The sequence below is a fragment of the Phyllobates terribilis genome, unplaced genomic scaffold, assembly GCF_046119375.1.
Source record: "Phyllobates terribilis strain yellow unplaced genomic scaffold, ASM4611937v1 Scaffold_12__6_contigs__length_324123572, whole genome shotgun sequence".
NCBI lineage: Eukaryota > Metazoa > Chordata > Amphibia > Anura > Dendrobatidae > Phyllobates > Phyllobates terribilis.
Genome location: NW_027362772.1, coordinates 173,397,445 through 173,468,395, shown reverse-complemented (window position 1 = coordinate 173,468,395; position 70,951 = coordinate 173,397,445). Strand labels below are relative to the sequence as shown.

The 70,951-nt window shown below is 43.2% G+C and overlaps 19 non-coding genes across 19 annotated transcripts; all 19 read left to right on the top strand.

The window, feature by feature from the left end:
• Window positions 1-33,054: 33,054 nt before the first annotated feature.
• TRNAF-GAA (transfer RNA phenylalanine (anticodon GAA)) lies at window positions 33,055-33,127 on the top strand. Its single transcript has one exon. It is a non-coding gene; the product is annotated as a tRNA-Phe (tRNA).
• A 1,184-nt stretch (window positions 33,128-34,311) lies between these two features.
• Window positions 34,312-34,394, top strand: TRNAL-CAG (transfer RNA leucine (anticodon CAG)). The gene has a single exon. It is a non-coding gene; the product is annotated as a tRNA-Leu (tRNA).
• Window positions 34,395-35,328: 934 nt separating this feature from the next.
• Window positions 35,329-35,401, top strand: TRNAF-GAA (transfer RNA phenylalanine (anticodon GAA)). The gene has a single exon. It is a non-coding gene; the product is annotated as a tRNA-Phe (tRNA).
• Window positions 35,402-36,585: 1,184 nt separating this feature from the next.
• On the top strand, window positions 36,586-36,668 carry TRNAL-CAG (transfer RNA leucine (anticodon CAG)). The gene has a single exon. It is a non-coding gene; the product is annotated as a tRNA-Leu (tRNA).
• Window positions 36,669-37,602: 934 nt separating this feature from the next.
• Window positions 37,603-37,675, top strand: TRNAF-GAA (transfer RNA phenylalanine (anticodon GAA)). Its single transcript has one exon. It is a non-coding gene; the product is annotated as a tRNA-Phe (tRNA).
• Window positions 37,676-38,859: 1,184 nt separating this feature from the next.
• TRNAL-CAG (transfer RNA leucine (anticodon CAG)) lies at window positions 38,860-38,942 on the top strand. Its single transcript has one exon. It is a non-coding gene; the product is annotated as a tRNA-Leu (tRNA).
• Window positions 38,943-39,876: 934 nt separating this feature from the next.
• Window positions 39,877-39,949, top strand: TRNAF-GAA (transfer RNA phenylalanine (anticodon GAA)). The gene has a single exon. It is a non-coding gene; the product is annotated as a tRNA-Phe (tRNA).
• A 1,184-nt stretch (window positions 39,950-41,133) lies between these two features.
• Window positions 41,134-41,216, top strand: TRNAL-CAG (transfer RNA leucine (anticodon CAG)). The gene has a single exon. It is a non-coding gene; the product is annotated as a tRNA-Leu (tRNA).
• Window positions 41,217-42,150: 934 nt separating this feature from the next.
• On the top strand, window positions 42,151-42,223 carry TRNAF-GAA (transfer RNA phenylalanine (anticodon GAA)). The gene has a single exon. It is a non-coding gene; the product is annotated as a tRNA-Phe (tRNA).
• A 1,184-nt stretch (window positions 42,224-43,407) lies between these two features.
• Window positions 43,408-43,490, top strand: TRNAL-CAG (transfer RNA leucine (anticodon CAG)). Its single transcript has one exon. It is a non-coding gene; the product is annotated as a tRNA-Leu (tRNA).
• A 935-nt stretch (window positions 43,491-44,425) lies between these two features.
• TRNAF-GAA (transfer RNA phenylalanine (anticodon GAA)) lies at window positions 44,426-44,498 on the top strand. Its single transcript has one exon. It is a non-coding gene; the product is annotated as a tRNA-Phe (tRNA).
• Window positions 44,499-45,672: 1,174 nt separating this feature from the next.
• TRNAL-CAG (transfer RNA leucine (anticodon CAG)) lies at window positions 45,673-45,755 on the top strand. Its single transcript has one exon. It is a non-coding gene; the product is annotated as a tRNA-Leu (tRNA).
• Window positions 45,756-46,688: 933 nt separating this feature from the next.
• Window positions 46,689-46,761, top strand: TRNAF-GAA (transfer RNA phenylalanine (anticodon GAA)). Its single transcript has one exon. It is a non-coding gene; the product is annotated as a tRNA-Phe (tRNA).
• A 95-nt stretch (window positions 46,762-46,856) lies between these two features.
• TRNAF-GAA (transfer RNA phenylalanine (anticodon GAA)) lies at window positions 46,857-46,929 on the top strand. The gene has a single exon. It is a non-coding gene; the product is annotated as a tRNA-Phe (tRNA).
• Window positions 46,930-48,492: 1,563 nt separating this feature from the next.
• Window positions 48,493-48,565, top strand: TRNAF-GAA (transfer RNA phenylalanine (anticodon GAA)). Its single transcript has one exon. It is a non-coding gene; the product is annotated as a tRNA-Phe (tRNA).
• Window positions 48,566-48,660: 95 nt separating this feature from the next.
• On the top strand, window positions 48,661-48,733 carry TRNAF-GAA (transfer RNA phenylalanine (anticodon GAA)). The gene has a single exon. It is a non-coding gene; the product is annotated as a tRNA-Phe (tRNA).
• Window positions 48,734-50,297: 1,564 nt separating this feature from the next.
• Window positions 50,298-50,370, top strand: TRNAF-GAA (transfer RNA phenylalanine (anticodon GAA)). Its single transcript has one exon. It is a non-coding gene; the product is annotated as a tRNA-Phe (tRNA).
• A 1,564-nt stretch (window positions 50,371-51,934) lies between these two features.
• On the top strand, window positions 51,935-52,007 carry TRNAF-GAA (transfer RNA phenylalanine (anticodon GAA)). Its single transcript has one exon. It is a non-coding gene; the product is annotated as a tRNA-Phe (tRNA).
• A 16,539-nt stretch (window positions 52,008-68,546) lies between these two features.
• TRNAF-GAA (transfer RNA phenylalanine (anticodon GAA)) lies at window positions 68,547-68,619 on the top strand. Its single transcript has one exon. It is a non-coding gene; the product is annotated as a tRNA-Phe (tRNA).
• The last annotated feature ends 2,332 nt before the right edge of the window (window positions 68,620-70,951 follow it).

The window sequence follows — 70,951 nt, the reverse complement described above, 5'->3', positions numbered from 1 at the left end:
TTGATATACGCATGAGGGAAAGGCTGGTCCTTGATCACTTTTGATAACTTCTGGGACTCCATACCGGCAAACAACTTCAGAGACCAGCTTCTTGGCGGTAGTCTTGGCAGTCATGTTTGGAACGGCGAATGCTTCTGGCCAACTGGAAAACATATCCACTACCACTAAGCAGTCCATGGGGCCAGGAGGCTGCAACGGCTGGATACAGGAGTCGAGGCAAACAGTACAGTTGTTTCTTCTTCCATAGCCCATCTATCAACTTAGCACCCGCCTCCTTCCACGACTGGCATTCTTATTTAGAGCATAGAGCATGTGGAGCGACAGCCAACTGTCTTGGTAGTTTCACCGCTTCCATCAATTGTCTGACGCTTTCAGCATTTTTCACAGGAGAACCTGCAGTCAGAGCTTTGAGCTCTGCTTCCTGTGCTGACATACTGGGAGGTAAGACTGCATCCTCTACCAATGTATCTTCAGTTGTGACAGCATATCCAGTATGAAACCTGCTAGAGGTGTCAGCATATCTGGATCATCCATCCGTATACAACGCAAGTTCTGGGTCATCCAAGGGTACTTCCCCCACTAGAGCAAGTGGAGTTGACTCCGCAGTAATTTGTTCCGGACAATCATGCGGTGGAGCCTCTTTCCCCTCTCCTTCAGGTGCTGGTAGCAGGGTGGCTGGGTTGATGGTGGTGAACCACCGGTGTAACTTCACATTTTCTGGCAAAATCAACGAAAATTGCAGCCACAGGTGTCTGTGTGTAGACAGATGTTTAGGTGGTTGCTGTGTGGCGTGAACCGCTCGTAGACAGCTGGGATTGTTGCAACAGTTCTTGGTGCTCCTTGTTGTTTACATCAGCCAGATTGTCTTCTCTTAATGCATCACACAGGGGCTGCATCAGACGTGAGGCGTCTGGGATCCATTGCCTTCAATGTGTACATAGTCCGAGAAACTGTTGCAGCTCTATGGAATCTTTTGGGAATGGTAGCAGGTAGATGGCCGTCTTCCTTTCTTCTGTGAGATGTCTGGCACCCTAAGTAAGGCAATGGCCTAAGAAGACCACTTGACAAAGGCAAAACTGAAGCTTCGAGGCTGAGACTTGACAATTCAGATTTGCCAGATGCTTGAGGAGGCTAACACTGGCCCTGATGGACACTTGCTCCGTGTAAATGTAATATGTAAATGCAAACAGAAACTGACAGTCTTTGTGTAGTGGAATGCTAATAAAAAAACAAAACAAAAAAAAAACAGACAACGTGTACGTGCATCTATTAGATGCTTAAGGATATATGACCATCTAGAAAATTAATTTACATAAACACATATATTGCTCTGTCACACACTGATCATGATGATCTTTCTCATACACATTCTGGGATTCTTGGTGTAGTGTGTATTGCGGCCTGTATTTCGGGTGTGCTAAGATGGCTACCACCAGAAGGAAGCATACTACAGGAAGGGTGCACCAAGATGGCCACCGCCAAAGGGACATGTGGTCAGAGGCTGGAGGTGATGCAATGGGTGTAGCAACATGGCCGCTACAGGAAGGGTTGGAACTTTGGGCGGACATAGGTATAACAGATGAGGATAGGAGAACTAGGAGTGACTTGGGTAGTGGCAAGGGGTGTGTCTCCTGGACGGGGCACGTGACATGCAACACAATAATCTGCTGACAATGGATTCTGCTGGCCACAATTAGAACATTTCCACCAATTCATTACTCCGCCATTATCGGAGAGCAGTATCTTTGTAATACACATAACATAGCGTCTTTCCCTTATTGTCTGTATTTTCTTCCTCCATTCACCTTTTTTCCCTCTCTGCTCTGTATGAAGCCAAGGCCGTTCTGCTATGCTAGCAGCTGTAACTGGGCGCTTATCTGGCAGCGCGCATATTTCAGTTAACCATTTAAGTTCCTCCACATATCTACATACTTTTTCCTTCGGTCAACAAACTCAGTGCAACCTTTCCTCACATGTATTCACTACTTTCCAATATTTCAACATTCCATTGGTATCTGATATGTTACTCATAAACGTGGGTAGTGCCCCTAAGATGCAGACCTCCTCTATGTGTGCACCAGAGTTTGGATCTTTTAAAGTAAGGATCATCTGACCATTGTCCTGGAATTGGATTCTGGATTGGAATTTAGACAAGAGGTCTGCTCATAAAAGATTTACCTGGCAGATCGGGAATATGCAATTACTTCTGGAAATAGGCCAATTGGAATAGGTTTGGTGAAAGTGTGTTTGTTAGATCTGCCATCTACACCGATCAATATTAGATTATCGTTAGAAAATTGGACTGGGTCAGTTCAGTGGATTGATTTTAAAATGGAGTTAGCCGCCCCAGTGACTACCATGAACTTTACCGGATGGATTCCCTCATTCCCTCCCACTGGGAGAACTACAGATGAACAGAGCTCGGGGGTGATTACGGGCAGCATCACGATGGCAGACTCTGGTTGGCCTTCCTTTCAGAACGGGCGGTCCTGGGGAACATTTTCTCATGGCAAGTCCCGTGGGCCGGGTGTCCTATTTCTGAATACGGGGACTTGCGTGGTGCACTGACCAGCAGGGGTGTGACAGTCTCTTTGGAAGTGTCCTGCTCGGCCACACCTCCAGTACTGAAGACGTGAATTCACTATTGGTCTTCTCTCGGGATACATTACTTGCTGATCAGGTACCACCATGAGGTAATAGTGGGGCTGTAAGGGAGGAGGAGGATACCGGGGGAGCAAGGGGGGATACTGTGCTATGGGTACTGCGGGTGCAGCAATTACCATTGTACTGATTGTGGGGAGATCTTGGAGGTAGGGGAATACTGGAGGAGACCAGATTTCGGGTTTGATTGTGGGTTTGATTAATTGAGCAGCATAATCAACAAGATCCCTGTCGATGGCCAAGAGTCTTATCTCTCTCAATTTAGTTAGATGCATGGCAATACACTGCTTTATTGCTCCGACTATTATTTTGGCCGCAACCTCTTTTGGGCATCCAAAGATACCAGTGGAAATGAATGGCAGGGCTAGGGTTGGGGCCGCATGAAGCTGTGATGCGTATGCCAGGGTGTTTTGGATTGTTTCTTTAAGCAGGTGTTGTGACCTGGGTAAATCCAGGGGATCATATTTTGGTCCAACCGCATGTATAACAAACTGACATGATAGCTTTCCGGCTCTTGTAGCCACCACCTCTCCTTCTCTTAATGGTCCATGGTCACGGATGTAATCATTAGATGCAGCTTGTATTGTAGGTCCCCCAATATGACATATCTGTGCAGCTAGCCCCCACCCATGCTGCAGTTTCGCATTTGCTGCATTTACAATGATCCCAACCTGCTGTTGTGGTATACTCCCCATGCCTATTCTCAGTATAGTGGAGAAATTTGAAGGACTATTCAGTAAAACAGATGCCACTTCCTGATACTCGTGTCCATGTTCTATTTCCCCAGTGTGGGAGAGGGTGAATAGGGAAGAGTTCAGAGGACCCTGGGTCTCTCTGAATGGAGTATGGACCATGGCAGGGGCAGGTGGGGGTGGTGGTTTATAATACCCCCCGTCTACGTTAAGTAATGGGCAGGTTGGTGCTATAACACTGGGTTTACGTGCTCCACAATTATAGCACGTCTTGCGCCATCCTGAATTAGTGACCCAACACACATTACAGAGCCAACCGTCTGGGTTATATGATGGTGGCTGACTCTCAGTGGGAAGTGCAGGGTATTTAATTTCATAAGGTATAAATTGCTCAGTTTCCAGATTCAGGGGCTGGGGTACTGCTACATTTGTGGGAGATGCTTCTTTAGGGGCTTTAGATTTGGATTGTGGACACATAATTTGGGAAGGGGGTGGGGCCTACTTCCTCCTGTACTTTTTCAACATATCCTTCATCACAAATCTCATGTGCCACTTTCCTAAAGTTTTCAGCATCTTCCAACAATCCACAGTCAACTAATTTTCCTCTATTGTGGAGAATTCCTTCATCCCACAACACAGGCTGAAGCCTCCCCTCCACAGGAAAATGTAACACTTTAAACACTTTTGGCGCGTGCTTAAATGATCTTTTCCCTTCTCGACTGATCATGATATTCTTCACATTCTCTCCCTCCTGTCTCTCTCTCTCCTCCTGGAGAGACAAATTCTTTCTGCTCCACAGAAACATTGATTATTCACTACAACTGACAAAAAGATCCTTAATTTGTGCACAGCAAAGTCTGGCCAGAGCTCTCAGCTGTTCCAATATTAACAACTCACCCCTCCCATTGGGGGAATTCTTTCACAGCACAATGAAAGGAGGAGCGCCTTTTGCATCAGCTTTGCAGCTCTTAGCAACTTAGCAGCGCTCCGGACACTCGATATACAGTCATATGAAAAAGTTTGGGCACCCCTATTAATCTTAAGCTTAATGTTTTATAAAAATTGGTGTTTTTGCAACAGCTATTTCAGTTTGATATATGTAATAACTGTTGGACACAGTAATGTTTCTGCCTTGAAATGAGGTTTATTGTACTAACAGAAAATGTGCAATCTGTATTCAAACTAAATTTGACAGGTACATAAATATGGGCACCTCACCAGAAAAGTGACATTAATATTTAGTAGATCCTCCTTTTGCAAAAATAACAGCCTCTAGTCGCTTCCTGTAGCTTTTAATGAGTTCCTGGATCCTGGATGAAGGTATTTTTGACCATTCCTCTTTACAAAACAATTCCAGTTCAGTTAAGTTTGATGGTCGCCGAGCATGGACAGCCCTCTTCAACTGATCCCACAGATGTTCAATGATATTCAGGTCTGGGGACTGGGATGGCCATTCCAAAACATTGTAATTGTTCCTCTGCATGAATGCCTGAGTAGATTTGGAGCGGTGTTTTGGATCATTGTCTTGCTGAAAGATCCATCCCCCGCGTAACTTCAACTTTATCACTGATTCTTGAAAATTATTGTCAAGAATCTGCTGATACTGAGTGGAATCCATGCGTCCCTCAACTTTAACAAGATTCCCGGTGCCGGCATTGGCCACACAGCCCCAAAGCATGATGGAACCTCCACCAAATTTTACTGTGGGTAGCAAGTGTTTTTCTTGGAATGCTGTGTTTTTTTGCCACCATGCATAATGCCTTTTTGTATGACCAAACAACTCAATCTTGGTTTCATCAGTCCATAGGATCTTCTTCCAAAAAGAAATTGGCTTCTCCAAATGTGCTTTTGCATATCTCAGCCGACTCTGTTTGTGGCGTGCTTGCAGAAACGGCTTCTTTCGCATCACTCTCCCATACAGCTTCTCCTTGTGCAAAGTGCGTTGTATAGTTGACCGATGCACAGTGACACCATCTGCATCAAGTTGATGCTGCAGCTCTCTGGAGGTGGTCTGAGGATTGTCCTTGACTGATCTCACCATTCTTCTTCTCTGCCTTTCTGAAGTTTTTCTTGGCCTGCCACTTCTGGCCTTAACAAGAACTGTCCCTGTGTTCTTCCATTTCCTTACTATGTTCCTCACAGTGGAAACTGACAGGTTAAATCTCTGAGACAGCTTTTTGTATCCTTCCCCTGAACAACTATGTTGAATAATCTTTGTTTTCAGATCATTTGACAGTTGTTTTGAGGAGCCCATGATGGCACTCTTCAGTGGAGCTTCAAACAGGAGAACAACTTGCAAGTGGCCACTTTAAGTAGCTTTTCTCATGATTGCATACACCTGGCTATGAAGTTCAAAGCTCAATGAGGTTACAAAACCAAAAAAAGTGCTTTAGTAAGTCAGTAAAAAGTAGGTAGGAGTATTTAAAACAAGAAAATGATAAGGGTGCCCATACTTATGCACCTGTCAAATTTTGTTTGAATGCAGATTGCACATTTTCTGTTAGTACAATAAACCTCATTTCAAGGCAGAAACATTACTGTGTCCAACAGTTATTACATATATCAAACTGAAATAGCTGTTGCAAAAACACCAATTTTTAGAAAACATTTAGCTTAAGAATAATAGGGGTGCCCAAACTTTTTCATATGACTGTACATATATCTACTTGCGTGTCCTACCCAATCTTCGATCACCTGCCGCAACTGAAGCTAACAATGTTCAGTCTCTCCTAAGGATTTTTGTCAGAAGCTGAGAAAGATTCACACAATATTCACTTGTCAATCCGAGGTGATACTGCTTTGAAGTTAAATAATATCAGACTCCTAATGGGACTTCACCCCTTATAGTCTCACCTTTGACTACATCCAAAGAGGACATCCGGAGATACTGCAAACAACCACACACCACGTGGAAACCACGCCAAACGGTCAGTGTCACTAGTAAAGAACTTGTGCACTTACCATGGCTTTTTGTGGGGGATGATCAGTCCCAATTCCAGTGGGGGAGGCTGAAGGCAGGTCTCTCTTTGTGGACGTCCAGAGGTGAAGGGGCGTCCCTGGTTAGGGATCCGAATCACGGCACCAACTGTTAAGGGAGGGCAATAACCCTTCACGGTTGACCAAGTGAGTGTCAAATTATTAAATTATTATGTTGATTGCAATCCACAGAAAACCAAACGGAAACAATGTTCTGTATTGGGAGGTTTCAAAGAATCTCTGATCCCGTTTATTTTGCTAAGCATTTTATATTGTTTTGAGTATATCAAATAGCCAATCAACTCTACAGCCATACTACAATACTATAGGCTAACTAATGTGAGTACAATTATTACGGAAACACATATATGGTCATATTATCATTGTTAGTTTGAAGCACTATGGAAATTTTACAAGGTCAAACCTGGCCTAAACAAGTTAGATAACAGTGTCTGACAAAATGTTCTCTTGAGAAAAAGTTAGTGTGAGATAAGTTCTATGCGAAGAGAAAGAAAGAATGTATGTTATGCAAGAAGTGATAATAACATGATTTTAAAGTGAGTAGACAAAATGGAGTTTCTCTAGCTTGAGTATCAATATGTCCTTTACAAAAATAGTCTGGTGAACGCCTGACAAATCCCAGTGTGGTTTTGCAGTTCCACGGGTAAAATCTCTGTAGTATCCAGTTTTGGGCCTTTGGTATCTAAAAAAAAAAACAGTTTGAGTGTGTCACTCACTGTTCAGCCGCAAATCTATATATTTTAAAAAGTCTGGTAAACAATAACTGTGGTTTTGCCATTCCACGGTAAAAAATCTCTATTATTCAGGTTTTGGTATTTTTTCCGTAAGGAAAACAGTAATAGTTTCTCCCTGATTGTTCTGATTATTTAAAAGAGTCGGGTGTAGGCCAGAGAAATAGAACTGTGGTTTTCCTCTTCCACGGTTCTAATCTACTTTTTATTACCCTTTTTCCATTGATAGTGCAAGTGTAAGCTATTTTATTTTCTTTACAATGGGCAAGGCGCGTGGCAAGGTTCGTGGAACTGGACATTCTGGTGATGGTGCGTGCAGAGGACGGGGCCGTGGCTAAGGTGAAAATGTGCCACAACCAACAGCCACATCTTCTCGCTCCCACTTCTTGACCGAATTACTAGGTAAGCACAGAACAACACCAGTATTGCGAACTGATCAGTGTGAACAGGTTATTAATTGGATAGCAGATAATACTTCCAGTTACCTGGGCACCACCACCTCCGGTCTGTCTTCCACACGGTCAACTCTTAGTAGCTGTGAGTCTCGACCGCATACTCCTACTCACCCTGATGCTCCTTCCTCCCATCATGCCGAGTGTCATCAGCCAGCAATTGATCCCACACTTGGACACTCTGAAGAGCTGTACACTGGTCCATTTCCATATTTGTGCCCCTCGCCTGCTACGCTTGAAGTGGTGGAAGAGGAGATCCCATGTAGTGATGCCCAAATATTTGAACAGCCACGGCCACAGGAAGTTGACGCTGGCAATTTGTCACAAGAGGTGGACGATGACGAGACACAATTGCCAGGAAGTGAGGAGGAGCATTGTGGTGAGCAAGTGGAAGTGGAGGAGGTGGTGGATGATCTAGTAACTGACCCAATGTGGCAGGAGGACATGCAGAGTGAGGCCAGCAGCACACAGGGGGGGGACAGAGTACCCTAACAGGCAGGAAGAAGCAGTGTGGTGGCCGCAGACAGAAGGCAGGCAACCGTTCCCTATAACACCAACACGAGGGATGTTGCCAGTACAAGCGGTAGGTCTTCCAGAGTCAGGAATTTTTTTAAAGACTCTGCTGATAACCCCAAAAAGGCCATTTGTACCACCTGCCATGCCAGCATCAGCAGGGGTGACAAAACTACCCGCCTGACCACCACCAGCATTATCAGGCACATGGCAGCAAAGCACCACGACCAGTGTCAGCGGGTGTCACCACTGCTTCTTCCGCTGTTGTGCATGCAATAGAACCCCCTGTTGTGTGTGCAAGGCAATCCCCTGTCCATACTGCATGTAAAGATGCCCCCTCCTCTCAGTCTTCACTTGTTATGGCAGTTTCTCAAGAAAAAGCATTAACGTCCACGTCCATGTCCCACCGCAGCATTCAATTGTCCATATCCCAGACCTTTGAACGAAAGCGGAAATTTGCAGCTAATGCCCCACAGGCCACAGTCCTAAATTCGCACATTTCAAGACTGCTTGAATTGGAAATGCTGCCTTTTAGGCTGGTGGAGACGGAATCCTTCCGCAGCCTTATGGCGGTGGCCATCCCTCGGTACTCTGTCCCCAGCCGACACTATTTGGCCCGGTGTGCCATCCCCGCACTACACAAGCATGTGTCACAAAACATCTGCGTTGCCCTCAACAACGCAGTTACTGGGAGAGTCCACCTGACAACGGACACGTGGACAAGTGCTTGTGGCCAGGGACGGTACATCTCCCTGACGGCACATTGGGTAAACATAGTGGAAGCCAGGACCCAGTCGGACCTTGGGACGGAACGCATCCTCCCCACACCGAGGATTGCGGGCCCTATGTCAGTCAGAGTTGCCCCCACAGTGTACAGCTCCTGCGCATCATCCTCCTCCTCATGTTCAGCCTCCATCTCAGATATCACAACATCAGTTACAAGCTGGAAGCACTGCAGTACTGCCTCTGCCAAGCGGCAACAGGCTGTGCTGAAACTCATAAGCTTAGGTGATAAACCTCACACTGCTTGTGAGTAGTTTTGAGCCACCCCGGTAGTGTTCGAGTTCGGTTCGGTTCGTCGAACACCAGTATTTTCGCTGAACTGTTCGTCGAACTGTTCATCGAACTGTTCATCGAACACCTTCGAACACCGTTAAAACCAATGGTAGGCAAACAAAAACACATAGAAACACATAGAAAACACATAGAAAACACTTCAAAGGTGTCCAAAAGCCGACAAACTGCTCAGAAGACACAACTAACAAATGGAAAAGTGACAAGTACATATAGTCATGCGAAAAGAAAAGAGGTGGAGGAGTAAAAAGAGGGGGAGAAACAGATATAGGCATGTCATGCCATTCTAAAACCAAAAAAGTGCGAAGCCGACACGGCCAGTCCGTTCCTGCCCGTGCCACCTCCGTGTCGCCGGGTTTGTGCCAGAGCTGCGGTGGATCCTGACGGCCAGCCCCCCTCTCCCAATACTGGTGCCTGTCTGCTGGTGGGTCGAGCGAGCCCCCCTGCGGTGGAGGCAGGTCTAATCTTTTTAATTTAAATTGTCTCTCTAATTTGAATGAGTACACTTTAAATCCTTTTACAAGGATCTATTTGAGGGCAAGTCTCATGCCAGCAGCCGTGGTAACTCCAGCTCCAGTAGCGTCCACTAAAGCTGCTGCAGTTAAAAAGCTTTTATAAGGATCGAGCTTGGCGGACCACCGCAAGGTGTCCTACCGCCAGTCCCAGCCCCTGTGCCTTGGGGTGCCTCCCCGATGCTCTTCACTGAGTGTTCCGGGGGCCAGTACCATTTCCTTTGAAAAAATTAAGTGTCCAAGCTACAGGTGGTGTAGCTTGCTTAACAGCTGGGTTAATCCGCTGACTAGCAGACACTGCTACTAGGCACAAAGTATTGCTTGGGCTACATGCAGTTAAAAATTTGTAATTAGATACTCTCGTTGGATGCTGAGATTGCATTCCATAGAGTCTCCTGGCACGCCATATATTATTCTCTTAAAAAGCTTGGGGTAGGGGACCCTGTTATAGCCAAAATCATGGCCCTGTATCGCAATCCGTCAGCTAGGCTGAAGATAAATGGAACATTTTCATCACCTTTCATAATCACCAATGGGACAAGGCAGGGATGTCCTCTATCCCCTCTCTTATACATCCTAGTGATGGAGCACATGCTCTCATCAATTCACGATAACCCCAATATTAGGGGGATTGAGGTGGGAAGCATCAAGTACAAGTGCTCTGCATTTGCTGATGATGTCCTAGTATATATCACTCAACCACATATATCCATCAGTGCTGTTATGGCTGAAATAGATCACTTTGGTACATGGTCAAATTTTAAAATCAATGCAGCGAAGTCTGAGGCCCTCGATGTCTCCCTCCCCAAATCCATACAGGATTCCATCCAATCCAACTTTCCCTTTGCCTGGCCCTCACAGGGTATCAAATACTTAGGGATTCGTATTCATAGAGACCTCTCCCGTCTATTTTATCTTAATTTTGGGCCCTTTATTGAACAACTCCATAGAGATCTTACTTCTTGAACGTTGAAGGATTTTTCCTCGTTCGGCAGAATAAATATACTAAAAATGAACGTCCTACCTAAACTCTTATACCTCTTCCAAACCATTCCCGTGGCAATTCCCTCAAATTTTTGGAAAAGACTACTCAGTAGCTTTTGCAGATTTATCTGGGCAAGTGGGCGTCCACGCATTCGGGGGGACGTTCTGATCAGACACAAACAAAAGGGGGGCCTTAGCCTTCCGGATTGTAGAAGGTATTACATGGCAGCAGTAAGTAAGAAGTAGAATCCTGGACTTCTTCCATCATTCGGAGGAGAAATTGTGCTTCAAAATAGCTCAATCCATTTGTCCTAAAGCTCTTACCACTCTCCCATGGTGCGCCCATTTAATTGTCCCCTCTCTTGGTCTCATGTCATATTTTACTTATGCCACTGCTTTGGCTTTGAGATCCCAAAAAAAAAGCTTATCCTCAATCGACCCCCAGGGCCCCTTGCTCCCGATTTCAGATAATCCAGATTTCCCACCAGGACTATCTGCAAATAGATTTCTCGGTTCCAATAAATCCCATCCGATATTATTTTCTCATGTCATCTCCAATACTTCGCTGCTCCCCCTCAATGACTTGTTACAGGGAAGAGCCACTTCCCCGAAGGCTAATTTTGAATATAGCCAGTTGCAACACTTCTATTCAACTGTGAAGAAGCACACACATCTTCATAGAGATCTCACAAACTTTGAAAAATTGAGCCTATCATTGTCACCCCCTACACACTCCATCTCCCTACTGTATAATCTCCTCATTGCCCAGGTAACTGACAATAGGCCAGGACTGCGGTGCATGGGAAAGGGAACTGGGGAAGTCCTTCTCTGACTCACAATGGGATAAATGTTTATTCCTAAAACATAAAACCTCAAAAGGGTCTAAAGCTCAGGAAACCTCCTTCAAAATTATCTCTAGATGGTACCGGGTACCAGCAGTCCTTCATAGATGGTATCCATTGGTCTCAGATAGATGTTGGAGATGTGGGGAGGGGGAAGGGACAATGTCACACATATGGTGGGCATGCCCTATAATAAATGCATTTTGGGCAAAGGTGGTTCCCATGATTGAGAAAATAACTGGTTTGACTATCCCTAATACGCCAGAAGTCCTCCTTTTCTCAATGTCACCAATAAGTAAATGTAGTTATAAAAGGTCATCAATAGGCTACCTAATACAGGCGGCTAAGAATGTCATTCCACGACACTGGAAAAGCAGAGACCCACCCACTGTGGGCTGATGTTGATAGATACTGTGTGATTTGGAGGGATTGGATTGATTTGCAAAACTCTGACGCCTACCATCTAGCCCCCAACTAAAGTTATCCATGATGTCGGCACAACAATGATCATAATCACACTCTATTGATTGGTGGTCTGCCGTGGTCCGCTCCCTCTCTCTCTATCTTTCATATGGAAAAATACATGATTGATCTGGATATTGAAGGAAAACCCTCCCTGTACCCCCCAATGTACTGTCGTTATGCATAGATTTATACTTATACTACCCATTTTACTATGTATATTGTATTTTCTTGTACTTTTTCAACACAAAAATAAAAAAAAAAATTTAATTTGAAAAAAAAATTGTAATTAGATCTACAGGTGGTGGCTACTCCGCTGACTAGCAGACACTGAAGCTTTGGAGGAGGTCACGGCAAGTGCCCGGGGCAGTCTCTGGATGAACGGGCAGGAGGTCACGGCAAGTGACCGGGGCAGTCTCTGGATGAACGGGCAGGAGGTCACGGCAAGTGACCGGGGCAGTCTCTAGGTAAAGGATTGGTACGACCTGTGGCGGCAGATGATAGACTTGAGCTCCCAGGTGAGCAGGCGAGAGTCTCTGGATGAACGGGTGGTCACAGCATGTGACGGAGGAGCCTCCAGGAGAACCAATAGACAGGTAGCAGATGAGCGCTCCCAGGTGAGCGGGCAGGAGTCTCTGGACAGGCGGGTGGTCACAGCACGTGATGGCGGAGCCTCCAGGTAGGCTAGCAGGCAGATAGCAGATGTGCGCTCCCAGGTGAGCGGGCAAGCTGGTCCTTAGACAGACAGACAGGAGTTGGAAGGCAGACCGTCGGACCTCAGGCAAGCAGGCAGGTAGAAGATGTGCGCTCCCAGGTGAGCGGGCAAGCTGGTCCTTAGACAGACTGACAGGAGTTGGAAGGCAGACCGTCGGACCTCAGGCTAGCATGCAGGTAGCAGGATATCAGGCAGGAATTAGACAGCAGACTGGCAGGTATCTGGCAGGTAACTGGCAACGGGACCTGAGGGCTGAAGCAGAGTAGTGAACAGTGCTACAACATTGCTCGGGCACCTCCATTTTGGAGGAGGTGCCTTTTATATGGGAGGTCCTCCCGCAATTGGCCGGGGACTCCTTAGGACGGCGCGCGCGGTCCCTTTAAGAGAGGGGGAGCGCGCGCGCGTGCCCCCTAAGCACACTGCCGGGGAAGGAGCGCGTGCCGGAAGCAGCGGGGAGAGCAGCGCTGGAGGACGCCGCGCCAGGAGCGGGGATGTGAGAGGGACGGCGTCTCTGCCTAGAACGGGGCAGAGACGCCGATGCTACAGTACCCCCCCCTTTAGGCCCCCTCTTTTTTGGGCCAGAAAGAAATTTCTCAAGGAGAAGCGGGGCGTTGATGTTCTCCCTGGGTTCCCAAGTTCTCTCCTCAGGACCAAACCCCTTCCAATCTACCAGAAAAAAGGTTTTTCCTCTTACCCTCTTGGAGGCCAGAATACTCTCTACCTCAAAGATGTCATCAGTGGAAACCGGAGCAGGAGGGGCACCTGGATTTTTGGAAAAAAAGTTAAAGACAACGGGTTTGAGGAGAGATACGTGGAAGGAGTTGGGGATCCGCAGGGTGGCCGGGAGTTTTAATTTGTAGGCCACAGGGTTAATTTGCCTGAGGACTTCGAAGGGGCCGATGAATCGAGGACCCAACTTGTAAGAGGGTACTTTGAGCCTCACATGTTTGGATGAGAGCCAAACCTTGTCTCCCGGACGGAATTGGGGCGGATCCAGACGTCTCTTATCAGCATATCTCTTCATCCGCTCAGAGGAGAGAAGAAGAGCGGACCTGGTGCTCTCCCAAATAGTAGAAAATTCGCTGACAAGAGACTCCGCAGCAGGGTTGTCCACAGAAACGGAGACAGGAAGTGGAATCCGGGGATGTTGGCCACCGACTATAAAGAACGGGGATTTGGAAGAGGACTCGCTCTCATGGTTGTTATAAGAGAACTCGGCCCATGGTAGGAGATCCACCCAGTCCGAGTGGTGAGCATCAACGAAGTGCCGGAGGTAGCTGGTCAAGATCTGATTGATCCGCTCCACTTGACCATTGGACTGAGGGTGGTAAGCGGAGGAGAAATCCAGAGTAATGTCCAGCAGCTTACATGTGGCTCTCCAGAAGCGAGAGGTGAACTGAACCCCACGATCCGACACGATGTGGAGGGGCAGACCATGGAGACGGAAGATGTGGCGGATAAAGTCTTTAGCCAGCTCGGGTGCAGACGGAAGACCAGGCAGGGGAATGAAGTGGGCCATCTTAGAAAAACGGTCAGCGACAACCCAAATGACAGTACAACCGGCAGAAACTGGAAGGTCGGTGATAAAGTCCATAGCGATGTGTTGCCAAGGAGCAGCAGGTACGGGAAGGGGCAGGAGATGGCCGGCAGGTAGATGTCGGGGAACTTTGTTACGGGCACAGGAAGAACAGGCCGCGACGAAGTCTACCACGTCCTTACGCAGGGTAGGCCACCAGTAATGCCGGGTAATAAGTTGGAAGGTCTTCTTTTGGCCAGCATGGCCAGCTAGTTTAGAAGAATGTCCCCAGCGAAGAACCCTCTCCCGATCTGGCACAGCTACGAACGTCTTACCGGGTGGAAGACGAGTCAGATCCAAGGGGGCCACATTCATCACCTTGGAGGAGTCGATGATGTGCGTAGGTTCCTCCTCTTGATCGGAGGACAGGAAGGACCGGGACAAGGCATCAGCTTTGACGTTCTTGTCCGCCGGACGGAAATGAAGAATGAAGTCGAAGCGGGCAAAAAACAACGACCACCGGGCCTGGCGAGGATTGAGTCTCTGAGCATTTTGGAGATATGCCAGGTTTTTGTGATCCGTGTAGATAATTACCGGGTAGAGAGCCCCTTCAAGCAGATAGCGCCACTCTCCCAGTGCCAATTTGATGGCTAGCAATTCCCGGTCTCCAATGGAGTAGTTGCGCTCCGACGAGGAGAAGATTTTGGAGAAGAAGCCGCACGTTACCATTCTCCCGGTAGAAGACTTCTGGGTGAGCACCGCTCCGGCTCCGGAGGAGGAGGCATCAACCTCCAGGTAGAATTGTTTATTACAGTCCGGACGGTGCAGGACGGGAGCAGAGGCGAAGGCTTTCTTTAGGGAAAGGAAGGCCTCCTCGGCTTCAGGCGACCATGTCCTGGGGTTAGCCCCCTTACGGGTAAGTGCAGATATGGCAGCAGTCCGAGACGAGAAGTGTGGGATGAAAAGACGATAATAATTAGCGAAGCCCAGGAATCGCTGTATCGCCTTCAAACCTTCAGGACGAGGCCATTTTAGAACGGAAGAGAGCTTCTCGGGATCCATTTGCAGACCTGTTTGGGAGATGAAATAGCCCAAGAACGGAAGGGAGGTCTGATCGAAGAGGCACTTCTCGTATTTGGCGTAAAGGTGGTTCTGCCGAAGCCTAAGCAGGACCTGACGAACATCCCTCCGGTGTGTGGGGAGATCCGGAGAGAAGACCAAGATATCGTCCAGGTATACCACTACGCAGGAGTACAGGAGGTCACGGAAGATGTCGTTGACTAGTTCCTGAAAGACCGCGGGAGCATTACAGAGACCGAAGGGCATCACAAGGTACTCGTAGTGACCGTCCCGAGTATTGAATGCCGTCTTCCACTCGTCTCCTTGACGGATACGGACCAGATTATACGCTCCTCGTAGATCCAGCTTGGAGAAGATCCTGGCGCCCTTGAGACGGTCAAACAATTCGGAGATGAGTGGCAGGGGATATTTGTTTTTTACCGTGATGAGATTGAGTCCTCTGTAGTCAATTCAGGGACGTAGCGAGCCGTCTTTCTTTTTGACAAAGAAGAATCCGGCTCCAGCCGGGGAGGTAGATTTTCGGATAAATCCCCTAGCCAGATTCTCCTCAATGTACTCAGACATGGCTCGGGTCTGGGCTGCAGACAACGGGTAGATACGCCCACGGGGAGGAGTGGTGCCAGGTACCAGGTCGATCGGGCAATCGTATGGCCTATGGGGTGGCAACGTCTCAGCTTCCTTCTTACCGAAGACGTCCGCATAGGGCCAGTAGGGAGCCGGGAGGCCAGGTAAGTTAGCTGGAGTAGGCTGAGGGCGAAGTGGACAGACCGGGACCAGGCAGGTCCTATGGCAGTCAGGGCCCCATCGGAGTACTTCACCGGACCGCCAGTTCAATACGGGTTCATGTGTCTGGAGCCAAGGTAGACCTAGCAACAGGGAGTGAGAAAGTCCGGACAGCACATGGAATGAGATCTCCTCAGAGTGCAGCATTCCCACCTGCAGGGTTATGGGTTCGGTGACGAGCAGGATGGTCTCCGAGAGAAGTCTTCCATCCACGGAGGCGACTGACAATGGTTCAGCCAGGAACTTGGTGGGAATATGGTATCTCTCTACCAGAGACTGGGAGATGAGTTTTCCAGCAGCTCCAGAATCCAGATGGGCGAGTTCAAAGAGACGGTTTTCTCCCCAAGCAATAGAGATCGGTAAGGTCAGAGACGGAGAGGGCTTACTTTTGTCTAGGACGACCTCTCCGAGTGGTCTTAGACACTGGCGTTTCCCGGCTTTTCCGGGCAGGAACGGATGAAGTGCTTCATACTGCCACAATAGAAACAGCTTCCCTCGGCTCGGCGAGATTCTTGGCGAGAACCAACCATCTTGGTCTGGTCGACCTGTATAGGCTCAGGAGAGAGTAGCTGAGGAGAGACGGAGGGAGTGACGGGTTTCTGAAAAGTAGGAGCTAGACGTGGAAACCTCCTCTCACGGGTGACCTCTTTGGCACGCTCCTGGAACCGCAGGTCAATCCGGGTGGCAAGAGTAATTAGGTCATCGAGAGTGGTAGGAATGTGCCGACCGGCAAGTTCATCTTTAATACGGCCGGACAGACCCTCCCAGAAGACGGAAACCAGAGCGTCATTATCCCAGGCCAGCTCCGAGGCAAGGGTACGGAACCGTATAGCATATTGGCCCACGGTGAGACCTCCCTGACGGAGGCGTAGCAGAGATGATGCGGATGAGGTCTTCCGTCCGGGTTCGTCGAAGACTTTCCGGAAAGCCGTGAGAAAGGCAGGCAAGTCGGACACCAGGGGGTCTCCTCTCTCCCATAGAGGATTTAGCCAGGCCAGGGCCTCTCCGGTGAGATGGGACATGATGAAGGCAATTTTGGCCCGGTCGGAGTTAAACTGGTGAGACAGGAGTTCAAAGTGCAGGGTGTACTGATTTATGAAGCCCCGAGCCTGGGCGGAGTCGCCTCCGAAACGAGGAGGTGCAGAAAGCCGGGGTCCGGGGTAGGATACCATGTTATTAGTGGGCAGTGGAGCTGCCGGATTGCGAGTCATGGCACTGGCGGTGGTTGCAGGCAGAGCAGTCAGAGTGTCCAGACGAGAATTGACATTCCGCAGGTGACCCAGGATGGACTCCTGTTGGGACCTCTGACGGGACAGTTCATGACACAGGTCCGAGAGCGAGGGAGCTTGGGTGCCACCGGGTTCCATGGCCCGAGCAAACTGTAACGGGTCTGGGAGGCGGAACCTCTGAGCTACTATACAAGGGGGCGGTCCTTGTAAGGGAGCGGGTGGCGACCAGGGTAGACGGGCAGGCAGTCACAGCAGGTGAGCGGGACAGTCTCTGAATAAACGGGCAGGAGGTCAAGGCAAGTGACCGGGGCAGTCTCTGGATAAACGGGCAGGAGGTCACGGCAAGTGACTGGGGCAGTCTCTGGATGAACGGGCAGGAGGTCACGGCAAGTGACCGGGGCAGTCTCTGGATGAACGGGCAGGAGGTCATGGCAAGTGACCGGGGCAGTCTCTGGATGAACGGGCAGGAGGTCACGGCAAGTGACCGGGGCAGTCTCTAGGTAAAGGATTGGTACGACCTGTGGCGGCAGATGATAGACTTGAGCTCCCAGGTGAGCAGGCGAGAGTCTCTGGATGAACGGGTGGTCACAGCATGTGACGGAGGAGCCTCCAGGAGAACCAACAGACAGGTAGCAGATGAGCGCTCCCAGGTGAGCGGGCAGGAGTCTCTGGACAGGCGGGTGGTCACAGCACGTGACGGCGGAGCCTCCAGGTAGGCTAGCAGGCAGATAGCAGATGTGCGCTCCCAGGTGAGCGGGCAAGCTGGTCCTTAGACAGACTGACAGGAGTTGGAAGGCAGACCGTCGGACCTCAGGCAAGCAGGCAGGTAGAAGATGTGCGCTCCCAGGTGAGCGGGCAAGCTGGTCCTTAGACAGACTGACAGGAGTTGGAAGGCAGACCGTCGGACCTCAGGCTAGCAGGCAGGTAGCAGGATATCAGGCAGGAATTAGACAGCAGACTGGCAGGTATCTGGCAGGTAACTGGCAACGGGACCTGAGGGCTGAAGCAGAGTAGTGAACAGTGCTACAACATTGCTCGGGCACCTCCATTTTGGAGGAGGTGCCTTTTATATGGGAGGTCCTCCGGCAATTGGCCGGGGACTCCTTAGGACGGCGCGCGCGGTCCCTTTAAGAGAGGGGGAGCGCGCGCGCGCACCCTAAGCACACTGCCGGGGAAGGAGCGCGTGCCAGAAGCAGCGGGGAGAGCAGCGCTGGAGGACGCCGCGCCAGGAGCGGGGAGGTGAGAGGGACGGCGTCTCTGCCTAGAACGGGGCAGTGACACCGATGCTACACCATCTGTGTTAATCTGTGTTACCCCAAGCCATAGTGTATGTAGTTTCTTGAGGTTAAAAGGGGGGGGGAGACCCGACCCACCTGGAATTGACGATGGCAACGTCATGTAAAACACAGCAAGGGGACTCCAAAAAGAGTTTCCATTTTTTCCCAAAATTGTGGCACAGACACCACTTAAGTGGCATCAATTGTCCCAGAGTTGCTTAAAATGGTTGGTGAGGTCATTTTCCAAAATCCTCAAGCTTTTAGTCTCCCCAGAATGACACAGGTGGGGCAGATGGTGGTTGTCCCAGCCCGCTAGGCCGCATTGTAGCACAGTGAGCTTCGCACTGCAACTTATGCTTCATATCCATGTGACGGTTCATGCATGAAGTACTCAAACTATGGATTTTTTGGCCTCTACTTAGCTTTTGGTGACAAATGTTACAGATAAGACGAGTTGGGTCATCCTTATCGATCTGAAAAAATGCACAGGCTATGCAAGGTTTAGAGCCCATGCGACTCTGCTACTAGCAATACTATCAAATGATTGGCTGGGTTAGATGCAGAGCGTCTGGGTTGGTTGGGGGTCCTCACAGTCTGCCTAGGCTAGATGCAGCTAAAAATTATTATTAAATACACAGGCGGTGCAGCTTGCTTCGCAGCTGGGCTAATACGCCCAAAGTATTGGTATACTCTATACTAAATAAGGAAGGATTCACTGACTGTGGTGGCCCCTCCATGGGCCGTGGCGATTGGTGGAGATTTGGTGGATGATTAGAGGAGAAAGCTCCTTAATAGAGAAAGTTGGTGGATTTATACTTTAAATACATGTGTACCAGCGTGTTTAAACATCAGACATGATTTGAAGTATCATTATGAATGATCATTTATAGATTATTATTATTATATATGTTCCTTTTTTCTTCTTTTCTTTTTCTTTTGGATTATTTACATTTATATACATTGTTTCTATGCTATATGATTTTAACATGGTATGTGTGTTTACATTTCTGATTAACTCAGCCTTGAACAGGTGCATAGCAGGACATGACATATAAATACCACTTCCTTGCTGTTTTTTTGCAATGCAATGATTAAGAACCTATAGTTCGAAACGCGTTTGCTGTTCTTCTCCAAGGTGGACTTTTAAAATATTTTTTGTATGACCCAATAAAAAGTGGATTTTAGAAGATTTGTTCAGCTGGATCTTCCTAGTTCCTCATGTTCGTCTTGTAGCACTCCTGGCTCCGTGCTGTTGATCTTCTAGGTGGGTGAGCTGATTTTTTCCTTTCTTTTCTACCATGTGGCGATTGGTCATCCACTTTCGCTGCCCCTTACTCAACGAATTCACAAACATCTCCTGTCGGTTTGGAGTCCCATTATGCCCAACCAAAAACATAGGCCCCACAACTAAAAAAAATCGTTCTTAGGCATCGAAATCGACACCACAGCAAGGTTGTTCCGCCTGCCATGGGAAAAAATACCAAAACATTACACCTGATCTAGGTTTTTTGCGCAGTATGGAAAGTAACACTACAGCAGATGCAAGTATTACTAGGTCTCCTCGTGTTTGCGAACCGGGTGATGCCAGTCGGAAGGCTTTTTTCTCTTCATTTATCGCCCGCAACAAAAGGGGCATCTAAACCGAGTCATACAATCAGAATCAGCAGGCAACTACGGGCGGACTTAGAGGTGTGGAAAACCTTCTTATAATCATTCAACGGTCACACGTTATTTATGTCGGCAGAACAGTCTAACATTCAACTAAGATTATTCACCGGGGCGGCAGAATCAGGCGGATATGCAGCGATACTAAGTAACCAATGGTGCACAAGCTTATGGCCTCCGTATTGGGCAGAACAAGTGCTGACAAAAAATCAGACAGTCATGCAACTATTTCCTATAGTGGTAGCAATAGAAATATTGGGTGCGCGTCTGGCTAACAAAAATATACTCTTCATAACAAAAAACACCAGCCTAGCGCACTGCATTAATAATATGGCATCATCGTCTCTCCCAGTGCTAGGCCTACTACGCCCGCTAGCATTCCTGTGCCTAAAACACAATGTATGGGTCTGCGCTAGCCACGATGCTGAGGGGTCTAACGCTGCTGCTAACGCTTTATCAAAATTCAATTGGCAGATTTTCACAGAGCTCCTCCCCAACACCAACCCATCGGGCAACAGTTGCCCAGCCTCCCTATGGGATCTAGTGGAGAATAGTTGATGCCATTAATCAGAGCGTCAGTTGCCCCGTCAATGTGGCAAGCATACAGTAAGGCATGGGAACAGTGGACACGATTAGTAGCAGGCAGACGGGTTGACCAATTTGAACAAGCCAGATTACAAGTCACCATAGAATTTCTCCACCTGATAATGATGAGGGGCATATCAGGGGCGTCAGCGCAGCGGTGGCTGACCAGAGTAGCATTTCACTTCCAACTACTGAATTGGGGATATGTGACAAAGAGATTCATCATCAGACAATCCATAAAAGGGTGGAAAAAGGGTCAGTCAAGTCAGGAGTGTAGACGTCCCATCCCGTGTCACTAAAACTGATTTCTCACAACATATCCCTAACACCATTAATATGATACTCACAATTCGAAGCAACACTACTGTCTACTGTATTTGCGATCGCCTTCTTTGGGGCGCTATGCATAAGCGAATTAGTCCCTCAATCCAAAATTAACACCAGTGGAGGCTTATTACACCAGGATGTAGTCATAGCCAATAATGCAATACGTCTACGCATACGCCAATTGAAAACGGTTCCAGCGGGCAGGGGCACTTGGGTACTTCTACAACCCACAAATGGTACGCTGAATCTGGTAACAATAGTAAAAACATATATAACCATCAGATCACAAAGTAATTTCTTCCTATCACACATTGATGGAACGCCATTATCAAGATAACAGTTCCAAGCTATATTTAATAAATGCATAACATCGGCAGGGAACCACCCCAAAGATTATGGGACACACTCATTCCGCATAGGCGCGGCCACGGAAGCAGCAAGAGCAGGACTGTCAGAAACGGAAGTTCAGAGGATAGGGAGATGGCGATCCACGTGTTTGGCGAGATACATAACACCGGACTTGTTATCCTAACGTTGTTTGTTTCATTTACAAGTGACGCTAAGCCAACAGTGTGGGTGATAGGCCACTCGTATATATATTGTGCAGAAAAAAGGGCGAAAATCTGCCCAGGAGGGAGGAAATTTGAGTTTCATAACACATATTTGAACAGGAGAGGTATTAGAGGCCTGCAATGGCCACATGTACTAATGGAGGTAATAAAGGTAGGAAGAGATTCAAGAGGTCCGGTCATCTTAGTTATACAGGCCGGGGGAAACGACCTAGGTCATCACAAGAGCGCATAACTAATGGCAATAATGAAACTAGACACTAAGCGCTTCAGAGAATTTTTCACAAAAATAGTCAGAGATTGTGCCGAGCGCGGTATGGCAAGGTGCCCGAGACATCACGGCCATCGAACGGACAAGGCGGCTAATAAATATTTGGATGCCAAAATTTATAAGAGACAGAGGCGGACAACTGGAAGGAGATAAAGCAGGCCTCATACTGCCCAACTGTGTTCACTTAATGGATATTGGACTGGACATATTCCTGTCAGGACTCCAGGACGGAGTGGAACAAGCGTTAAGAGTGATGGATGGGGGTCAGAGTCCTGCATACGAGTATGCAGGATCCTCCGTGGCATGGAAATAGAAAGGACATGTTGGAGAGTTACACTTGTTGGCCAACTTGCCGTTGTGGAGGCTGGAGACACAGGGCATGCTGCAACAAGCTGAATAATTTTAGAAATAAAATGTCTTTCTAATGTAATGAGTATAAACAGTTAATAAAGCTGTGACCGATCCTCACCTATCCAGTTGTAAGAGTTACATGATTGTATTGTCAATGAAAGGGGGGCGGTAGGGGGCTGAGCGTCTGGGTTTGGTTGGGGGTCACCACAGTCTGCCTAGGCTAGATTCAGTTAAAAATCATTATTAGATACACAGGCGGTGCAGCTTGCTTCGCAGCTGGGTTACTATGCTGACTATCAGACAATGAAGCTTTGGAGCAGACCTCTGAGTAAACAGCTCTTCAGACTCAACCATCTGTGTTACCCCAAGCCAGAGTGTATGTAGTTTCTTACGGTTAAAAAGGGGGGGGGGGAACCAACCCACCTGTAATTGTCAATGCCAACATCACGTAAAACTCAGCAAGGGGACTCCAAAAAGAGTCTCCATTTTTTCCCAAAATTGTGGCACAGACACCACTTAAGTGGCATCAATTGTCCCAGAGTTGCTTAAAATGGTTGGTGAGGTGATTTTACCAAATCCTCAAGCTTTTAGTCTCCCCAGGATGACACAAGGGTAGAAAAGTCCTTGCGGATCCTTGATTTGTTCATCTTTATCAATGTGAGTCTGTCTACATTGTCAGTGGACAGCCGCGTGCGCTTATCTGTCAGCACACCACCAGCAGCGCTGAACACACGTTCAGAGAGAACAAAAATTATTATTAATTTGAAAGCTGGTGGAGCTTAGTATAGATGGCCTAATAGAATGAGTACCACACACTGCTACTATGCCCAAAATTATTTTCCAGGCAAGATGCAGCTAAAAATTATTAGTAATTTAAAAGCTGGTGGAGCTTAGTATAAATGGCATTACAGAATGAGTACCACAAACTGATACAGGCCCAAAATTATTTTCCAGGTTAGATGCAGCTAAAACTTATTATTAATTTCAAAGCTTAAAATGGTTGGTGAGGTGATTTTAACAAACCCTCAAGCTTTTACTCTCCCCAGGATGACACAGGCGTAGAAAAGTCCTTGCGGATCCATGATTTGTTCATCTTTATGAAAGTGAGTCTGTCTACATTGTCAGTGGACAGCCGCGTGCGCATATTTGTTAGCAAACCACCAGCAGCGCTGAACACACATTCAGAGAGAACGCTGGCTGCGGGTCATGACAAGATCTCAAAGGCGTGAGTGGCGAACTCCGGCCATTTATCCAGATTGGAAGCATAAAAAAGAGCAAGGGTCCAGTGTCACAGTCAAGGCTTCGATGTTCACTTGGAGATACTCCTGTACCATTGTCTCTAGGCGTTGACTATGTGTCTGACTTCTTGTCTCCTGTGGCCTTGCAAAGGATGGGCTAAAAAAGTGGTGAAATGATTCCGCAAAATTGATGTTACCAGCAGATACTGTGTTTCTGTTACGGTTTGAGTGCTGAAGACTCGACAGTCTCACGGTTGGCAAGTTAGAACTGTGAGATTCAGTACGTGCACCACTGGTATTTTGTGGAAAAGCACATGTAAGATTCTGCAACAGTCTCTGCTGATACTCCTGCATGCGTGAATCCCTTTCTATGGCAGGAATTATTTTGGCAAATTTACTTTTGTACCGGGGATCTAAGAGTGTGGCAACCCAGTAGTCAGGATTATTTCGAATTCTGACAATTTGAGGGTCATGTTGCAGGTAGTGCAGCAAGAAGGCACTCATGTGTCTTGCGCATCCAGGAGCACCAAGTCCCTTTTGTGTTGGTGGCAGGGTAAGAATCATGCTTCCTTCCTCTGCCCTCTCCCCCCAACCTCGCACAACAGAAATGTGATCAAGGTCTCCCTCATCTGATGAGTCTTCCATGCCAATCGCCAGTTCGTCCTCCACTTCTTCCTGGGTTCCTGCACCTTCCTCACTAGTTTGGCTGCTACCTTGCACGATGGTTAATCCCTCTCCCCCACCATACCATGCCTGCTGCCTTGGTGCTGCCGACCGTCTGGACCTTGCAGATGTTAGCCCTTCCGCATACAACTCCTTCTCCTCTACTTCCTCCACCTCCTCTTGTCCCACCACCTGACTCCGAATTCTGTTTAACATGTGCAGCTAAAAATTATTAGTAATTTGAAAGCTGGTGGAGCTTAGTATAGATTGCCTAATAGAATGAGTACCACACACTGCAAATATGCCCAAAATTATTTTCCAGGCAAGATTCAGCTAAAAATTATTAGTAATTTGAAAGCTGGTGGAGCTTAGTATAGATAGCCTAATAGAATGAGTACCACACACTGCTACTATGCCCAAAATTATTTTCCAGGTAAGATGCAGCTAAAAATTATTATTAATTTCAAAGCTGGTGGAGCTTGGTATAGATGGCCTAATACAATGAGTACCACACACTGCTACTATGCCCAAAATTATTTTACAGGCTAGATGCAGCTAAAAATTATTAGTAATTTGAAAGCTGGTGGAGCTTGGTATAGATGGCCTAATACAATGAGTACCACACACTGCTAATATGCCCAAAATTATTTTCCGGGCTAGATGAAGCTAAAAATTATTAGTAATTTGAAAGCTGGTGGAGCTTAGTATAGATAGCCTAATAGAATGACTACCACACACTGCTTTTATGCCCAAAATTATTTTCCAGTCAAGGTGCAGCTAAAAATTATTAGTAATTTGAAAGCTGGTGGAGCTTAGCATAGATGGTCTAATAGAATGACTACCACACACTGCTCATATGCCCAAAATTATTTTACAGGCAAGATGCAGCTAAAAATTATTATTAATTTCAAAGCTGGTGGAGCTTGGTATAGATGGCCTAAAACAATGAGTACCACACACTGCTACTATGACCAAAATTATTTTCCGGGCTACATGCAGCTAAAAATTATTATTAATTTCTAAGCTGGTGGAGCTTGGTATAGATGGCCTAATACAATGAGTACCACACACTGCTACTAAGCCCAAAATTATTTTCCGGGCTAGATGCAGCTAAAAATTATTAGTGGTTTGAAAGCTGGTGGAGCTTAGTATAGATGGCCTTATACAATGAGTACCACACACTGCTACTATGCCCAAAATTATTTTACAGGCAAGATGCAGCTAAAAATTATTATTAATTTCAAAGCTGGTGGAGCTTAGTATAGATGGCCTAATAGAATGAGTACCACACACTGCTAATATGCCCAAAAGGTTTTACTTGGCTAAGTGCAGTAAAAAATTTGTATTACATACACAGGTGGTGTAGCTTGCAACACAGATAGGCTACTCCACTGACTAACACACACTGCAAAAGGCCCAGAAGGATTTGCTTAGCTAGATTTAGCCAAATGCTGTGAAAAACACTTGCACAGCACTTAAACAGACTTGCCTGGCAAAAAAGTGATAGGAACTGATGTAACCTAGCCCTCAAAAGGGCTGCAATTACAACTAGTCACTACTCCCAACCTATCTGTCTATTTAAGAGCACAGACCTGCCTGCTAAAAGTCGTAGGAAATGCTGGAACCTAGCCCTCAAAGGACTGCAATTAGAACTAGTTCCTACTCCCTAAACCTATCTGTCTATTTAAGAGCAAATTCGCTTGCAATTCACACAGTTACAAAATATAGCACCCACAGCAGCAGCGGTGCCGTCTAACACTCAGCTGCAGCAGTGAGAAAATGGTGGCGATGGGGAAAATGGCTGGGTCTTATAGGGCAAGGACATGTGACATACACAGCCAATGACACATGCCCTTGCTTGTGTGAAAAAAAGCACTGATAGGCTGACAGACTGCAGCTCCCCACTGTAAATGCGGGAAAGAGAAAAAAAATGAAGATCTTCATTATTTCTGCAGAGATCCATCCCATGCCCCTCCCTCCACACCGCTGTACGCTCAAACTGTGTATTAACATTTATTATCAGCATTACTGTGAAAAAATCCAGTTACGATTTTGGTGCACTAACAGTTATCGAACATAACCTCGAACAGCCTATTTTTTTTCAAATCGTTCGGGTTCGTCGAACGGCTCGAACACCGCCCAAAACAACTCGAATTTGAGATTGGCAAACAGTTCGATTCGAACACCGCTCATCTCTTCTTGTGAGTTGTGGACAGCTGTGAAAGAGCAGGCAGATCTGTGGCTGAGACCGCTGAACCTACATCCAGGCATGGTCGTGTGTGACAATGGCCGTAACCAGGTGGCGGCTCTGAGGCGAGGCGAGATCACACACGTACCATACCTGGCTCATGTGCTTAACCTCCTCGTTCAGTGGTTTCTTAAATCGTACCCTGAGTTGCCAGATCTGCTCGTCAAAGTACGCCGCCTGTCAGCTCATTTTCGCAAATCGGCTACAGCTTCCGCTGCCCTTGCTGTGTTGCAGCAGAGTTTGCAGCTTCCGGCACACCGACTGGTGTGTGATGTCCCCACACATTGGAACTCTACCCTCCACATGTTGCAAAGGATTTGTGAGCAGAAGAGAGCAGTTGTGGAGTACCAGCTGCAACAAGGCCGTCGATATTCAGCTCAGACTCCACACATAAGACCTCATGAGTGGACCTGGATGTCTGACATATGTACCATCCTGACAAACTTTGAGGAGGCCACCAAGATGGTGAGTGGCGATGACGCCATCATTAGTGTCAGCATCCCACTTGTCTGTCTTTTGCAACGCTCTCTGCAGAGAATTAAAGAGGAGGCATTGCAGCCAGAGTATGATGAGATGGATCAAGAAGCCATAGTGGGCGATTACACACAGCCCAGCCTCTTCTCATCCCAATGTGCATTGGAGGACAATGAGGGAGAGGAGGAGAGAGAACAGGAGCAGTTATCATGCGCAGTAGATGGTAGTACCTGTACAAGTGTCATACTGTCGGTTCAGCGTGGGTGGCCTGAGGACAGGGGGGAGGAGGAGGAGGAGGAGGAGGAGAGCATGGTCAGTCGTCATCTTGGTGAGGACACGGAAATCTTGCCCGTTACCAGTTTGGCATACATAGCTGACTTTATGTTACGCTGCCTTAACCGTGACCCTCGTGTCGTCAAAATGTTGGGTGACATTTATTACTGATTGGTGACACTTGTAGACCCCCGCTACAAGGAGAACTTTCACTCTCATATTCCTGAGGTGGAGAGGTCTACAAAAATGGGCCAGTACCAGAAGGGCCTTGCTGCAGAACTGTTAAAAAAATTCCAATCTGAACACGCTAGCGGCACAGGTCACAGTTCGTTGACCAACCAAAGCGTACAAGCGAGAGAGAGGCAACTCCAATCCAGCAGAGGCAGTGGAACACTGTCAATGTTCTGGGACAGTTTTCTCAGACCCTCCCTTCGGACAGACCCTGAGGCGCTGGGTACTCTCACATAGAGTGGAAAGTTTCAAAAGATGGTTAGGGAGTACCTTGCCGACCGTACCAGCGTCCTCCATGATTCCTCTGTGCCTTTTAATTATTGGGAATCCAAGCTGGACACTTGGAATGAACTCGCTCTGTACGCCTTGGAGGTTCTGGCCTGCCCTGCTGCTAGCGTGTTATCGGAGCGTGTTTTTAGTGCCGCTGGGGGAATTATAACTGATAAGCGCACTCACCTGTCAAATGACAATGCTGACAAGCTGACCCTTATCAAAATGAACAAGGGCTGGATTGGGCCAGACTTCTCATCACCACCAAATGACAACAGAGTAACATAAAGTCAAATCCACTCTGTTATTTCGGGAGGTGTATTCATGTGCACCGCTTCACACCCACACATGGGTATAGGCTTCCTCATTTCGGCTGTTTTATGTTCTTCTCCTTATCCTCAGCCTCCACCACCACTATACCACCAGGGTGACCGTGGTCCATGTTGCCATTATTGAAAGTTCCTCCGTCCTTATTTTTGTCAGCTTTTGCTTGGAAGGCATAAGCAAAGACTGTGGGAGACCCACTCCCCAATAATGGGAATAATATTTTTAAGATGCTGTACTGTGTGGCTCTTGTAAGGGGCATTAAAACCGTCTTGTTATACGCCTCTGACCTCCACGTCTCTTCTGAGGGGCATTAAAACCGTCTTGTTATACCACTCTGACCTCCACGTCTCTTGTAAAGGGCATTAAAAGCGTCTTGTTAAACCACTCTGACCTCCACGTCTCTTCTGAGGGGCATTAAAACCGTCTTGTTATACCACTCTGACCTCCACGTCTCTTCTGAGGGGCATTAAAAGCATCTTGTTATACTACTCTGACCTCCACGTCTCTTTTAATGGGCATTAAAAGCATCTTGTTATACCACTCTGACCTCCACGTCTCTTGTAAGGGGCATTAAAAGCATCTTGTTATACCACTCTGAACTCCACGTCTGTTGTAAGGGGCATTAAAAGTATCTTGTTATACCACTCTGACCTCCTTATCTCTTGTAAGGGGCATTAAAAGCGTCTTGCTATACCACTCTGACCTCCACGTCTCTTGTAAGGGGCATTAAAAGCATCTTGTTATACCACTCTGACCTCCACGTCTCTTGTAAGCAGCATTAAAACCGTCTTGTTATACCACTCTGACCTCCACGTCTCTTCTGAGGGGCATTAAAAGCGTCTTGTTATACCACTCTGACCTCCACGTCTCTTCTGAGCGGCATTAAAAGCATCTTGTTATACCACTCTGACCTCCACGTCTCTTGTAATGGGCATTAAAAGCGTCTTGTTATACCACTCTGACCTCCACGTCTCTTGTAAGGGGCATTAAAAGCTTCATGTTATACCACTCTGACCTCCACGTCTCTTGTAATGGGCATTAAAAGTGTCTTGTTATACCACTCTGACCTCCACGTCTCTTGTAAGGGGCATTAAAAGCGTCATGATATACCACTCTGACCCCCACGTCTCTTCTGAGGGGCATTAAAAGCGTCTTGTTATACCACTCTGACCTCCACGTCTCTTCTGAGGGGCATTAAAAGCATCTTGTTATACCACTCTGACCTCCACGTCTTTTGTAAGGGGCATTAAAACCGTCTTGTTAAGCTACTGGGACCTCCACGAGTCTTCGAACGGGCATTGCATTTCCTCCTAATTTTTTGAAGCTTTTGCTTGGAAGGCATAAGCAAATACTATGGGAGACCCACTCCCCAATAATGGGACTTATGTTTTTAATATGCTGTACTGCATGGCTCTTGTAAGAGGCATTGCAAGTTGCTCCGTCTTAATTTTTTGAAGCTTTTGCTTGGAAGGCATAAGCAAATACTATGGGAGACCCACTCCAGAATAATGGGACTTATGTTTGTAATATGCTGTACTGCATGGCTTTTGTAAGGGGCATTGCAAGTTGCTCCGTCTTAATTTTTTGGAATCTTTTGCTTGGAAGGCATAAGCAAATACTATGGGAGAACCGCTCCCCAATAATGGGAATAATGTTTGTAATATGCTGTACTGCATGGCTCTTGTAAGGGGCATTGCAAGTTGCTCCATCTTAATTTTTGGAAGCTTTTGCTTGGAAGGCATAAGCAAATACTATGGGAGACCCACTCCCCAATAATGTGACTTATGTTTGTAATATGCTCTACTGCATGGCTCTTGTAAGGGGCATTTCAAGTTGCTCCGTCCTAATTTTTGGAAGCTTTTGCTTGGAAGGCATGAGCAAATACTATGGGAGACCCACTCCCCAATAATGGGAATAATATTTTTAAGATGCTGTACTGTATGGCTCTTGTAAGGGGCATTATAAGTGTCTTGTTAAGCTACTGTGACCTCCACGTCTATTCCAAGGGGCATTCAAACCATCTTGTTAAGCTACTGGGACCTCCACGTCTTTTCCGAGCGGCATTAAAACTCTCTTGTTAAGCTACTGCGACCTCCACCACTTTTCCGAGGGGCATTAAAACCGTCTTGTTAAGCTTCTGTGACCTCCACGTCTCTTCCAAGGGGCATTCAAACCGTCTTGTTAAGATACTGGGACCTCCACGTCTTTTCCGAGGGGCATTAAAACCGTCTTGTTAAGCTACTGTGACCTCCACGTCTCTTCAAAGGGGCATTAAAATCATCTTATTAAGCCACTCTGAACTCCACAGTTCTTCCAAGGGCCATTGAAATGTTGTTTTTAATTACCTCTAACGTCCACGACTCTTCCAACGGGCATTGCATTTCCTCCTAATTTTAGTCAGTTTTTGCTTTTCAATGCAAAGGCAAAAACTAAGGGAGACCCACTCCCCAATAATGGGTAGAAGGTTTTTAGTAAGCTGTAATCCACGTCTGTTTCATGGGGCATTGCAGTTCCTCATAATTTTTGGAAAGCCTTCCATTCACTGCTTAGGCCAACAGTATACAGTACATCCAGTTGCTATAAATGGAAAAAACGGTTTAGTTAGGGCCCTCTGACCTCCATGTCATTTCCAAGGGGCATTGGAGTGCCTCAAAATTTTTGGTAGGCATTGCACTCACTGTATGCCCTATAACTGTGTAGCCGAACTGCTCCTTTTGTTACTGAAACATATCCTACAAGACATATGTGGTTGACTGGCCTGATATTGATATGAATGGTCCCTGTTTCTCCTCCTCTTTCTCCTTTGCCACTACCTCATCCATCATTTATCACCTGAAGCTTTGTTTTAAAGGGAGTCATAGAACTGGAATAGTAGCAGGAGAACATCCAGCAATCCTCGGAGGAGGTAGGATATGCACCAAAACGCTGACCACCTCAGGCCTAGCCGCTACTACATACATGTGCTTGCATTCCAAGAAAACAAAGCAGATGCTAACTTGTATCATCATCATCATAGTCCTCACCTTGGCACTCTCAACTGCCCTGATGGAGAAGCCAGGGCCCACCGGAGTAGTCTGGTTCTCTGGTGGGCTTGGCCAATGCTGCCCTAAAGCAGGCCGGGCTAAGAAAAGTATGTGGGGGGATGTTCCAAGGAGAAATAAGGGCGGCTGGGGACCGTTTATGGACACCTGGGGATAGTTGCAAGTCTGCATCTTCTGATGCGGCAAGGATGACTTCTGATGGGCACACTTTTAGGCAGTGACCTGGGTGTAAGAGATGCTTACAGGGGTCTTCCCCATGCTGTTCCCATGTCTTTTCAGCACTGTATGCATGTGTCACACAGCACATGGCCAGATAAGGTTGTAAAATGTTAAAATTACATTTCCCGGTGAATGCATTTGTCACGGTTGAAAGCAATACAAAAGTGCAAAAACGCATAAAAAATGATACTTGTGAACATAGCCCAAGGTGTGGAGGAGTATTTTTTTTGGGGGGGATTATTTATTTTACCTTATACACAAGTTTTTACCCTGGAAAGGAAGTTCCTTAACATATTTCACAGGAAAGCAGTTTCAGTTTCGTTTTTGAACGTTTTATTGTGACCCCTTAAAAGTGGCTTACTACCTCTGACCACGTTGTTGAGAGCAGTGACCTGGGCATCAGAAATGCTTCCTGGGGCGATCCCCATGCTGTCCCCATGTCACTTGAGCACTGTCACTATTGTTTTGGGCACTTGTTAGGCTTTTAAAAGACTGCCGGGGGTGTGACGCCAAAAATGCTCGGGTCTCCCTTAGACTAGCATTGGGCTCGTTGCTCGGGACGAGCACCCGAGTATCACGGTGGGCTCGGCCCAAGCTTCGAGCACCCGAACATTTTGGTGCTCGATCAACACCAGCTGTAACTAATAGGTTACGAATCAATATTAAAATAAAAGAAATCATGGTATATTTCCTTTCATCACAAGTAATGCTCAGCTTTCTACTGCTTAGCTTAGAAAGAGTTAAATCACAAAATGCCAGAAAAAGTCAGGATGGCCGAGCGGTCTAAGGCGCTGCGTTCAGGTCGCAGTCTCTACTGGAGGTGTGGGTTCGAATAACACTTCTGACATTAGCATTTTCTTTCAAGAAATTGTACAGCTTCACTCCTGTTACTGATTAGTTGGGGGTCTGCTTTATTGGCGGCAATCTCAAATCGAAAACTAAAAGTGATGGGGCTTAGCATAACCAATTCTCAACGTTGGTACTTTGGCAGTATTCCTGGGGGTCCTTGAGGCAAATGTTAAATGTCCTGAATTTGTGTTTTCACAAAAGACTTCTGGGAACATCAAATAGTTTCTTTGTGCATATGTTAGTTGTTGCTTTGGCATCGGAAAAATACTGTGGATAGGAAAATGGGAGGGACTATTTCATCTCTATGTGTTCTCTGTCCCTATTAGGGCAGAGAGTGAACCTCCTAAGGTGCTGTCGTGGAAGATTCCTAGAAACCGAATTACCAGTAAGTTTAATTTCAGATTTTTTTACCTCAAGGCATCAATAGACTATATATATACTTAATATACAAAAGCTAAAAGAGCAGATGAACATAGTTTAACAAGTCTGAAATGCGCATGTGATACTGACATCAAAGTTTCACCACATTTTGGGACAAATGTTTTCACTTTCAACATTAACAATCAGTAGAATATTTTCTCTAAATTTGCATCTCCTATCTTCACTCCAATTGTTTGCACCTAAGAAAAAAATGAAGCTTGATGCAACATTATGCTTACAAATTGTGTTTTATGCTCAATCATCACCTGTCCTACAGAGACACAGTCAGAATTACCCTGGCGAATTGAGTAAATTTGAAAATGTAAAAAAAATGCAGAATTGCTGTTTTTTCTATTCATTCACAAAGAATTAATGTAAGTTCTTAAATATGTACGCAAAATAGCGGGACTTTCAAATATAGATAATCTTGCAAAAACAAGTCAAAGTAAAAATAAATACATCCAGTTGTGACATCTACAGTGTGTTGAACATTCCTAAATCTAAGTGTGTCCTGCCAAAATAGCTCAGTTGGGAGAGGATTAGACTGAAGATCTCAAGGTCCCTGGTTCAATCCCAGGTTTCGGCAAAAGTTTTTTTCTTCACCAATTAAATTTTAAGCAGAAAATAAACAAAGCATATGGACTGACTGTTTACAGAGAATGTAAAAATCCTAATCATTATAACTATCTACAGGAAATAAAATGATAGAAACTTGAGAACTGAACACTTTTAACTTTTGAGGAAAATAATATTTTTTGTAATTTTTCCTTCATTCTGGACGTCATCACTTTGTTTTATTTTAGTTTGACTTAGCTGTATGAGGATTTAAAGGATACCTGATAGCTAATACGGGCAGCATGTATCAGACACTAGCTGAATGATTGCAGCCATTTATGTTTGACTATGAATCGCTGTGGCATTACTGAGACAAATATGCTTCAAAAATATGCCAGGAACAAAGCTGTTTGGGGAAAAAGCCTGGAAGGCAAAAAACACAAGCCCCAACTCAGGACCGTCATCTTTCATTCTAAAAATAGGGGTTTCCAGGTTAATGGTAAGACAAAGAATCCACAGATTTGGCATTTCTCTAGCGAGGAGAGCCCACTTAAAATGTATGGGGTGCTTGTCTCCATAAGCGCAAGCTGGGCACTAAACTGGCCTATTTGCAATTCTGGATGTTGCAGAGTGAAAACACCTGTTGGACAATAATAGTAATTGCTGGCGTTGATGAATTCATTGTGAGGAGTAATTTATAAAATGGGATCACTTTGGAGGGGTTTCTGCTGTTTTGGTACTTTTGGAACTCCGCAAATGTCACCCTCAAAATATTCTTGCAAAATCTGCATTCCCAAAACACAAATAGCGCTCTTACTTTCAAAGCCCTGCTGTGTGACCAAACAGTAGTTTCTGAAGACATATGGGGCATCACCGCATTTCAATGAAATTGTGCAACTTTAGATATTTTCACAAGAAAAACTAAATATATATTGACCTAAATTTACCATTAATATAAAGTTCAATGTGTTACAAAATAACACTATCAGAATCACGGGGATATGTTAAGCATTCCAGTGTTATTGCCACATAAATTGATACATGTCAGATTTAAAAAACGGTGCTTGGTCATGAAGCTCAAAATTGGCTGTAACTAATAGGTTACAAATCAATATTAAAATAAAAGAAATCATGGCATATTTCCTTTCATCACAAGTAATGCTCATCTTTCTACTGCTTAGCTTAGAAAGAGTTAAATTACAAAAGCCAGAAGAAGTCAGGATGGCCGAGCGGTCTAAGGCACTGTGTTCAGGTCGCAGTCTCTCCTGGAGGCGTGGGTTCGAATCCCACTTTTGACATTAGCATTTTCTTTCAAGAAATTGTACAGCGTCACTCCTGTTACTGATTAGTTGGGGGTCTGCTCTATTGGTGGCAATCTCAAATCGAAAACTAAAGTGATGGGGCTTAGCAAAACCAATTCTCAACGTTGGCACTTTGGCAGTATTCCTTGGGGTCCTTGAGGCAAATCTTAAATGTCCTGAATTTGTGCTTTCACAAAAGACTTCTGGGAACATCAAATAGTTTCTTTGTGCATATGTTAGTTGTTGCTTTGGCATCGGAAATATACTGTGGATAGGAAAATGGGAGGGACTATTTCATCTCTATGTGTTCTCTGTCCCTATTAGGGCAGAGAGTGAACCTCCTAAGGTGCTGTCGTGGAAGATTTCTAGAAACCGAATTACCAGTAAGTCTAATTTCAGATTTTTTTACCTCAAGGCATCAATAGACTATATATATACTTAATAAACAAAAGCTAAAAGAGCAGATGAACATAGTTTAACAAGTCTGAAATGCGCATGTGATACTGACATCAAAGTTTCACCACATTTTGGGACAAATGTTTTCACTTTCAACATTAACAATCAGTAGAATATTTTCTCTAAATTTGCATCTCCTTTCTTCACTCCAATTGTTTGCACCTAAGAAAAAAATAAAGCTTGATGCAACATTATGCTTACAAATTGTGTTTTATGCTCAATCATCACCTGTCCTACAGAGACACAGTCAGAATTACCCTGGCGAATTGAGTAAATTTGAAAATGTAAAAAAAATGCAGAATTGCTGTTTTTTCTATTCATTCACAAAGAATTAATGTAAGTTCTTAAATATGTACGCAAAATAGCGGGAATTTCAAATATAGATAATCTTGCAAAAACAAGTCAAAGTAAAAATAAATACATCCAGTTGTGACATCTACAGTGTGTTGAACATTCCTGAATCTAAGTGTGTCCTGCTGAAATAGCTCAGTTAGGAGAGCGTTAGACTGAAGATCTAAAGGTCCCTGGTTCAATCCCAGGTTTCAGCAAAAGTTTTTTTCTTCACCCATTAAATTTTAAGCAGAAAATAAACAAAGCATATGGACTGACTGTTTACAGAGAATGTAAAAATCCTAATCATTATAACTATCTACAGGAAATAAAATGATAGAAACTTGAGAACTGAACACTTTTAACTTTTGAGGAAAATAATATTTTTTGTAATTTTTCCTTCATTCTGGACGTCATCACTTTGTTTTATTTTAGTTTGACTTAGCTGTATGAGGATTTAAAGGATACCTGATAGCTAATACGGGCAGCATGTATCAGACACTAGCTGAATGATTGCAGCCATTTATGTTTGACTATGAATCGCTGTGGCATTACTGAGACAAATATGCTTCAAAAATATGCCAGGAACAAAGCTGTTTGGGGAAAAAGCCTGGAAGGCAAAAAACACAAGCCCCAACTCAGGACCGTCATCTTTCATTCTAAAAATAGGGGTTTCCAGGTTAATGGTAAGACAAAGAATCCACAGATTTGGCATTTCTCTAGCGAGGAGAGCCCACTTAAAATGTATGGGGTGCTTGTCTCCATAAGCGCAAGCTGGGCACTAAACTGGCTTATTTGCAATTCTGGATGTTGCAGAGTGAAAACACCTGTTGGACAATAATAGTAATTGCTGGCGTTGATGAATTCATTGTGAGGAGTAATTTATAAAATGGGATCACTTTGGAGGGGTTTCTGCTGTTTTGGTACTTTTGGAACTCCGCAAATGTCACCCTCAAAATATTCTTGCAAAATCTGCATTCCCAAAACACAAATAGCGCTCTTACTTTCAAAGCCCTGCTGTGTGACCAAACAGTAGTTTCTGAAGACATATGGGGCATCACCGCATTTCAATGAAATTGTGCAACTTTAGATATTTTCACAAGAAAAACTAAATATATATTGACCTAAATTTACCATTAATATAAAGTACAATGTGTTACAAAATAACACTATCAGAATCACGGGGATATGTTAAGCATTCCAGTGTTATTGCCACATAAATTGATACATGTCAGATTTAAAAAACGGTGCTTGGTCATGAAGCTCAAAATTGGCTGTAACTAACAGGTTACAAATCAATATTAAAATAAAAGAAATCATGGCATATTTCCTTTCATCACAAGTAATGCTCATCTTTCTACTGCTTAGCTTAGAAAGAGTTAAATTACAAAAGCCAGAAGAAGTCAGGATGGCCGAGCGGTCTAAGGCACTGTGTTCAGGTCGCAGTCTCTCCAGGAGGCGTGGGTTCGAATCCCACTTTTGACATTAGCATTTTCTTTCAAGAAATTGTACAGCGTCACTCCTGTTACTGATTAGTTGGGGGTCTGCTCTATTGGTGGCAATCTCAAATCGAAAACTAAAGTGATGGGGCTTAGCAAAACCAATTCTCAACGTTGGCACTTTGGCAGTATTCCTTGGGGTCCTTGAGGCAAATCTTAAATGTCCTGAATTTGTGCTTTCACAAAAGACTTCTGGGAACATCAAATAGTTTCTTTGTGCATATGTTAGTTGTTGCTTTGGCATCGGAAAAATACTGTGGATAGGAAAATGGGAGGGACTATTTCATCTCTATGTGTTCTCTGTCCCTATTAGGGCAGAGAGTGAACCTCCTAAGGTGCTGTCGTGGAAGATTTCTAGAAACCGAATTACCAGTAAGTCTAATTTCAGATTTTTTTACCTCAAGGCATCAATAGACTATATATATACTTAATAAACAAAAGCTAAAAGAGCAGATGAACATAGTTTAACAAGTCTGAAATGCGCATGTGATACTGACATCAAAGTTTCACCACATTTTGGGACAAATGTTTTCACTTTCAACATTAACAATCAGTAGAATATTTTCTCTAAATTTGCATCTCCTTTCTTCACTCCAATTGTTTGCACCTAAGAAAAAAATAAAGCTTGATGCAACATTATGCTTACAAATTGTGTTTTATGCTCAATCATCACCTGTCCTACAGAGACACAGTCAGAATTACCCTGGCGAATTGAGTAAATTTGAAAATGTAAAAAAAATGCAGAATTGCTGTTTTTTCTATTCATTCACAAAGAATTAATGTAAGTTCTTAAATATGTACGCAAAATAGCGGGAATTTCAAATATAGATAATCTTGCAAAAACAAGTCAAAGTAAAAATAAATACATCCAGTTGTGACATCTACAGTGTGTTGAACATTCCTGAATCTAAGTGTGTCCTGCTGAAATAGCTCAGTTAGGAGAGCGTTAGACTGAAGATCTAAAGGTCCCTGGTTCAATCCCAGGTTTCAGCAAAAGTTTTTTTCTTCACCCATTAAATTTTAAGCAGAAAATAAACAAAGCATATGGACTGACTGTTTACAGAGAATGTAAAAATCCTAATCATTATAACTATCTACAGGAAATAAAATGATAGAAACTTGAGAACTGAACACTTTTAACTTTTGAGGAAAATAATATTTTTTGTAATTTTTCCTTCATTCTGGACGTCATCACTTTGTTTTATTTTAGTTTGACTTAGCTGTATGAGGATTTAAAGGATACCTGATAGCTAATACGGGCAGCATGTATCAGACACTATCTGAATGATTGCAGCCATTTATGTTTGACTATGAATCGCTGTGGCATTACTGAGACAAATATGCTTCAAAAATATGCCAGGAACAAAGCTGTTTGGGGAAAAAGCCTGGAAGGCAAAAAACACAAGCCCCAACTCAGGACCGTCATCTTTCATTCTAAAAATAGGGGTTTCCAGGTTAATGGTAAGACAAAGAATCCACAGATTTGGCATTTCTCTAGCGAGGAGAGCCCACTTAAAATGTATGGGGTGCTTGTCTCCATAAGCGCAAGCTGGGCACTAAACTGGCTTATTTGCAATTCTGGATGTTGCAGAGTGAAAACACCTGTTGGACAATAATAGTAATTGCTGGCGTTGATGAATTCATTGTGAGGAGTAATTTATAAAATGGGATCACTTTGGAGGGGTTTCTGCTGTTTTGGTACTTTTGGAACTCCGCAAATGTCACCCTCAAAATATTCTTGCAAAATCTGCATTCCCAAAACACAAATAGCGCTCTTACTTTCAAAGCCCTGCTGTGTGACCAAACAGTAGTTTCTGAAGACATATGGGGCATCACCGCATTTCAATGAAATTGTGCAACTTTAGATATTTTCACAAGAAAAACTAAATATATATTGACCTAAATTTACCATTAATATAAAGTACAATGTGTTACAAAATAACACTATCAGAATCACGGGGATATGTTAAGCATTCCAGTGTTATTGCCACATAAATTGATACATGTCAGATTTAAAAAACGGTGCTTGGTCATGAAGCTCAAAATTGGCTGTAACTAACAGGTTACAAATCAATATTAAAATAAAAGAAATCATGGCATATTTCCTTTCATCACAAGTAATGCTCATCTTTCTACTGCTTAGCTTAGAAAGAGTTAAATTACAAAAGCCAGAAGAAGTCAGGATGGCCGAGCGGTCTAAGGCACTGTGTTCAGGTCGCAGTCTCTCCAGGAGGCGTGGGTTCGAATCCCACTTTTGACATTAGCATTTTCTTTCAAGAAATTGTACAGCGTCACTCCTGTTACTGATTAGTTGGGGGTCTGCTCTATTGGTGGCAATCTCAAATCGAAAACTAAAGTGATGGGGCTTAGCAAAACCAATTCTCAACGTTGGCACTTTGGCAGTATTCCTTGGGGTCCTTGAGGCAAATCTTAAATGTCCTGAATTTGTGCTTTCACAAAAGACTTCTGGGAACATCAAATAGTTTCTTTGTGCATATGTTAGTTGTTGCTTTGGCATCGGAAAAATACTGTGGATAGGAAAATGGGAGGGACTATTTCATCTCTATGTGTTCTCTGTCCCTATTAGGGCAGAGAGTGAACCTCCTAAGGTGCTGTCGTGGAAGATTTCTAGAAACCGAATTACCAGTAAGTCTAATTTCAGATTTTTTTACCTCAAGGCATCAATAGACTATATATATACTTAATAAACAAAAGCTAAAAGAGCAGATGAACATAGTTTAACAAGTCTGAAATGCGCATGTGATACTGACATCAAAGTTTCACCACATTTTGGGACAAATGTTTTCACTTTCAACATTAACAATCAGTAGAATATTTTCTCTAAATTTGCATCTCCTTTCTTCACTCCAATTGTTTGCACCTAAGAAAAAAATAAAGCTTGATGCAACATTATGCTTACAAATTGTGTTTTATGCTCAATCATCACCTGTCCTACAGAGACACAGTCAGAATTACCCTGGCGAATTGAGTAAATTTGAAAATGTAAAAAAAATGCAGAATTGCTGTTTTTTCTATTCATTCACAAAGAATTAATGTAAGTTCTTAAATATGTACGCAAAATAGCGGGAATTTCAAATATAGATAATCTTGCAAAAACAAGTCAAAGTAAAAATAAATACATCCAGTTGTGACATCTACAGTGTGTTGAACATTCCTGAATCTAAGTGTGTCCTGCTGAAATAGCTCAGTTAGGAGAGCGTTAGACTGAAGATCTAAAGGTCCCTGGTTCAATCCCAGGTTTCAGCAAAAGTTTTTTTCTTCACCCATTAAATTTTAAGCAGAAAATAAAAAAAGCATATGGACTGACTGTTTACAGAGAATGTAAAAATCCTAATCATTATAACTATCTACAGGAAATAAAATGATAGAAACTTGAGAACTGAAGACTTTTAACTTTTGAGGAAAATAATATTTTTTGTAATTTTTCCTTCATTCTGGACGTCATCACTTTGTTTTATTTTAGTTTGACTTAGCTGTATGAGGATTTAAAGGAAACCTGATAGCTAATACGGGCAGCATGTATCAGACACTAGCTGAATGATTTCAGCCATTTATGTTTGACTATGAATCGCTGTGGCATTACTGAGACAAATATGCTTCAAAAATATGCCAGGAACAAAGCTGTTTGGGGATAAAGCCAGGAAGGCAAAAAACACAAGCCCGAACTCAGGACCGTCATCTTTCATTCTAAAAATAGGGGTTTCCACGTTAATGGTAAGACAAAGAATCCACAGATTTGGCATTTCTCTAGCGAGGAGAGCCCATTTAAAATGTATGGGGTGCTTGTCTCCATAAGCACAAGCTGGGCACTAAACTGGCTTATTTGCAATTCTGGATGTTGCAGAGTGAAAACACCTGTTGGACAATAATAGTAATTGCTGGCGTTGATGAATTCATTGTGAGGAGTAATTTATAAAATGGGATCACTTTGGAGGGGTTTCTGCTGTTTTGGTACTTTTGGAACTCCGCAAATGTCACCCTCAAAATATTCTTGCAAAATCTGCATTCCCAAAACCCAAATAGCGCTCTTACTTTCAAAGCCCTGCTGTGTGACCAAACAGTAGTTTCTGAAGACATATGGGGCATCACCGCATTTCAATGAAATTGTGCAACTTTAGATATTTTCACAAGAAAAACTAAATATATATTGACCTAAATTTACCATTAATATAAAGTACAATGTGTTATAAAATAACACTATCAGAATCACGGGGATATGTTAAGCATTCCAGTGTTATTGCCACATAAATTGATACATGTCAGATTTAAAAAACGGTGCTTGGTCATGAAGCTCAAAATTGGCTGTAACTGATAGGTTACAAATCAATATTAAAATAAAAGAAATCATGGCATATTTCCTTTCATCACAAGTAATGCTCATCTTTCTACTGCTTAGCTTAGAAAGAGTTAAATTACAAACGCCAGAAGAAGTCGGGATGGCCGAGCGGTCTAAGGCACTGTGTTCAGGTCGCAGTCTCTCCTGGAGGCGTGGGTTCGAATCCCACTTTTGACATTAGCATTTTCTTTCAAGAAATTGTACAGCGTCACTCCTGTTACTGATTAGTTGGGGGTCCGCTCTATTGGTGGCAATCTCAAATCGAAAACTAAAGTGATGGGGCTTAGCAAAACCAATTCTCAACGTTGGCACTTTGGCAGTATTCCTTGGGGTCCTTGAGGCAAATCTTAAATGTCCTGAATTTGTGCTTTCACAAAAGACTTCTGGGAACATCAAATAGTTTCTTTGTGCATATGTTAGTTGTTGCTTTGGCATCGGAAAAATACTGTGGATAGGAAAATGGGAGGGACTATTTCATCTCTATGTGTTCTCTGTCCCTATTAAGGCAGAGAGTGAACCTCCTAAGGTGCTGTCGTGGAAGATTCCTAGAAACCGAATTACCAGTAAGTCTAATTTCAGATTTTTTTACCTCAAGGCATCAATAGACTATATATATACTTAATAAACAAAAGCTAAAAGAGCAGATGAACATAGTTTAACAAGTCTGAAATGCGCATGTGATACTGACATCAAAGTTTCACCACATTTTGGGACAAATGTTTTCACTTTCAACATTAACAATCAGTAGAATATTTTCTCTAAATTTGCATCTCCTATCTTCACTCCAATTGTTTGCACCTAAGAAAAAAATAAAGCTTGATGCAACATTATGCTTACAAATTGTGTTTTATGCTCAATCATCACCTGTCCTACAGAGACACAGTCAGAATTACCCTGGTGAATTGAGTAAATTTGAAAATGTAAAAAAAATGCAGAATTGCTGTTTTTTCTATTCATTCACAAAGAATTAATGTAAGTTCTTAAATATGTACGCAAAATAGCGGGACTTTCAAATATAGATAATCTTGCAAAAACAAGTCAAAGTAAAAATAAATACATCCAGTTGTGACATCTACAGTGTGTTGAACATTCCTAAATCAAAGTGTGTCCTGCCAAAATAGCTCAGTTGGGAGAGCATTAGACTGAAGATCTAAAGGTCCCTGGTTCAATCCCAGGTTTCGGCAAAAGTATTTTTCTTCACCCATTAAATTTTAAGCAGAAAATAAACAAAGCATATGGACTGACTGTTTACAGAGAATGTAAAAATCCTAATCATTATAACTATCTACAGGAAATAAAATGATAGAAACTTGAGAACTGAACACTTTTAACTTTTGAGGAAAATAATATTTTTTGTAATTTTTCCTTCATTCTGGACGTCATCACTTTGTTTTATTTTAGTTTGACTTAGCTGTATGAGGATTTAAAGGAAACCTGATAGCTAATACGGGCAGCATGTATCACACACTAGCTGAATGATTTCAGCCATTTATGTTTGACTATGAATCGCTGTGGCATTACTGAGACAAATATGCTTCAAAAATATGCCAGGAACAAAGCTGTTTGGGGAAAAAGCCAGGAAGGCAAAAAACACAAGCCCGAACTCAGGACCGTCATCTTTCATTCTAAAAATAGGGGTTTCCACGTTAATGGTAAGACAAAGAATCCACAGATTTGGCATTTCTCTAGCGAGGAGAGCCCATTTAAAATGTATGGGGTGCTTGTCTCCATAAGCACAAGCTGGGCACTAAACTGGCTTATTTGCAATTCTGGATGTTGCAGAGTGAAAACACCTGTTGGACAATAATAGTAATTGCTGGCGTTGATGAATTCATTGTGAGGAGTAATTTATAAAATGGGATCACTTTGGAGGGGTTTCTGCTGTTTTGGTACTTTTGGAACTCCGCAAATGTCACCCTCAAAATATTCTTGCAAAATCTGCATTCCCAAAACCCAAATAGCGCTCTTACTTTCAAAGCCCTGCTGTGTGACCAAACAGTAGTTTCTGAAGACATATGGGGCATCACCGCATTTCAATGAAATTGTGCAACTTTAGATATTTTCACAAGAAAAACTAAATATATATTGACCTAAATTTACCATTAATATAAAGTACAATGTGTTACAAAATAACACTATCAGAATCACGGGGATATGTTAAGCATTCCAGTGTTATTGCCACATAAATTGATACATGTCAGATTTAAAAAACGGTGCTTGGTCATGAAGCTCAAAATTGGCTGTAACTAATAGGTTACAAATCAATATTAAAATAAAAGAAATCATGGCATATTTCCTTTCATCACAAGTAATGCTCATCTTTCTACTGCTTAGCTTAGAAAGAGTTAAATTACAAAAGCCAGAAGAAGTCGGGATGGCCGAGCGGTCTAAGGCACTGTGTTCAGGTCGCAGTCTCTCCTGGAGGCGTGGGTTCGAATCCCACTTTTGACATTAGCATTTTCTTTCAAGAAATTGTACAGCGTCACTCCTGTTACTGATTAGTTGGGGGTCCGCTCTATTGGTGGCAATCTCAAATCGAAAACTAAAAGTGATGGGGTTTAGCAAAACCAATTCTCAACGTTGGCACTTTGGCAGTATTCCTTGGGGTCCTTGAGGCAAATCTTAAATGTCCTGAATTTGTGCTTTCACAAAAGACTTCTGGGAACATCAAATAGTTTCTTTGTGCATATGTTAGTTGTTGCTTTGGCATCGGAAAAATACTGTGGATAGGAAAATGGGAGGGACTATTTCATCTCTATGTGTTCTCTGTCCCTATTAGGGCAGAGAGTGAACCTCCTAAGGTGCTGTCGTGGAAGATTCCTAGAAACCAAATTACCAGTAAGTCTAATTTCAGATTTTTTTACCTCAAGGCATCAATAGACTATATATATACTTAATAAACAAAAGCTAAAAGAGCAGATGAACATAGTTTAACAAGTCTGAAATGCGCATGTGATACTGACATCAAAGTTTCACCACATTTTGGGACAAATGTTTTCACTTTCAACATTAACAATCAGTAGAATATTTTCTCTAAATTTGCATCTCCTATCTTCACTCCAATTGTTTGCACCTAAGAAAAAAATAAAGCTTGATGCAACATTATGCTTACAAATTGTGTTTTATGCTCAATCATCACCTGTCCTACAGAGACACAGTCAGAATTACCCTGGTGAATTGAGTAAATTTGAAAATGTAAAAAAAATGCAGAATTGCTGTTTTTTCTATTCATTCACAAAGAATTAATGTAAGTTCTTAAATATGTACGCAAAATAGCGGGACTTTCAAATATAGATAATCTTGCAAAAACAAGTCAAAGTAAAAATAAATACATCCAGTTGTGACATCTACAGTGGGTTGAACATTCCTAAATCAAAGTGTGTCCTGCCGAAATAGCTCAGTTGGGAGAGCGTTAGACTGAAGATCTAAAGGTCCCTGGTTCAATCCCAGGTTTCGGCTAAAGTTTTTTTCTTCACCCATTAAATTTTAAGCAGAAAATAAACAAAGCATATGGACTGACTGTTTACAGAGAATGTAAAAATCCTATTCATTATAACTATCTACAGGAAATAAAATGATAGAAACTTGAGAACTGAACACTTTTAACTTTTGAGGAAAATAATATTTTTTTTAATTTTTCCTTCATTCTGGACGTCATCACTTTGTTTTATTTTAGTTTGACTTAGCTGTATGAGGATTTAAAGGAAACCTGATAGCTAATACGGGCAGCATGTATCAGACACTAGCTGAATGATTTCAGCCATTTATGTTTGACTATGAATCGCTGTGGCATTACTGAGACAAATATGCTTCAAAAATATGACAGGAACAAAGCTGTTTGGGGAAAAAGCCAGGAAGGCAAAAAACACAAGCCCCAACTCAGGACCGTCATCTTTCATTCTAAAAATAGGGGTTTCCAGGTTAATGGTAAGACAAAGAATCCACAGATTTGGCATTTCTCTAGCGAGGAGAGCCCACTTAAAATGTATGGGGTGCTTGTCTCCATAAGCGCAAGCTGGGCACTAAACTGGCTTATTTGCAATTCTGGATGTTGCAGAGTGAAAACACCTGTTGGACAATAATAGTAATTGCTGGCGTTGATGAATTCATTGTGAGGAGTAATTTATAAAATGGGATCACTTTGGAGGGGTTTCTGCTGTTTTGGTACTTTTGGAACTCCGCAAATGTCACCCTCAAAATATTCTTGCAAAATCTGCATTCCCAAAACACAAATAGCGCTCTTACTTTCAAAGCCCTGCTGTGTGACCAAACAGTAGTTTCTGAAGACATATGGGGCATCACCGCATTTCAATGAAATTGTGCAACTTTAGATATTTTCACAAGAAAAACTAAATATATATTGACCTAAATTTACCATTAATATAAAGTTCAATGTGTTACAAAATAACACTATCAGAATCACGGGGATATGTTAAGCATTCCAGTGTTATTGCCACATAAATTGATACATGTCAGATTTAAAAAATGGTGCTTGGTCATGAAGCTCAAAATTGGCTGTAACTAATAGGTTTCAAATCAATATTAAAATAAAAGAAATCATGGCATATTTCCTTTCATCACAAGTAATGCTCATCTTTCTACTGCTTAGCTTAGAAAGAGTTAAATTACAAAAGCCAGGATGGCCGAGTGGTCTAAGGCGCTGCGTTCAGGTCGCAGTCTCTCCTGGAGGCGTGGGTTCGAATCCCACTTTTGACATTTGCATTTTCTTTCAAGAAATTGTACAGCGTCAATCCTGTTACTGATTAGTTGGGGGTCCGCTCTATTGGTGGCAATCTCAAATCGAAAACTAAAAGTGATGGGGTTTAGCAAAACCAATTCTAAACGTTGGCACTTTGGCAGTATTCCTTGGGGTCCTTGAGGCAAATCTTAAATGTCCTGAATTTGTGCTTTCACAAAAGACTTCTGGGAACATCAAATAGTTTCTTTGTGCATATGTTAGTTGTTGCTTTGGCATCGGAAAAATACTGTGGATAGGAAAATGGGAGGGACTATTTCATCTCTATGTGTTCTCTGTCCCTATTAGGGCAGAGAGTGAACCTCCTAAGTTGCTGTCGTGGAAGATTCCTAGAAACCGAATTACCAGTAAGTCTAATTTCAGATTTTTTTACCTCAAGGCATCAATAGACTATATATATACTTAATAAACAAAAGCTAAAAGAGCAGATGAACATAGTTTAACAAGTCTGAAATGCGCATGTGATACTGACATCAAAGTTTCACCACATTTTGGGACAAATGTTTTCACTTTCAACATTAACAATCAGTAGAATATTTTCTCTAAATTTGCATCTCCTATCTTCACTCCAATTGTTTGCACCTAAGAAAAAAATAAAGCTTGATGCAACATTATGCTTACAAATTGTTTTATGCTCAATCATCACCTGTCCTACAGAGACACAGTCAGAATTACCCTGGTGAATTGAGTAAATTTGAAAATGTAAAAAAAATGCAGAATTGCTGTTTTTTCTATTCATTCACAAAGAATTAATGTAAGTTCTTAAATATGTACGCAAAATAGCGGGACTTTCAAATATAGATAATCTTGCAAAAACAAGTCAAAGTAAAAATAAATACATCCAGTTGTGACATCTACAGTGTGTTGAACATTCCTAAATTAAAGTGTGTCCTGCCGAAATAGCTCAGTTGGGAGAGCGTTAGACTGAAGATCTAAAGGTCCCTGGTTCAATCCCAGGTTTCAGCAAAAGTTTTTTTCTTCACCCATTAAATTTTAAGCAGAAAATAAACAAAGCATATGGACTGACTGTTTACAGAGAATGTAAAATTAAAGTGTGTCCTGCCGAAATAGCTCATTTGGGAGAGCGTTAGACTGAAGATCTAAAGGTCCCTGGTTCAATCCCAGGTTTCGGCAAAAGTTTTTTTCTTCACCCATTAAATTTTAAGCAGAAAATAAACAAAGCATATGGACTGACTGTTTACAGAGAATGTAAAAATCCTAATCATTATAACTATCTACAGGAAATAAAATGATAGAAACTTGAGAACTGAACACTTTTAACTTTTGAGGAAAATAATATTTTTTGTAATTTTTCCTTCATTCTGGACGTCATCACTTTGTTTTATTTTAGTTTGACTTAGCTGTATGAGGATTTAAAGGAAACCTGATAGCTAATACGGGCAGCATGTATCAGACACTAGCTGAATGATTGCAGCCATTTATGTTTGACTATGAATCGCTGTGGCATTACTGAGACAATATGCTTCAAAAATATGCCAGGAACAAAGCTGTTTGGGGAAAAAGCCAGGAAGGCAAAATACACAAGCCCCAACTCAGGACCGTCATCTTTCATTCTAAAAATAGGGGTTTCCAGGTTAATGGTAAGACAAAGAATCCACAGATTTGGCATTTCTCTAGCGAGGAGAGCCCACTTAAAATGTATGGGGTGCTTGTCTCCATAAGCGCAAGCTGGGCACTAAACTGGCTTATTTGCAATTCTGGATGTTGCAGAGTGAAAACACCTGTTGGACAATAATAGTAATTGCTGGCGTTGATGAATTCATTGTGAGGAGTAATTTATAAAATGGGATCACTTTGGAGGGGTTTCTGCTGTTTTGGTACTTTTGGAACTCCGCAAATGTCACCCTCAAAATATTCTTGCAAAATCTGCATTCCCAAAACCCAAATAGCGCTCTTACTTTCAAAGCCCTGCTGTGTGACCAAACAGTAGTTTCTGAAGACATATGGGGCATCACCGCATTTCAATGAAATTGTGCAACTTTAGATATTTTCACAAGAAAAACTAAATATATATTGACCTAAATTTACCATTAATATAAAGTACAATGTGTTACAAAATAACACTATCAGAATCACGGGGATATGTTAAGCATTCCAGTATTATTGCCACATAAATTGATACTTACCAGTAAGTCTAATTTCAGATTTTTTTACCTCAAGGCATCAATAGACTATATATATACTTAATAAACAAAAGCTAAAAGAGCAGATGAACATAGTTTAACAAGTCTGAAATGCGCATGTGATACTGACATCAAAGTTTCACTACATTTTGGGACAAATGATTTCACTTTCAACATTAACAATCAGTAGAATATTTTCTCTAAATTTGCATCTCCTATCTTCACTCCAATTGTTTGCACCTAAGAAAAAAATAAAGCTTGATGCAACATTATGCTTACAAATTGTGTTTTATGCTCAATCATCACCTGTCCTACAGAGACACAGTCAGAATTACCCTGGTGAATTGAGTAAATTTGAAAATGTAAAAAAAATGCAGAATTGCTGTTTTTTCTATTCATTCACAAAGAATTAATGTAAGTTCTTAAATATGTACGCAAAATAGCGGGACTTTCAAATATAGATAATCTTGCAAAAACAAGTCAAAGTAAAAATAAATACATCCAGTTGTGACATCTACAGTGTGTTGAACATTCCTAAATTAAAGTGTGTCCTGCCGAAATAGCTCAGTTGGGAGAGCGTTAGACTGAAGATCTAAAGGTCCCTGGTTCAATCCCAGGTTTCGGCAAAAGTTTTTTTCTTCACCCATTAAATTTTAAGCAGAAAATAAACAAAGCATATGGACTGACTGTTTACAGAGAATGTAAAATTAAAGTGTGTCCTGCCGAAATAGCTCATTTGGGAGAGCGTTAGACTGAAGATCTAAAGGTCCCTGGTTCAATCCCAGGTTTCGGCAAAAGTTTTTTTCTTCACCCATTAAATTTTAAGCAGAAAATAAACAAAGCATATGGACTGACTGTTTACAGAGAATGTAAAAATCCTAATCATTATAACTATCTACAGGAAATAAAATGATAGAAACTTGAGAACTGAACACTTTTAACTTTTGAGGAAAATAATATTTTTTGTAATTTTTCCTTCATTCTGGACGTCATCACTTTGTTTTATTTTAGTTTGACTTAGCTGTATGAGGATTTAAAGGAAACCTGATAGCTAATACGGGCAGCATGTATCAGACACTAGCTGAATGATTGCAGCCATTTATGTTTGACTATGAATCGCTGTGGCATTACTGAGACAAATATGCTTCAAAAATATGCCAGGAACAAAGCTGTTTGGGGAAAAAGCCAGGAAGGCAAAATACACAAGCCCCAACTCAGGACCGTCATCTTTCATTCTAAAAATAGGGGTTTCCAGGTTAATGGTAAGACAAAGAATCCACAGATTTGGCATTTCTCTAGCGAGGAGAGCCCACTTAAAATGTATGGGGTGCTTGTCTCCATAAGCGCAAGCTGGGCACTAAACTGGCTTATTTGCAATTCTGGATGTTGCAGAGTGAAAACACCTGTTGGACAATAATAGTAATTGCTGGCGTTGATGAATTCATTGTGAGGAGTAATTTATAAAATGGGATCACTTTGGAGGGGTTTCTGCTGTTTTGGTACTTTTGGAACTCCGCAAATGTCACCCTCAAAATATTCTTGCAAAATCTGCATTCCCAAAACCCAAATAGCGCTCTTACTTTCAAAGCCCTGCTGTGTGACCAAACAGTAGTTTCTGAAGACATATGGGGCATCACCGCATTTCAATGAAATTGTGCAACTTTAGATATTTTCACAAGAAAAACTAAATATATATTGACCTAAATTTACCATTAATATAAAGTACAATGTGTTACAAAATAACACTATCAGAATCACGGGGATATGTTAAGCATTCCAGTATTATTGCCACATAAATTGATACTTACCAGTAAGTCTAATTTCAGATTTTTTTACCTCAAGGCATCAATAGACTATATATATACTTAATAAACAAAAGCTAAAAGAGCAGATGAACATAGTTTAACAAGTCTGAAATGCGCATGTGATACTGACATCAAAGTTTCACTACATTTTGGGACAAATGATTTCACTTTCAACATTAACAATCAGTAGAATATTTTCTCTAAATTTGCATCTCCTATCTTCACTCCAATTGTTTGCACCTAAGAAAAAAATAAAGCTTGATGCAACATTATGCTTACAAATTGTGTTTTATGCTCAATCATCACCTGTCCTACAGAGACACAGTCAGAATTACCCTGGTGAATTGAGTAAATTTGAAAATGTAAAAAAAATGCAGAATTGCTGTTTTTTCTATTCATTCACAAAGAATTAATGTAAGTTCTTAAATATGTACGCAAAATAGCGGGACTTTCAAATATAGATAATCTTGCAAAAACAAGTCAAAGTAAAAATAAATACATCCAGTTGTGACATCTACAGTGTGTTGAACATTCCTAAATTAAAGTGTGTCCTGCCGAAATAGCTCAGTTGGGAGAGCGTTAGACTGAAGATCTAAAGGTCCCTGGTTCAATCCCAGGTTTCGGCAAAAGTTTTTTTCTTCACCCATTAAATTTTAAGCAGAAAATAAACAAAGCATATGGACTGACTGTTTACAGAGAATGTAAAAATCCTAATCATTATAACTATCTACAGGAAATAAAATGATAGAAACTTGAGAACTGAACACTTTTAACTTTTGAGGAAAATAATATTTTTTGTAATTTTTCCTTCATTCTGGACGTCATCACTTTGTTTTATTTTAGTTTGACTTAGCTGTATGAGGATTTAAAGGAAACCTGATAGCTAATACGGGCAGCATGTATCAGACACTAGCTGAATGATTGCAGCCATTTATGTTTGACTATGAATCGCTGTGGCATTACTGAGACAAATATGCTTCAAAAATATGCCAGGAACAAAGCTGTTTGGGGAAAAAGCCAGGAAGGCAAAATACACAAGCCCCAACTCAGGACCGTCATCTTTCATTCTAAAAATAGGGGTTTCCAGGTTAATGGTAAGACAAAGAATCCACAGATTTGGCATTTCTCTAGCGAGGAGAGCCCACTTAAAATGTATGGGGTGCTTGTCTCCATAAGCGCAAGCTGGGCACTAAACTGGCTTATTTGCAATTCTGGATGTTGCAGAGTGAAAACACCTGTTGGACAATAATAGTAATTGCTGGCGTTGATGAATTCATTGTGAGGAGTAATTTATAAAATGGGATCACTTTGGAGGGGTTTCTGCTGTTTTGGTACTTTTGGAACTCCGCAAATGTCACCCTCAAAATATTCTTGCAAAATCTGCATTCCCAAAACCCAAATAGCGCTCTTACTTTCAAAGCCCTGCTGTGTGACCAAACAGTAGTTTCTGAAGACATATGGGGCATCACCGCATTTCAATGAAATTGTGCAACTTTAGATATTTTCACAAGAAAAACTAAATATATATTGACCTAAATTTACCATTAATATAAAGTACAATGTGTTACAAAATAACACTATCAGAATCACGGGGATATGTTAAGCATTCCAGTATTATTGCCACATAAATTGATACTTACCAGTAAGTCTAATTTCAGATTTTTTTACCTCAAGGCATCAATAGACTATATATATACTTAATAAACAAAAGCTAAAAGAGCAGATGAACATAGTTTAACAAGTCTGAAATGCGCATGTGATACTGACATCAAAGTTTCACTACATTTTGGGACAAATGTTTTCACTTTCAACATTAACAATCAGTAGAATATTTTCTCTAAATTTGCATCTCCTATCTTCACTCCAATTGTTTGCACCTAAGAAAAAAATAAAGCTTGATGCAACATTATGCTTACAAATTGTGTTTTATGCTCAATCATCACCTGTCCTACAGAGACACAGTCAGAATTACCCTGGTGAATTGAGTAAATTTGAAAATGTAAAAAAAATGCAGAATTGCTGTTTTTTCTATTCATTCACAAAGAATTAATGTAAGTTCTTAAATATGTACGCAAAATAGCGGGACTTTCAAATATAGATAATCTTGCAAAAACAAGTCAAAGTAAAAATAAATACATCCAGTTGTGACATCTACAGTGTGTTGAACATTCCTAAATCTAAGCGTGTCCTGCCGAAATAGCTCAGTTGGGAGAGCGCTAGACTGAAGATATAAAGGTCCCTGGTTCAATCCCAGGTTTCGGCAAAAGTTTTTTTCTTCACCCATTAAATTTTAAGCAGAAAATAAACAAAGCATATGGACTGACTGTTTACAGAGAATGTAAAAATCCTAATCATTATAACTATCTACAGGAAATAAAATGATAGAAACTTGAGAACTGAACACTTTTAACTTTTGAGGAAAATAATATTTTTTGTAATTTTTCCTTCATTCTGGACGTCATCACTTTGTTTTATTTTAGTTTGACTTAGCTGTATGAGGATTTAAAGGAAACCTGATAGCTAATATGGGCAGCATGTATCAGACACTAGCTGAATGATTTCAGCCATTTATGTTTGACTATGAATCGCTGTGGCATTACTGAGACAAATATGCTTCAAAAATATGCCAGGAACAAAGCTGTTTGGGGAAAAAGCCAGGAAGGCAAGAAACACAAGCCCCAACTCAGGAACGACTTCTTACATTCTAAAAATAGGGGTTTCTACGTTAATCGAAAGACAAAGCATCCACAGATTTGGCATTTCTCTAGCGAGGAGAGCCCACTTAAAATGTATGGGGTGCTTGTCTCCATAAGCGCAAGCTGGGCACTAAACTGGCTTATTTGCAATTCTGGATGTTGCAGAGTGAAAACATATGTTGGACAAGAATAGTAATTGCTGGCGTTGATGAATTCATTGTGAGGAGTAATTTATAAAATGGGATCACTTTGGAGGGGTTTCTGCTGTTTTGGTACCTTTGGAGCTCCGCAAATGTCACCCTCAAAATATTCTTGCAAAATCTGCATTCCCAAAACCCAAATAGCGCTCTTACTTTCAAAGCCCTGCTGTGTGACCAAACAGTAGTTTCTGAAGACATATGGGGCATCACCGCATTTCAATGAAATTGTGCAACTTTAGATATTTTCACAAGAAAAACTAAATATATATTGACCTAAATTTACCATTAATATAAAGTACAATGTGTTACAAAATAACACTATCAGAATCACGGGGATATGTTAAGCATTCCAGTGTTATTGCCACATAAATTGATACATGTCAGATTTAAAAAACGGTGCTTGGTCATGAAGCTCAAAATTGGCTGTAACTAATAGGTTACAAATCAATATTAAAATCAAAGAAATCATAGCATATTTCCTTTCATCACAAGTAATGCTCATCTTTCTACTGCTTAGCTTAGAAAGAGTTAAATTACAAAAGCCAGAAGAAGTCAGGATGGCCGAGCGGTCTGGGAACATCAAATAGTTTCTTTGTGCATATGTTAGTTGTTGCTTTGGCATCGGAAAAATACTGTGGATAGGAAAATGGGAGGGACAATTTCATCTCTATGTGTTCTCTGTCCCTATTAGGGCAGAGAGTGAACCTCCTAAGGTGCTGTCGTGGAAGATTCCTAGAAACCGAATTACCAGTAAGTAGAGATGAGCGTTGTTCTACTCGAACTGTTCGCCAATCTCAAATTCGAGCTGTTTTGGGCGGTGTTCGAGCCGTTCTGCGAACACGAACGATTTGAGAAAAATTCGGCTGTTCGAGGTTATGTTCGATAACTGTTCGTGCACCAAAATCATAACTGGATTTTTTCTCAGTAATGATGAAAATTAATGCTAATACGCAGTTTGAGTGTACAGCGGGGTGGGGGGAGGGGCAGGGGATGGATCTCTGCAGAAACAATGAAGATCTCCATTTTTTTTTCTCTTTCCCGCATTTACAGTGGGGAGGTGCAATCTGTCAGCCTATCAGCAGCGCACACAAGGAGCGAAGTGCTTTTTTTCACACAAGCAAGGGCATGTGTCATTGGCAGTGTATGTCACATGTCCTTGCCCTATAAGACCAAGCCATTTTCCCCGTCGCCACCATTTTCTCACTGCTGCAGCTGCGTGTTAGACGGCACCGCTGTTGCTGTGTGCGCTATACCTTGTTAATTTCAAGCCAATTTTCGCACAAATCTACAGATAGCTTGGGAGTAGGGAATAGTTGTGATTGCAGTCCTTTTAAGGACTAGGTTACAGCATTTCCTACGACTTTTATCAGGCAGGTCTGTGCTCTTAAATAGATAGATTGTGGGAGTAAAGACTAATTGTAATTGCAGTCCTTTTCAGGACTAGGTTACATCAGTTCCTATCAGTTTTTGCCAGGCAGGTCTGTGCCAGTGCTGTGCAAGTTTTTTTCACAGCATTTGGCTGAATCAAGCAAAGCTAATCCTTTTTGGCCTATTGCAGAGTGTGTTAGTCAGTGGAGTAGCCTATCTGTGTTGCAAGATATACCACCTGTGTATAGAATACCAATTTTTTTACTGCACCTAGTGAAGTAAAATCTTTTGGGCATAGCATCATTCTATTAGTCCATCTATACTGACCTCCATCAGGTTGCAAATTGAATATAATTTTTTTCTGCATCTAGCTCTGAAAAAATATTTGGGCTTCTAGCAGTGTGTGGGACTTGTTCTATTAGTCCATCTATACTGACCTCCATCACGCTGCAAATTCAAAATAATTTTTTGTCTGCATCTAGCTCTGAAAAAATATTTGGCCTTCTAGCAGTGTGTGGGACTTTCTCTATTAGTCCATCTATACTGACCTCCATCAGGCTGCAAATTAAAAATAATTTTTATCTGCATCTACCTCTGAAAAAATATTTGGCCTTCTAGCTGTGTGTGGGACTTGTTCTATTAGTCCATCTATACTGACCTCCATCAGGTTGCAAACTGAATATAATTTTTTTCTGCATCTAGCTCTGAAAAAATATTTGGCCTTCTAGCAGTGTGTGGGACTTTCTCTATTAGTCCATCTATACTGACCTCCATCAGGTTGCAAATTAAAAATAATTTTTATCTGCATCTAGCTCTGAAAAAATATTTGGCCTTCTAGCAGTGTGTGGGACTTTCTCTATTAGTCCATCTATACTGACCTCCATCAGGTTGCAAACTGAATATATTTTTTTTCTGCATCTAGCTCTGAAAAAATATTTGGCCTTCTAGCAGTGTGTGGGACTTTTTCTATTAGTCCATCTATACTGACCTCCATCAGGTTGCAAATTAAAAATAATTTTTATCTGCATCTAGCTCTGAAAAAATATTTGGCCTTCTAGCAGTGTGTGGGACTTTCTCTATTAGTCCATCTATACTGACCTCCATCAGGTTGCAAATTAAAAATAATTTTTTGTCTGCATCTAGCTCTGAAAAAATATTTGGCCTTCTAGCAGTGTGTGGGACTTTCTCTATTAGTCCATCTATACTGACCTCCATCAGGTTGCAAACTGAATATATTTTTTTTCTGCATCTAGCTCTGAAAAAATATTTGGCCTTGTAGCAGTGTGTGGGACTTTTTCTATTAGTCCATCTATACTGACCTCCATCAGGTTGCAAATTAAAAATAATTTTTATCTGCATCTAGCTCTGAAAAAATATTTGGCCTTCTAGCAGTGTGTGGGACTTTCTCTATTAGTCCATCTATACTGACCTCCATCAGGTTGCAAATTCAAAATAATTTTTTGTCTGCATCTAGCCCTGAAAAAATATTTGGCCTTCTAGCAGTGTGTGGGACTTTCTCTATTAGTCCATCTATACTGACCTCCATCAGGTTGCAAATTCAAAATAATTTTTTGTCTGCATCTAGCTCTGAAAAAATATTTGGCCTTCTAGCAGTGTGTGGGACTTTCTCTATTAGTCCATCTATACTGACCTCCATCAGGTTGCAAACTGAATATATTTTTTTTCTGCATCTACCTCTGAAAAAATATTGGGCTTCTAGCTGTGTGTGGGACCTGTTCTATTAATCCATCTATACAGACCTCCATCAGGTTGCAAACTGAATATAATTTTTTTCTGCATCTACCTCTGAAAAAATATTTGGGCTTCTAGCTGTGTGTGGGACTTGTTCTATTAGTTCATCTATACTGACCTCCATCAGGTTGCAAACTGAATATAATATTTTTCTGCATCTAGCTCTGAAAAAATATTTGGCCTTCTAGCAGTTTGTGGGACTTTCTCTATTAGTCCATCTATACTGACCTCCATCAGGCTGCAAATTAAAAATACTTTTTATTTGCAACTAGCTCTGAAAAAATATTTGGCCTTCTAGCAGTGTGTGGGACTTTCTCTATTAGTCCATCTATACTGACCTCCATCAGGTTGCAAATTAAAAATAATTTTTTGTCTGCATCTAGCTCTGAAAAAATATTTGGCCTTCTAGCACTGTGTGAGACTTTCTCTATTAGTCCATCTATACTGACCTCCATCAGGTTGCAAATTCAAAATAATTTTTTGTCTGCATCTAGCTCTGAAAAAATATTTGGCCTTCTAGCAGTGTGTGGGACTTTCTCTATTAGTCCATCTATACTGACCTCCATCAGGTTGCAAATTAAAAACAATTTTTTGTCTGCATCTAGCTCTGAAAAAATATTTGGCCTTCTAGCAGTGTGTGGGACTTTCTCTATTAGTCCATCTATACTGACCTCCATCAGGTTGCAAACTGAATATATTTTTTTCTGCATCTACCTCTGAAAAAATATTGGGCTTCTAGCTGTGTGTGGGACTTGTTCTATTAATCCATCTATACAGACCTCCATCAGGTTGCAAACTGAATATAATTTTTTTCTGCATCTACCTCTGAAAAAATATTTGGGCTTCTAGCTGTGTGTGGGACTTGTTCTATTAGTCCATCTATACTGACCTCCATCAGGTTGCAAACTGAATATAATTTTTTCCTGCATCTAGCTCTGAAAAAATATTTGGCCTTCTAGCAGTGTGTGGGACTTTCTCTATTAGTCCATCTATACTGACCTCCATCAGGTTGCAAATTAAAAATAATTTTTATCTGCATCTAGCTCTGAAAAAATATTTGGCCTTCTAGCAGTGTGTGGGACTTTCTCTATTAGTCCATCTATACTGACCTCCATCAGGTTGCAAATTAAAAATAATTTTTTGTCTGCATCTAGCTCTGAAAAAATATTTGGCCTTCTAGCACTGTGTGGGACTTTCTCTATTAGTCCATCTATACTGACCTCCATCAGGTTGCAAATTCAAAATAATTTTTTGTCTGCATCTAGCTCTGAAAAAATATTTGGCCTTCTAGCAGTGTGTGGGACTTTCTCTATTAGTCCATCTATACTGACCTCCATCAGGTTGCAAATTAAAAACAATTTTTTGTCTGCATCTAGCTCTGAAAAAATATTTGGCCTTCTAGCAGTGTGTGGGACTTTCTCTATTAGTCCATCTATACTGACCTCCATCAGGCTGCAAATTAAAAATAATTTTTTTCTGCATCTACCTCTGAAAAAATATTTGGGCTTCTAGCTGTGTGTAGGACTTGTTCTATTAGTCCATCTATACTGACCTCCATCAGGTTGCAAATTGAATATAATTTTTTTCTGCATCTAACCCAGCCAATAGTTTTGGCCTAATACCACAGTTTGGCCACTCAGCTCTGCTCGGTTCCCATCCATTGTTTTTTTGTGCAAACAACTCCAGAGTTGTGAATTAGTTAACCACCAAAATGAGTGGAAAAAGGCCTGCTGCTGGTGGAAAGGGGAAAAAGCATGTTGGGAAGGGGAAAAAAGGTTGTGTCCGTGGGGTAGGTGTTAAAGCAACATTAACATCTGCAGAACAAAGACCATCTTCCAGCCAAACTAAAATGTCTACTTCTTTTAGCGGACAATGTGATAAGATCCATTTCTTACGGCTACGCCAATCGCTACAAATTCCAGATGAGGCACAAAAACAGGTGCTTCAACGGATATCAAGTGCTCCTTTAAGTGGGCTCTCCTCCACATCAACTTCAACATCACAAATACTCCAGTCCTCAAAGGTGTCACCCCAATCGCACTTGCTTCCTCACAGCTCCCAAATCTCCAGCTGCCCGTCTGAGTATGAGGTAGAACAGATGGTTGAGTCTGCAGAGCTGTTTACTCATACTATAGCCTGGGAATCAGAGGTCGACTCCAGGGCTTCTGTGAATCCAGACGAGGAAATGATCTGCACTGATGCCCAGAATCTTTATGAGTCGGATCCAGGACCAGACGCAGAAGGTTCTGACCATAATGTAGACCCTCATTCCCAAACTGTAACTCCTGTTGGTGGAGACAATGAGGAAGACGATGATGAGACTCAAATACCTGATTGGAGCGACAACATTAGTTTTTTGTCAGGGCAGGAACAGGTTGGCTCTGAGGATGACGGGTGTGATAACGCACAGGGTGATGATGATGAGGTTGGAGATCCCACTTACTGTCAACCCACAGTCAGCCAAGAGATGAGGTCAGCAGAGGAGGTGGAGGAAGATGCTAGTGACGACGAGGTCAGGTTGCGCCTTCCTGGACAGAGACGTAGTACTGGAAGCACGTCAACAACTGCATCCTCAAACACAACTCTGCCTCTCACCACAAGTCGTGGTGGCTCTTCAGGTTGCATGGGTGCTAAGCCTTGCAAAGCCTGGGCATTTTTTCAGATCGATAAAGATGACCCAACTCGTGTTATCTGTAACATTTGTCAGCAAAAGCTAAGTAGAGGCCAAAAAATACATAGTTTGAGTACTTCATGCATGAACCGGCACATGGACATGAAGCATAAGTTGCAGTGGGAAGCTCAGTGTGCTACAATGCGGCCTAGCCGGCCGGGCCAACCACCGTCTGCCATATCTTGTGCATCCGCGGCCTCTTTATCCTCTGTGACTGGGGGGACAGCAGTCACACCTGTTTTGGGGCGCAGACCTGCCACCTCTTTACCCGCAACAGCCAGCGTGATTGGCAGGTCATCATTTTCTTTGGAGGTGGTAACACCAGCTGGTGTTGAGCGCTGTCCGACATCGATAGCACCACCTTTGGATCAAGGCAACCTAACATGTCCGCCTGCATCTTCCTCACAGACCGGCAGTTTGCCGGGGACACCCTTATCAACCCCGTCTAAGCAAAATAGCCAGCCCTCGGTCCCTCAGATGTGGACAAGTAAAAGACCATTTCCTCCTAGCCATGAGAAAGCTAAGAGGTTGAATTTCACCATCTGCAAGCTCTTGGCTACGGAAATGCTGCCTTTCCGCCTGGTGGACACAGAGCATTTTCGAGACCTTATGTCCGTCGCAGTGCCCCAGTACCAGATGCCCAGTCGGCACTACTTCTCAAAGAAAGGTGTGCCTGCGCTCCACCAGCATGTCGCACACAACATCACCGCTTCTTTGAGAAACTCTGTGTGTGACAGGGTGCATTTCACCACAGACACTTGAACGAGTAGGCATGGACAGGGGCGTTACATGTCGCTGACTGGGCACTGGGTAACTATGGTGACAGCAGGACAAGGGGCTGCTGTCCAAGTCTTGCCGTCCCCACGAGTTGTGCGTCAATCCTCTTTATGTCAAAGTTCCTCCACTGCTTCTGCCTCCTCAACCTCCTCTCGGTCTTCCACCTGCACCCAAAGCCTGTCTGGTCATGCCACAAGCTTTCTAACTGCGCAGAAGGGATCCTGCACACCTCCTTACTATGCTGGCAGTAGGGCTCAACGTCATCAGGCGGTTTTTACTTTGAAATGTCTGGGAAATGTGATTCACACAGCTGAGGAGTTGTGGTCAGCTCTTGAGAACCAATTTCATGAATGGTTGTCTCCACTGGACCTGAAACCAGGGAAGGCCGTGTGCGACAATGCTGCAAACCTGGGTGCGGCCCTTCGCCGGGGCAATGTCACACACGTGCCTTGTATGGCTCACGTGTTGAACCTAACCTGGTTGTCCAGCAATTTTTAGCCCACTATCCCAGACTAGATGGCCTTCTGCAGAGGGCACGGTCGCTGTGTGCTCACTTCCGCCGTTCGCATCCCGCAGCTCAGCGACTTACATCTCTACAGAAGTTGTTGGGCCTGCCACTTCACCGGCTAAAATGCGATGTGCCTACCCGGTGGAATTCAACTCTGCACATGTTGCAGCGACTGTGGCAGCACCGACAAGCCCTGGTGCAATACGTTCTGATGTATAGCCTGGGCCAACGAGATCCAGAGGTGGGGCAAATCACGCTGGAGGAGTGGTCTCAGATCAGGGACCTATGCACCCTTCTGCACAGTTTTGAATTGGCGACGAAGATGTTTAGTGCTGACGATGCCATTATCACCATGACTATTCCGGTGATTTACATGCTGGAGCACATGTAAAACAGAATTCGGAGTCAGGTGGTGACACAAGAGGAGGTGGAGGAAGTAGAGGAGGAGGAGTTGTATGCGGAAGGGCTAACATCTGCAAGGTCCAGACGGTCGGCAGCACCAAGGCGGCAGGCATGTGAGGGTAGGGGAGATGGTTTTACCAGGGCGCATGGTAGCAGCCAAACTAGTGAGGAAGGTGCAGGAGCCCAGGAAGAAGTGGAGGACGAACTGATGGAAGACTCATCAGATGAGGGAGACCTTGATCACATTTCTGTTGTGCGAGGTTGGGGGGAGAGGACAGAGGAAGGAAGCATGATTGTTACCTCGCCACCAACACAACAGGGACTTGGTGCTCCTGGATGCGCAACACACATGAGTGCCTTCTTGCTGCACTACCTGCAACATGACCCTCGAATTGTGAGAATTAGAAATAATCCTGACTACTGGGTTGCCACACTGTTAGAACCCCGGTACAAAAGTAAATTTGCAGAAATTATTCCTGCCATAGAAAGGGATGCACGCATGCAGGAGTATCAGCAGAGACTGTTGCAGAATCTTACATGTGCTTTTCCACAAAACACCAGTGGTGCACGTAGTGAATCTCACAGTTCCAACTTGCCAACCGTGGGACCGTCAAGTGTTCAGCTCTCAAACCATAACAGAACCACAGTATCTGCTGGCAACATCAATTTTGCGGAATCATTTCACCACTTTTTTAGCCCATCCTTTGCAAGGCCACAGGAGACAAGAAGTCTGACACATAGTCAACGCCTAGAGACTATGGTACAGGAGTATCTCCAAGTAAACATTGAAGCCATGACTGTGTCACTGGACCCTTGCTCTTTTTGGGCTTCCAATCTGGATAAATGGCCAGAGCTAGCCACTAACGCCTTGGAGATCTTGTCATGCCCCGCAGCCAGCGTACTGTCTGAACGTGTGTTCAGCGCTGCTGGTGGTGTGCTGACAGATAAGCGCACGCGGCTCTCCACTGATAATGTAGACAGACTCACGTTCATAAAGATGAACAAATCATGGATCCAAAACGACTTTTCTACCCCTGTGTCATCCTGGGGAGAGTAAAAGCTTGATGATTGGTTAAAATCACCTCACCAACCGTTTTAAGCTTTCAAATTACTAATCATGTTTATCTGTATCTTGGCTGGAAAATAATTTGGGCTTTGTAGCAGTGTGCAGCACTGATTCTATTAGGCCATCTATAATAAGCTCCACCAGATTTAAAATTACTAATCATGTTTATCTGTATCTTGGCTGGAAAATAATTTGGGCTTTGTAGCAGTGTGCAGCACTGATCCTATAAGGCCATCTATACTAAACTCCACCAGATTTAAAATTAATAATAATTTTTAGCTGCATCTAGCCCGGAAAATAATTTTGGGGCTTCGAGATGCGCAAGACACATAAGTGCCTTCTTGCTGCGCTACCTGCAACATGACCCTCATATTGTCAGAATTCGAAGTAATCATGACTACTGGGTTGCCACACTCTTAGATCCCCCAAACTTTTCGATCAACCTTTTCATTTTAATAAAGACCAAAAAAATGGTTATTTTTGAAATTATAAGCATTAGCAGGTTATTAGAAACTGAAATCAAACAGTTTTCAACTCAAAACTTAATTCTAGGTGATGTTACATTTTCACATAGGACCACTTGTTCGAAAGGAGCTTCTGAACTCTCTCGTCCCATGAATTTGTCAGGTTTTGGATGGTTTCTGCTTCAATTGTTTTGCATGAGGACAGAATACCCTCCCAGAGCTGTTGCTTAGATGTGAACTGCCTCCCGCCATCATAGACACTCCTTTTGATGATGCTCCAGAGGTTCTGAATGGGGTAGAGGTCAGGGGAGCATGGGGGTCACACCATAAGTTTGTCCCCTTTTATGCCCATATCAGCCAGAGATGAAGATGTGTTATGTGCAGCATGAGATGGTGCATTATCATGCATAAAAATGATCTTGCTGTGGAATACACTGTTCTTCTTCTTGAACCATGGCAGGAAGTGCTGTTTGAGAAAATCCACATACATTATGGAGTTCATCTTTACCCCTTCAGGGATCCTAAAGGGGCCGACAATCTCTCTCCCCATGATTCTAGCCCAAAACATTACTCCACCTCCTCCTTTTTGGCGCTGTAGCCTTGTCTGCGTGGGGTGTCCATCAACCAGCCATCCTCCACTCCATCCATCTGGACCATCGAGCGCTGCACGGCACTCATCCGTGAACAAAACAGTTTTGAAATCAGTCTTCATGTAATGTTTGGCCCACTGGAGCCGTTTCTGCTTGTGTGAAGTGGATAGAGGAGGTCGATAGGATGGCGTATGCACAGCTGCAAACCTCTGAAGGACCCTGCATCTTGTTGTTCGGGGGACGTTGGAGGCACCAGCAGCTTCAAAAACTTGTCTGCTGCTATGACAAGGCTTTTTTGCCACTGCTCTTTTAACCTGACGTAATTGCCTGTAGGAAAGAGTCCTCAATTTGCCCTTATCAGCACGCACACGTGTGTACTGTGAATCAGCTACATACTTCTTGATTGCCAAGACACTTCATCCTGATCATCGCACAATGTTGATTGTAGTCATGCCTTGACCTAAACACTCCACAATTTGTTGCTTCTCAGCAGCCGACACATCCTTTTTCTTTCCCATTTTGGCAGAAAATGTATGCTGCTTAATAATGTGAGACAGCCTTCTTAAGTAGTCTTGCCTTTCATTGGACACACCTGCCAAACTAATTAGCACAGGTGTCTGCAATTGCTTACAGTGATATAAAGAGCCCTGACACACATCACCATCAATGAGTTTAACTGAAAAACAAATAAATTCTTCCCTTATCACTCCTAAACACTTTTTGTATAATAATTTGGAACACAGTGTACATGTGTTTTTCCACAAAACACCAGTGGTTCACGTAGTGAATCTTACAGTTCTAACTTGCCATCCGTGGTCTGTATGGAGTTGTTCAATAAAGGGCCCAAAATTAAGATAACATAGACGGGATAGGTCTCTATGAATAGGAATTCCTAAGTATATGATACCCTGTGAGGGCCAGACAAAGGGAAAGTTGGACTGGATGGAATTCTGTATGGATTTGGGGAGGGAGACATCGAGGGCCTCAGACTTCGCTGCATTGATTTTAAAATTTGACCATGTAACAAAGTGATCTATTTCAGCCATAACAGCATGGATGGATATATGTGATTGAGTGATATATACTAGGACATCATCAGCAAATAGAGAGCACTTGTACTCGGTGCCTCCCACCTTAATCCACCTAATATTGGGGTTATGGCGAATTGATGAGAGCAGGTGCTCTGTCACTAGGATGTATAAGAGAGGGGACAGAGGACATCCCTGCCTTGTCCCATTGGTGATTGTGAAAGGTGATGAAAATGTTCTGATGCACCCCCTGGGCCTTGGGACACCCAAAGCCGGACCCTTTTTGGTGGATGCTGGTGGTTGTAGTCTCCATGGCGGCGACCCGGTTCCGTGGCTCAGGGCGGTCAAACCAGTGGCGGAACTATTTATGTGGTTTTGATGTTTAAATGTCCGACTACGCCACCCGTGGATTGCGGTCAGAGTGAACCGCCGCTGCAGGGCAGACCGCTGAGGCTGGTGTTGTGGGTGCAGCAGAGCGTAGCATAACTCCCCACGGGAGGAGTATAGCCTCAGGGCAGTGTATGCGGAGGATGGGGGTGATGGTGCAGGGCAGCAGCAGTAACGACACAGAGTCAGTGATGCAGTCCAGGGCCTTTACTCACAGTTCTTATTATCCAGATAACGTCTGCAGGTAACGGCTGCCCACGTCGTACTGTGCTCACCAGGTGAGGGGCTCAGACAACTCCCAGATAACTTTGGAGCACTTCACAGGACCCCCTTTGTGTGTCCTTTGTCTGGCCTTTCTTACCAACCCTTATGTCCGACTGCCTCGGGCCTCCTCTTGGTAAACTTGGCACCAGTTTCCCTGACCCTATGTGGTGCCTTCCTAGCGGGTGTAGCGAGGGGCTGCGCCACATAAAATGTCACAGCCTCCGGTTTCTAGCTGAGGGTCGTTTCCTGCCTCCACTAGTTTCGGGGACCGGTCTCCCCCTTTGGCCTGACCCCTCCACGCAGGTGGATTCGGGCGTGCGATGGCGACTCGCCCGTCCGCACCCCTGGGATCCCTTCGTTCCTCGTTCCTGGAGCCTTCTCCGCTCCTCTTCCTTCCTTCTCCCTCTTCCAGGCCTGGGCCTCTGTTACTAGGCCCGCCTCCGGAGCAGAGCTCATGCAGAGCTCCTGCTCCCTGCCACTTCTGCTCAGACTTCTCTGCACTGAACTAAGATGGTGCCCACCTTTTATACTCCCATCTCAATGCACCCAGGAACTGCTTCCTCCCTGCTCCTGCACTACAGGGTTCCCTTTCCTCAGTGTTCCCTCCCCCCACTCCAGCCAGAGACAGGGACTGTCGTGCCCATCTCAGGGGCATATTGGTCGCCCTGCCCCACGGCAATGTGGTGTAATGCATGCAGGTGTCGGGTCCTGATCCACACTCCATCCTTACCTGAGAGTGAGATATCACACCTCTGGGAGAGGTGCAATACCTCTGTAGCAACCGAGCCCTCAGGGTGCTAGAGTTCCATTTATCTTCAGCCTAGGTGACGTATTGCGATACAGGGCCATGATTTTGGCTATAAAAGGGACCCCTAGACCCCTACCCCAAGCTTTTTAAGAGAATAATATATGGCGTGCCAGGAGACTCTATGGAATGCTTTCTCAGCATCCAACGAGAGTATGTAATTACTAATTTTTAACTGCATCTAGCCCAGGAAATACTTTGTGCCTTGTAGCAGTGTCTGCTAGTCAGTGGATTATCCCGGCTGTTAAGCAAGCTACACCACCTGTAGTTTGGACACTTAATTTTTTCAAAGGAAATGCTTCGGGACCACGGGATACTCAGTGAAGAGCATCAGGAGGCACCCCAAGGCATAGGGGCTGGGACTTGCAGTAGGATGCCTTGCGGTGGACAGCCGAGCTCGATCCTTATAAAAGCTTTTTAACTGCAGCAGCTTTAGTGGACGCTACTGGAGCTGGAATTACACGGCTGCTGGCATGAGACTTGCCCTCCAATAGATCCTTGTAAATGGATTTAAAGTGTATTCATTCAAATTAGAGGGACAATTTAAATTAAAAAGCTTAGAGCTGCCTCCACCACAGGGGGGCTCGCTCGACCCACCAGCGGACAGGCACCAGTATTGGGAGAGGGGGGCTGGCCGTCAGGGTTCACCGCGGCTCTGGCACAAACCTGGCGACACGGAGGTGGCACGGGCAGGAGCGGACTGAACGTGTCGGCTTCTCACTTTTTGGATATTAGAAGGGCATGACATGCCTATATCTGTGTCTCCCCCTCCTTTTACTCCTCCACCTCTTTTCTTTTCGCATGACTATATGTTCTTGTCACTTTTCCATGTGTTAGTTGTGTCTTTTGAGCAGTTTGTCAGCTTTTGGACACCTTTGAAGGTGCTTTCTATGTGTTTCTATGTGTTTTTGTTTGCCTGCCATTGGTTTTAACGGTGTTCGAAGGTGTTCGACGAACAGTTCGACGAACACGAACCGAACTCGAACACTACGGGGGTGGCTCAACACTACCAGTAAGTCTAATTTCAGATTTTTTTACCTCAGGCATCAATAGACTATAAATATACTTATTAAACAAAAGCTAAAAGAGCAGATGAACATAGTTTAACAAGTCTGAAATGCGCATGTGATACTGACATCAAAGTTTCACCACATTTTTGGGACAAATGTTTTCACTTTCAACATTAACAATAAGTAGAATATTTTCTCTAAATTTGCATCTCCTTTCTTCACTCCAATTGTTTGCACCTAAGAAGAAAATAAAGCTTGATGCAACATTTTGCTTACAAATTGTGTTTTATGCTCAATCATCACCTGTCCTACAGAGACACAGTCAGAATTACCCTGGCGAATTGAGTAAATTTGAAAATGTAAAAAAAATGCAGAATTGCTGTTTTTTTCTATTCATTCACAAAGAATTAATGTAGGTTCTTAAATATGTACACAAAGTAGCGGGACTTTCAAATATAGATAATCTTGCAAAAACAAGTCAAAGTAAAAAAAAATACATCCAGTTGTGACATCTACAGTGTGTTGAACATTCCAAATTCTTAAAGTGTCCTGCCGAAATAGCTCAGTTGGGAGAGCGTTAGACTGAAGATCTAAAAGTCCCGGGTTTCAGCAAAAGTTTTTTTCTTCACCCATTAAATTTTAAGCAGAAAATAAACAAAGCATATGGACTGGCTGTTTACAGAGAATGTAAAAATCCTAATCATTATAACTATCTACAGGAAATAAAATGATAGAAACTTGAGAACCGAACACTTTTAACTTTTGAGGAAAATAATATTTTTTGTAATTTTTACTTCATTCTGGACATCATCACTTTGTTTTATTTTAGTTTGACTTAGCTGTATAAGGATTTAAAGGAAACCTGATAGCTAATACGGGCAGCATGTATCAGACACTAGCTGAATGATTTCAGCCATTTATGTTTGACTATGTATCGCTGAGACATTACTGAGACAAATATGCTTCAAAAATATGCCAGGAACAAAGCTGTTTGGGGAAAAAGCCAGGAAGGCCAAAAACACAAGCCCCAACTCATGACCGTCATCTTTCATTCTAAAAATAGGGGTTTCCACGTTAATGGTAAGACAAAGAATCCACAGATTTGGCATTTCTCTAGCGAGGAGAGCCCACTTAAAATGTATGGGGTGCTTGTCTCCATAAGCGCAAGTTTGGCACTAAACTGGCTTATTTGCAATTCTGGATGTTGCAGAGTGAAAACACCTGTTGGACAATAATAGTAATTGCCGGTGTTGATGAATTCATTGTGAGGAGTAATTTATAAAATGGGATCACTTTGGTGGGGTTTCTGCTGTTTTGGTACTTTTGGAACTCCGCAAATGTCACCCTCAAAATATTCTTGCAAAATCTGCATTCCCAAAACCCAAATAGCGCTCTTACTTTCAAAGCCCTGCTGTGTGACCAAACAGTAGTTTCTGAAGACATATGGGGCATCACCGCATTTCAATGAAATTGTGCAACTTTACATATTTTCACAAGAAAAACTAAATATATATTGATCTAAATTTAAAATTAATATAAAGTACAATGTGTTACAAAATAACACTATCAGAATCACGGGGATATGTTAAGCATTCCAGTGTTATTGCCACATAAAGTGATACATGTCAGATTTAAAAAATGGTGCTTGGTCATGAAGCTCAAAATTGGCTGTAACTAATAGGTTACAAATCAATATTAAAATAAAATAAATCATGGTATATTTCCTTTCAACACAAGTAATGCTCATCTTTCTACTGCTTAGCTTAGAAAGAGTTAAATTACAAAAGACAGAAGAAGTCAGGATGACCGAGCGGTCTAAGGTGCTGCGTTCAGTTCGCAGCCTCTCCTGGATGCGTGGGTTTGAATCCCACTTCTGACATTAGCATTTTCTTTCAAGAAATTGTACAGCTTCACTCCTGTTACTGATCAGTTGGGGTTCCGCTCCATTGGTTGCAATTTCAAATCGAAAACTAAAAGTGATGGGGCTTAGCAAAACCAATTCTCAACGTTGGCACTTTGGCAGTATTCCTGGGGGTCCTTGAGGCAAATCTTAAATGTCCTGAATTTGTGCTTTCACAAAAGACTTCTGGGAACATCAAATAGTTTCTTTGTGCATATGTTAGTTGTTGCTTTTGCTTCGGAAAAATACTGTGGATAGGAAAATGGGAGGGAATATTTCATCTCTATGTGTTCTCTGTCCCTATTAGGGCAGAGAGTGAACCTCCTAAGGTGCTGTCGTGGAAGATTCCTAGAAACCGAATTACCAGTAAGTCTAATTTCAGATTTTTTCACCTCAGGCATCAATAGACTATAAATATACTTAATAAACAAAAGCTAAAAGAGCAGATGAACATAGTTTAACAAGTCTGAAATGCGCATGTGATACTGACATCAAAGTTTCACCACATTTTGGGACAAATGTTTTCACTTTCAACATTAACAATCAGTAGAATATTTTCTCTAAATTTACATCTCCTTTCTTCACTCAAATTGTTTGCACCTAAGAAAAAAATAAAGCTTGATGCAACATTATGCTTACAAATTGTGTTTTATGCTCAATCATCACCTGTCCTACAGAGACACAGTCAGAATTACCCTGGCGAATTGAGTAAATTTGAAAATGTAAAAAAAATGCAGAATTGCTGTGTTTTTCTATTCATTCACAAAGAATTAATGTAAGTTCTTAAATATGTACGCAAAATAGCGGGACTTTCAAATATAGATAATCTTGCAAAAACAAGTCAAAGTAAAAATAAATACATCCAGTTGTGACATCTACAGTGTGTTGAACATTCCTGAATCTAAATGTGTCCTGCTGAAATAGCTCATTTGGGAGAGCGTTAGACTGAAGATGTAAAGATCCCTGGTTCAATCCCGGGTTTCGGCAAAAGTTTTTTTCTTCACCCATTAAATTTTAAGCAGAAAATAAACAAAGCATATGGACTGACTGTTTACAGAGAATGTAAAAGTCCTAATCATTATAACTATCTACAGGAAATAAAATGATAGAAACTTGAGAACTGAGCACTGAGGAAGACAATGACAATGAGGAAGACGATGATAAGACTCAAATACCTGATTGGAGCGACAACTTTTGTTTTTTGTCAGGGCAGGAACAGGTTGGCTCTGAGGACGACGGGTGTGATAACGCACAGGGTGATGATGATGAGGTTGGAGATCCCACTTACTGTCAACCCACAGTCAGCCAAGAGATGAGGTCATCAGAGGAGGTGGAGGAAAATGCTAGTGACGACGAGGTCAGGTTGCGCCTTCCTGGACAGAGACGTAGTACTGGAAGCACGTCAACAACTGCATCCTCAAACACAACTCTGCCTCTCACCACAAGTCGTGGTGGCTCTTCAGGTCGCATGGGTGCTAAGCCTTGCATAGCCTGGGCATTTTTTCAGATCGATAAAGATGACCCAACTCGTGTTATCTGTAACATTTGTCAGCAAAAGCTAAGTAGAGGCCAAAAAATACATAGTTTGAGTACTTCATGCATGAACCGGCACATGGACATGAAGCATAAGTTGCAGTGGGAAGCTCAGTGTGCTACAATGCAGCCTAGCCGGCCGGGCCAACCACCGTCTGCCATATCTTGTGCATCCGCGGCCTCTTCATCCTCTGTGACTGGGGGGACAGCAGTCACACCTGTTTTGGGGCGCAGACCTGCCACCTCTTTAACCGCAACAGCCAGCGCGATTGGCAGGTCATCATTTTCTTTGGAGGTGGTAACACCAGCTGGTGTTGAGCGCTGTCCGACATCGATAGCACCACCTTTGGATCAAGGCAACCTAACATGTCAACCTGCATCTTCCTCACAGACCGGCAGTTTGCCGGGGACACCCTTATCAACCCCGTCTAAGCACAATAGCCAGCCCTCGGTCCCTCAGATGTGGACAAGTAAAAGACCATTTCCTCCTAGCCATGAGAAAGCTAAGAGGTTGAATTTCACCATCTGCAAGCTCTTGGCTACAGAAATGCTGCCTTTCCGCCTGGTGGACACAGAGGATTTTCGAGACCTTATGTCCGTCGCAGTGCCCCAGTACCAGATGCCCAGTCGGCACTACTTCTCAAAGAAAGGTGTGCCTGCGCTCCACCAGCATGTCGCACACAACATCACCGCTTCTTTGAGAAACTCTGTGTGTGACAGGGTGCATTTTACCACAGACACTTGGACGAGTAGGCATGGACAGGGGCGTTACATGTCGCTGACTGGGCACTGGGTAACTATGGTGACAGCAGGACAAGGGGCTGCTGTCCAAGTCTTGCCGTCCCCACGAGTTGTGCGTCAATCCTCTTTATCTCAAAGTTCCTCCACTGCTTCTGCCTCCTCAACCTCCTCTCGGTCTTCCACCTGCACCCAAAGCCTGTCTGGTCATGCCACAAGCTTTCTAACTGCGCAGAAGGGATCCTGCACACCTCCTTACTATGCTGGCAGTAGGGCTCAACGTCATCAGGCGGTTTTTACATTGAAATGTCTGGGAAATGTGAGTCACACAGCTGAGGAGTTGTGGTCAGCTCTGGAGAACCAATTTCATGAATGGTTGTCTCCACTGGACCTGAAACCAGGGAAGGCCGTGTGCGACAATGCTGCAAACCTGGGTGCGGCCCTTCGCCGGGGCAATGTCACACACGTGCCTTGTATGGCTCTCGTGTTGAACCTGGTTGTCCAGCAATTTTTAGCCCACTATCCCAGACTAGATGGCCTTCTGCAGAGGGCACGGTCGCTGTGTGCTCACTTCCGCCGTTCGCATCCCGCAGCTCAGCGACTTACATCTCTACAGAAGTCGTTGGGCCTGCCACTTCACCGGCTAAAATGCGATGTGCCTACCCGGTGGAATTCAACTCTGCACATGTTGCAGCGACTGTGGCAGCACCGACAGGCCCTGGTGCAATACGTTCTGACGTATAGCCTGGGCCAACGAGATTCAGAGGTGGGGCAAATCACGCTGGAGGAGTGGTCTCAGATCAGGGACCTATGCACCCTTCTGCACAGTTTTGAAATGGCGACAAAGATGTTTAGTGCTGACGATGCCATTATCAGCATGACTATTCCGGTGATTTACATGCTGGAGCACATGTTAAACAGAATTCGGAGTCAGGTGGTGGCACAAGAGGAGGTGGAGGAAGTAGAGGAGGAGGAGTTGTATGCGGAAGGGCTAACATCTGCAAGGTCCAGACGGTCGGCAGCACCAAGGCGGCAGGCATGTGAGGGT